At 30.7% G+C, this 53,676-nt stretch overlaps 2 protein-coding genes across 2 annotated transcripts; one reads left to right on the top strand and one right to left on the bottom strand.

Annotated features, from left to right (window-relative positions):
- Positions 1 to 9,494: 9,494 nt before the first annotated feature.
- Positions 9,495 to 10,715, bottom strand: LOC131630647 (VIN3-like protein 1). The gene is made up of 2 exons (XM_058901411.1): positions 10,558 to 10,715; positions 9,495 to 9,855 (listed from the first exon to the last, which is right to left on the bottom strand). Exons 1-2 carry the CDS (start codon positions 10,713 to 10,715, stop codon positions 9,495 to 9,497), a joined length of 519 nt encoding a protein of 172 aa, XP_058757394.1.
- Positions 10,716 to 26,983: 16,268 nt separating this feature from the next.
- Positions 26,984 to 29,535, top strand: LOC131630648 (probable pectinesterase 15). Its single transcript, XM_058901412.1, has 5 exons — positions 26,984 to 27,231; positions 27,809 to 27,977; positions 28,751 to 28,960; positions 29,041 to 29,294; positions 29,385 to 29,535. The coding sequence occupies exons 1-5, from the start codon at positions 26,984 to 26,986 to the stop codon at positions 29,533 to 29,535; spliced, it is 1,032 nt and encodes a 343-aa protein (XP_058757395.1).
- The last annotated feature ends 24,141 nt before the right edge of the window (positions 29,536 to 53,676 follow it).

Below are 53,676 nucleotides of genomic sequence, written 5' to 3' on the forward strand. Positions count from 1 at the left end.
TAGTCCCAAATCCAATCCAAAATTGTATGAAATTGTGTGTGAAGGTGCAGCAATATTGTTTGGTGTACAAGAACGTTGCTTGAAACTTCTAGAATCCAACTCTCAAATTACTTCGGCCAAAGATTTTCTTACCCTTTCTAAGGTATATTTAGAGATGTCAATAGAGAAGGCAAAGAAAGGCCAAGACTATCTTAAAAGTTTAATTATTAAATACCCTTCTTCTCAAGCCCTTAAAATGTGTGCAAACCAATTGTATGGTGGCTTTATTGGAGAATTTGAAAGAGCTATACCTCAATTGTCCACAGAACCAGATGGTGCAAATTGGGATGCTCAAGTTGTTGCCCAATATATTGACTTATGTGATCAACATTTGGCTATTGAAAATATAGTTCATGACCCTTCAATTTCTGCACTTAATAATGATGTGTCATTTCTTTGTTTAATTGCAGGTGAAGCTATAGACCATATACATCATTGAGATGCCTTGTTTTTCTTGTCATTGAATGCTACCTGGATAATAACAGTTTGACCTTGTAATTTTAAAGGTTGAATTTTAAATAAGAGAGCGACTGTGGAATGACTACCAGTTTCAATTTTTTGAATCATAATATCTCTTTTAATTGATTTAATTTATTCTTTTATATTCTATGAAATTAATATGTAGTTAGTTTTCTCATAATTATATATTCAAAAGTAATCACAAACAGAAGGGAGTTGTCTAATTCTAAGATAGATTATATAGGAAGCTTTATTAGAGAAAATTGTCTATGGAAAATTGAAAATAAAGGTGACCAAATAACGTGTAATTCTCTATTTTTAGTTTATGTGGGTACAATATAACATTTGGAAATTTTTAGGATTTTTCATTGTCAAAAATCTTAAGATTCTTTTAATGAGGGAAAGAAAGATTAACAAGTTGCAGAATATATAAATTTTGAAAAGATTCACGGTTAAAGAGAGAAGAATTTTAGAGTTTTGAAGGATTGAAGGAAGAATTTCCAAATCTTTTCGATGCATCTTGCTTGAAAGGTGTTTCGATAGCGGTGATGGGTGGTTGGGTGGAGGATAAGTGGTTATGGGGAGCGTGTGGTATTCCGGAAAACCGGTTGCACCATTCTTTGGTGGCGGCCGAATGGGGGGTGCTTTGTAATTTATTGGAGGATTTTGGAGTGATGGGTGTTCATAAGAATGAGGTGGTTTGGGACCATAAAGGGGTTAATTCGTTTTCGGTTGCTTCTTGCTACGACGCTTTCGCTTCTCATCGTACGCCGTTGGGTCCGTCTAGTAGATTTTTTGAGGCTAGATCTTTGGTTTGGGAGGCGGATGTTCCCTTTAAGATTAAGGCTTTTGGTTGGAGGCTCCTTGCTAATAGACTTCCAACTAAGGATCTCTTGGTGTTAAGAGGTATTCTTATTCCTTCCGAATATTTAAATTGCTCTTTTTGTCGAATTGTACCGGAAAACCGGGATCATTCTTTTTTTGCTTGCCCTTGTGTAAAGCGTATTTGGAGGGATATAGTTTTTTGAATAGGAAAAGATGGAATAGGGAGGGAAGAGAGCTTGTCAAATTTTATGGATTGACACTCTTTTTGTAAATCTAAACTAGTAAGATACCCGTGCTTCCGCACGGGTAAATTTATTTAATATTGTATGAAATTAATTAGATACATATAAATTTTTAATAAATGATTTAATTACAAATGAAAAATATTATATAAATTTAATTATATTAAATAATTATATAAAAAAAGAATTTGGAAGATGAAGATAAAAAAATGAAATTTTAACATTTAAAAATAAAAATTATCTCTCAATTTATAGTAATTGTTGATTAAAATAAAATAGATACATTGTTGATAATGACCCGTGAAATAAAAAATTTATTTGATCTGATATAAAATATATTTAAATACAAATGTAAAATGAAAAATAATCATATGAATTTAATCGTATTAAATAATCTTTAAAAAAATCGTGAAATGAAGAAAAAAAAAAGTTTAAAAATAAGGATATTATCTCTCTAATAAAAACAATGATTGATTAAAATAAAAAAGTATTATGTTGATAGTGACCCGTGATATTACAATATTTTTAATTTTATAAAAATTAAAAAATAAATTATTTTTTAGAGTTGATACATAAATAGAGAAAAAAAATTAAAATGAAAGTAAGAAAGTGTGGGAAGAAAATTTGAGAGAAATTTGAAATTTTAATTAAGAAAAAGAAAGTGTGTAATGATCGATTAAAATATTAAATATTGTCTTGATAGTGACCCGTGAGATAAATAAATATTTAATTTTATTAAAATTTAAAAAAATAGATTATTAATAATTTTTGTGATTAAATGAAAAAAAAATTAAAATGAAAGTAAGAAAGTGTGGAAAAATGAAATGTGAAAGAAATTTGAAAATTTAAGTAAGAGAGAGAAGTGTGTTGGGGAGAAAATGTTGTTTATTGAAAAGTTAAAAAGTTGGACCAATGAGATGCCGACAATTGGCGCTTGGTTGTTGAAAGGTTGAAAAAGTGATATGTGATTTTGTTAGTTACCGAATTGCCCTTTTTTATTTGTAAAGAATTTTTTAACTAAGGGCATAATAGTCAGGTTGGTCAATCTTTTATTAATTGTTTGTATAGTAGAAAAGTAGGTGTAAAGAAATTAGATGTCATTTGGTTGGCTACGACTTGGTCTATTTGGTTGAGTCGAAATGGGGCTTGTTTTCTGTTGAAGGATTGGATTTTAGATGATTTAGTTTGGAGCATCAAATGCTTGGTTTGGAGGTGGTCCTTTTGTCGAGAAATTACCCACGCCAATTATTTCTATTATGATTTTGTTAAGGAACCTTTGCGGTTCTTGTCATAATTTAATTGGGTTGTAATTTCTTTGCTTTTTCTCTTTTGTGTCGGTTTTGTGTCGCTCCTTTGTAAACAGGTTTGAGAACTCTTAGTTCTCCGTTCAATGCTATCTTGTTTAGAAAAAAAAATTTAGAGTTTTAATAAAGAGTTATAATTTTAAGAGAGAAATTTATGGAAAACTCTCAATTTAATTTAATAATGGTGAATTCTTATTTACCCAACTCTAAAAGTTCGGTAAAGTTACCCTTAGTGTAAAATGCATTGACATCATCAAACAATTATTAAATTTAATAAATAATTAAATATAAAAAAATTAAATGGTGTTATGTGATTAGATGAGTGTACACTACCCATCTTTTTGTGATGGGTAGAGAAGTTGTCCCCTTTAATAATGAGAGAATATTTCTCTAAAAAGTTAAATTAATGTATTGGAATACAACATTGCAGCATTTATTGAAATATGAAAATAGTAAAAAGAAAGATAGACTTATATTTCGACACAATTTTTTTTTTTTCAAAATAACATATAATAAAAAATGGAGGTTGTTTTTTTTATTATTTCATTTGTTTCAAATATTATTGGTCATTTTTATTTTATAATATTAATTTTTTATATACAATATATTATATATTAATATTTTTATAATCTTAATAATAAATATAATTTATAATTTTGATATTCCAAAATCGGTCCAAACTAATTCAAATGAAATTGGATTAACAATCGATTTTTTTTTAATCAATCATTCAAAACCAAACTCCAAATAAATTTATCTAGAACTGCAAACACCCTACTTGCAAATGGAACTGCGAACACCCTACTTGCAATCCATAAGTTCAAACTAGCATGGATAGTATTTAATCTTTTCTTTAATAACAATAATATTAAATATTAAATTTGTAGAATGTATATATTGAGTTTGTTTAATTTACTGATCACCTACAAACTACAAGTAGTTTTGCTTGTACTACGTCAAAATAAATTATTGATTATTTATTGAATAATAATAACTTTTGTTCAATTTAATTTATATGGTTTCCATTTTAATTATATAGTTTTTTTTTTAAAAATAAAAATTATATTTAACCAAAAACAATTTAATACACAAACACGATCCATAGAGTCCAGCACATTATCTATTATCTATTTAAAAAAAAACAATACACCAATCTCAGTCCTAACTAACAAATCATGAGTTGAGTTAATTTATCTCTATACTTGAGCTACACCTACATTCTATTCACTATACTCTCTATTATATTCACTATACTCTCTATAATGCTTGTAGCCATATTTCTCTCTCTATAATCTTTGTTATAAACAACATTATTCCTATTCTCCCACACTTCATATACCGTCTCCCTATGACAATCTTAACAATCTAGCTGCGCCAATTTTTGCTGCAAATTCTTGCTAGCCAAACAATCTCCTGATTCCAAACTTAAATGTTATGGCTTTTGTTCATCCACCTAAGAATTTCCTCCCAGACCTGCCTTGATGGTATATAATTTCGACACAATCACAAAATAAGCAGTTCTGGTCCATCAGAATGCCAAACTTCGTCAATCTATCTTTGGTGGCAAGTCTTTTCTGGAAGGCGAGTCAGAGTACCACCTCAGCCCTAGGCCTGACTCTATTCTTGCACATGATACCTCCCTACTCAACCTTAGGAAGGTGCTGCCGAAATTCCAAATAAAACTTCTTGTACGAAATTATATTGTTTTTTATGAAAGGTATTATTAATTTGTTATTATTATTAGTATATCAATAAGTTACTAAATATATTTTCTTTTAAGTATTATCTAGTATTTATTATTAATTTTTTTATTTCAATTCTTTTAGATTATACGTTTTATGTATTGGTATATTTGTAAAAGATTTACCAGAGATGACGCGATGTTGACCAAGGCACGTAGATAACACCATGGTAGTTAAAATCGGACGAGATGTTAAATTGGTATGCTTAAGAGTGTGTTTGCTTTGAGATAGATGGATGTGAGGAGAGGGGAGAGGAGGAGATATTTCAAGTGAAATATGTTTGTTTCAATTTTTAGAAGGGGAGCAAAATCTCTCAAAAGCACATTTTTTACGTCCCCCCAAATCGGAGGGATTTAGAGAGAAAGGGGAGGGAATGTGAGATTTAATATTTAACTAACTAATATATTCACTAAAATATCCTCAGTTTTATTTTAATGTTTCAAAATTATTATTTTCTTTTGTGTGCATGCTTCTCTTTTTTGTGATTATTCTCTATTGCTTTCGCCAACTTAATATAATTATTCTTCACCTTTAAATTATTTTTTATTTAATATAAATTATAATCACTAGTTTCAATTTTATGAATCATAATTTCTCTTTTAATTGATTTCATTTATTCTTTGTAATCTATGAAATTAATGTGTAGTTAGTTTTCTCATAGGTATGTATTCAAAATTTATCACAAAGAGAAGGGTTTTGTCGAATTATAAGATAAATTATATATGAGGCTTTAATAGAGAAAAGTGTCAATGGAAAATTGAAAAAGAGATGATCATGGGTTTTGGTGAGGTTTGGATGCGTTGGATGGAAACTTTAGTTTTTTCGAGTCATATGTCGGTGTTGGTGAATGGTAGTCCGACGAAGGAGTTTGTTGTAGAGAGGGGTTTGAGACAAGGAAATCCTCTTTCTCCTTTTCTTTATGTCATTGTAGCGGAAGGTCTTAAGGGGATGGTGAACAAAGCGGTGGAAAATGGGGATTTTTCTGGTTTCAATATCAATAGGAAGTGTAACATCGATATTCTTCAATTTGTGGATGACACTTTGTTGGTGGGAGATGGTAGTTGAAATCATATTTGGGCGATCAAATCGGTGTTGAGGGGTTTTAAAATAGTTTCGGGCCTCGGTATTAATTATCAAAAAAGCAAGTTAGTTGGAATTAATATTAATTCTAATTTCTTGGAAGTTGCTTCTTCTTTTCTTTCTTGTAGTTTGGAGGATAAAAACTTAATCTTTCTTGGCATTCATATAGGGGTTAATCTGAGGAGGATTGACACTTGGAGGAGTCTTGTGAACAAATTAAAAAAAGGTTATCTACTTGGAAGGGGCCATTCCTTAGTTTTGGTGGAAGAATTACTCTTCTTAAACCCGTGATGAGTAGTCTTTCTATCTTTACTCTCTCTTTTTATAAAGCTCTGATAGGGATCATTAAGGAGATTATTAGAATTCAAAGTAATTTCCTTTGGGGCGGCTCGGACGGTGTAAGAAAGATCCATTGGGTGAGTCGGAAGGTTTTATGTCTTCATTTAGAGAAAGGGGGTCTTGGTCTTAGAAGAGTGTGTGTTTTTAATTTACCTCTCCTTAATAAATGGAGATGGAGGATTTTAGAGGAGAAAAAGGCTTTGTGGTACAAAGTGTTGAAGGCGCATTATGGAGACATTAATTTATTGGTTGTTAATGGTGAGAGAGGAGGAAAGATTAGGGTTTCAAAATCGGATTGGTGGAAAGATATTGTCTCTTTGGTTAAAGGAAATTTCGAGGATATTTTTGCTAAGAAGGTGTATTTTATTCTAAGTAATGGTTTTTCCGTTTTTTTTTTGGAATTCTTAATGGTTGCCTTATGGTTGATTGCGGGATTTTTTCCCTTCTTTATTTTCACTGTCCATTTTGAAAGATGCATCGGTGGGGAGTATGGGGGGTTGGGTGAGAGATGTTAGGGAGTGGGGAGATTTTGGAATTTTACCTCCGGACAGCCCCGGTATACCCGAAGATTTGATTCTTTTACATGATAATTTGAATCTTTTTTCTCCGAGTATGGAAGGAAAACATAAGGTTGTTTGGAAGGATGACATGGATCTTTCTTTTACGGTAAAGGGTTGCTATGGATTTCTCTCTTCTTATTTTGTTCCTTTTGGTTCGACTAATATTTATGATAAGGCGTTTGGTCTTATTTGGAAGATGCATGTTCCTCTCAAAATAAAAGCTTTTGGATGGCGGTGTTTTCTTGAGAAGCTTCCTACTAAAGATTAGCTTGTTTGTTGAGGTATTCTTTCTAATTCTAGTGATATTTCTTGTGTTTTTTGTGAAGTTGCTCCCGAATTTTTGTACCATTTGTTGTTTGGTTGTCATGTTTCCGTTTTAGTTTGGAAGGAAGTGGCCGGTTTGATTGATTTTGTAGACTATGAAACAGTTGATCTTTTGGATAGCTTTTTGAGGTGAAGATGTTTTTGTAAATACAAGAGGGCTAAAAAAGGAAAAGAAGAATGTGTTTGGTTAGCAACAATTTGGTGTTTATGGATCCTTAGGAATGAGATTGTTTTTAGAGAGGAGGATTGGAGCGTTTTGGATGTTGTTTGGAACATCAAAGTTTTGTTATGAAGGTGGTCCTTTATCGGGAATATTACATAAACCAATTGTAATTTTTATGAGTTTTGTAAAAACCCTTTGTTTTTATCTCTTTTAAGTTTCATTTGGTGTGTAATCTTTCCTTCTCTGAGTAGTTCCTCGGTGCTTTTGTAATCGGGTTCGAGAACCTTTGTTCTCTTTTAATGAAACTTGCTTACAAAAAAAATAGTCTCTTCTAGATTTTTTTTATGAGAGGAAGAATGATTAAAAAGTTGTCGAATATATAAAACTTAAGAAGATTTACGTTGAAGGGAAAAATTTTTAGAGTTTTAATTGGGAATTACACTTCTAAGAGTGAGAAATCTTTGGAAAACTCAAAGTTTAATGAGAGAGAATTTTTCTATAAAAAGTTGGACTAATGCATTGGAATACAACGTTACAACATTCATAGTCTTTTGTGTGGTTCAAATTCCATGTCTTAATAAAGTAGAGAGGAAATGAGTGTCCTTGTAGTGGGATCCATTTATCATTTATCTACATCAAAAAACACCAACCAAGTCAATTTTCTTTTGCCTTTAAAGAACATGTTATTTCCTTTCTACGACAATTGGGTGAGTCTCCAAAGGTCGAGCAGCAATAGAATGCAGGGCCTAAACATGCATAACTTTGTTAATATTCCTTCTTTTTCCCGTATTTTCTTTTGCATGAATTCCCTTTTAGCATTAATCTTAAGAATTTTAGATGACTCCCTTAGATTAGAATAAACAATAGTGCATCCTGTCAAGTACGATAGACGTGAGGGGTGCTAATACCTTCCCCTTGTGTAACCGACTCCCTTACCCTTTCTCTTAGTCGCGAGACCTTGCTTTTTCCCTTTTAGGTTTTCTTCGGTGTTTTCATTTCCCTTCTCTTGGAATAAATAAATACTCGGTGGAGACTTTATTGTTTTGATTTCTCCAGTTGCTTCAAATTCCCCTGTGTTATTTAACTTTCTGTTACAGTTATTTGCATATATTTATGTGTGGTATATATGTATGTTGTCAATAGATGATGTCCAGACATTTGTCCTGACATTGTTGTTTGAGTTGAGATATCAATCTCATATTATGATTTGTGATGGTTGTCACTCTGTCATTTATCTGCATGAAAAGGTTGTAGGTGAATTTATTATTTAGTATCAGGATCAGATGCCATATCATATGTCTTGATGTCATGTTTTGATGTTGGAACATCAATGTTAACATGTTGTATCTGCCAATGTACCGGAGAATTTCAATTGGCATCAGAGTAGGCACCCTATCTGTTTATGAGGTGAGCTTCAGGGAGATAATTTTTCTGGTACTATGACTCAACCATGTGTGTCTTCTTAGGGTTTCCACTAATCACAAAGGTTACAAATGTTTTGATTTCTTACAAAGAAAGATCATTATTTCACGACATGTCATCTTTTATAAGACACAATTTCCCTTTGTGCACATGTCTTCCCTGTATCTCACCATATATGACTGCTTCATTGATGACTTGTACACCTATTTTGTTCATCAATGGACCAATTCTATCTTGTAACTTCTTATCATAATCATCCTATACCAGTCTTATACGTAGCATGTGGAGTATCTACAAACCTAAAAAACTCTTTAACCTTTATATTACCATTGATGATCCAATCATAACACATGTAACACTCAAGGCCGAAAAAGGTGTGAGTGGTTAAACTACATGTAACACTCGAGGCCGGATATGGCAAGGAGAGGTTGCCATATCGGACTGAGGGTTTAAACTGCATGATCGAAGGAAAGCTTATAAGGATTGATGGATACTACCTATACTAACAAGATGCATCTTCTTTTCGGTAGCCCGTTCCATAAGAACTCTATAATTAAGCGTGCTTGAATTGGAGCAATTATGGGATGGGTGACCTTCTGGGAAGTTTATCAGAAAGCGTGCGAGTGAGGTCAAAGTATGCTGAAAAGACCCGTGTTGATTTGTGGGGTTATTTGATCATCCCAAAAGCAGTCTGAGCATTACAAATGGTATCAGAGCCAGACTTCTCCCAGTACGATGTGGTTCGAGGACGAACCATGTGGAAGCTGGTGGGCATGTAACACCCAAGGCAGAAAAAGGCGAGGGTAGTTACACCGCATGTAACATTCGAGGCCGAATATGGTAAGGAGTGGTTGTCACATCAGAATGAGAGGGATCCTAAGGCCGTGCAGGTATGGGAGTGCATAGTAAAAAAAACCTTATAAGGATTGATGGGTACTATCTATACCAACAAGATGCATCTTCTTTTCGGTAGCCCTTTCCATAAGAACTCCATCTTATTTTGATGCCCCATCTTTACTAGTGAATCCATTTCTTGGCCTCTTGTTGGATACAATATCAGAAAAAGAGTCAACCAGTTGCCCTGCCAAACTACTTGGATCGTCCATCAGAGTTTGAATGTAGGTATTTACCACCCTGCGTTCCTGATCTATTAATCTCAAACTAAACCATGTTAGCAATTTTAACCTAAACTCCTGTTTGATGTGACCCTCACACTCTAGCCAACGGATTAGTTTTACACAATACTCAAAGTTTTCATCCAAGGAACGTGAACCATCCGGCATACGTAAAGGAGAATCATTTATTAAAGTGTTGTCGCATTCATGTCCTTCTTCATTTGATATCCCAGCCCTTTTCCTGCCAGCATATACACGAGAATCAATAGGTGAGACTTCTCTTTGGCCATGAGCCCAAGTTTGTGAGTCGCAACTCCTATGTGAATTTGCTAAATCATTTTATCTCCATACTTGAGGTACACCCACATCCTATTCATTATACTCTCTATTCTATTCACTATACTCTCTATTCTTGAGATAGTCTATAGAAATCAGCCAATGGGTTATTGTGATCCTCATCACCCAAATTATGTATGGCACTTGCGAAAATCTGTCTATGGTCTTAAGAAAGCGCCTCATGCCTGGTACTAACACGTTGGTGACTTTGTCGCCACCATTGAATTTCATCATAATTCCTTTGATCACTTACTCTTCATTTACCATCATGGATACGACATGACTTAAATCTTACTTTATGTTAAAGACATCATTCACATCACCTCATATTATAACCTACACAAATCTATCATGGCACTCCTTGCCTCCAAGTTTCCTATAAAGGATATGGGACTGCTGAGCTATTTTAGGGGTATTGTTGTGATCAAACATGTTGAAGGAATATTTCATAATTAAAGTACCTATGCTATTGAAATTTTTGCTCGAACAGACATGGCCTCATGCAAACCATCTTCTACTCCAGTTAACACCAATTAGAAGCTCAGTACCTCTGTCGACACTCCATATGATGATCATGTATTATATCAGGGTCTTTCCAATACTTTACAGTATCTCATCTTTACCCATCCTATCATCTACTATGTTGTTTAGCAAGTGTGTCTTCACATGAATGCTCGCTTGCAATGAAACACATATCCATCTTCTTCCATCAAGAAACGTGTTTCCTTCACATATGCTGATTGGGGTGGATGTCCTGGCACTCATCGATATACTTTTGGTTATTGTGTTTTTCTTGGTGACAACCTAATTTCATGGTCTTCCAAGCGAAAACTCATATTTTCTCATTCTTGTGCAGAGGTTGAATAACAGGCCGTGGCTAATGCGGTTTCATAATCATGTTGGATATGTAACCTTATCTTGAAGCTTTATTTTTCTATTTGTCAAGCTACTCTTGTGTACTGTGATAATGTTAGTACTATCAACCTATTCAGAAATTCTATCCAGCATTAGTGTATGAAACACATTGAGGTAGACATTCACTTTGTTTGGGAGAAGGTCACTTGTGGTCAAGCTTACATTCTTCACGTTCCTTCTTGATAAGTGCCAATTTTTAGTGCTTTTGTATATATGTTTTGTGGCACGTATCGAGACTTTTGTTGATATTCGTTGAATAATTCCCCGTTTTGTGTATAAATATGTATACTTTGTAAATAGTTATATTTTCATATACTTTTATACCGTTTGATAGTTTTTGTGTCTTTTTGTAAGTATTCTTGCGTATTTGGAGCATGAGCAATAAAGTGTCGAAGACACGACTTCAAACGTGCGATTTGGAGCAACGGAACATATTCATAAAAGAATAAGGCTCAAAATAAGGATGATAAAAATCATCAATTTGGTTGCCATTTTATCATTGTTAGATAGATCATTGGATAAGCTTTCCAACGCTTCGAACCGGACGCAAATAAGAGTTACGGTTCTCAAATTATGGCCGAAATAGTGCAAAATTTGATGTTGTACCGGGAAAATTTTGAACTCGCCTGGCGAGCCTGACTGACCAAAAAATATGAAAATGTTGTTAAATTGAGCCGCCGGGCGAACCGTTTAGCCGTCGGGCGAAGCGGTCTAGATAGAAACACGTTTTAAGGGCCAAAAACACATTTTTTAGATTATGGTTTGAGTATTTTTCGCTCCCACTCCATCACCAAACATATTTTAGGTAAATTAGCTTAGAAAACAACTATAGAGCCTGCATTTGGATGATCGGAGGTGGATTGATCATCAATCGGAGCTGACAAACAGAGAGAGTTTCGGTTCATTTCTCTTGTTCTTTGTGTATTTATCTTTGGTTGGGTTTTGTATATGATTTTACTTTGAACTCATGTATATTTGTCGATCATGGTGTTGTATAAAGTTTGCTATACAAATCATTATTGATGTTTTCCTTAATCTTTTTTCTTTATGTTTGGATTTGGGTTGTTATAGACATATACCTCACAAATCTTGATTAAGGATGGATTTCTATTAGTTCTAGACTCTAGAGATAACTTTTGGAGCTAATATTTGCCGTGGAAATCAAAGCTTAATGGCTATGTGTTGTTTGTGTTGGTTGAGAGATCGTCGAAGTGAGCAATACGGTTGTGTGCTATGTTGTTAAGGTTGGCTAAGAGATCGTCGCTGAGATGATATAGTAGTTCTCTATACTTTGGGTTTGAAATGACTTAGAGTGTGAGCGATGCTTGATGACATTGATGCGTATTGTAGGTTGAGTATAACTGATCGATAAGTTTAAGTTTGTGAGAAGTAGATTATATGCAATGTCTGATAAGTCTCTTCTCTCTGAAGAATGAATTCTTTTTGTGTTGATATTTACTTTTGTGTTTTTATCTTTAACAAATTCAATTCAAACTCATAACTTTGGAAACTGTTGAACGGCAGTTCAATGCATTAGTCCCTGTGGAGACGATAAATTCTCGGATAGATATTTCCAAAACTTCTGTTGCTTGCCGCTTTACCGCTTTAGCACTTTTCGATATCGAATTGCTGGTATCTTCAACAAAAGCCTCCCTAAAATTCTCTTTGATGATTTTTGGACCAGTTTAAGCGTCCGTCAACCTCCCGTCCTGAATGCGGAAGTGTGATAGAATATGTATTTATTTGTTAATTGAATATGTGTTTATATTTGTATATAAGTCCCACATAGACTATAACATGTAATGAACTATAAATCTCTCTCTCTCTCTCTCTCTCTCTATATATATATATATATATATATATATATATATATATATATATATATATATATATATATATATATATATATAATACATTTTCCGTAGTGCTATTCTCACACAGTTGATCTTTTTTTTTATTTTTTTGATAAGCAACTATGTATTTAAATAGCACAAGGGGTGCCAACCCAAATACATAAAAAACACCAAACAGCAACGAAAAACCACTAGAAACCCACCAACAAGGACGGATTAACTAGCCAAATTCCCCGATCACACTCGATACCTTTGTTAGCTACAAACGAAAACCAATCTCACCCCATGGATTTAATACAATTCACAACCCCCAACACATCCCACCTCTTATTTGAAAAAAGCAACTCATTCCGGGCACGCCAAATATTCCATGAAATCAAAAGCCAAAAGAAAGGGACCAATGGTGCACGTACACACACCTCCAGAAAACTTGCAAAACGATCAAGTATATCCATGTCCATGTTCCCGATTCCAATATCCATCTCTTCACCTAAAAGCCAAAATAATACCAGCTTCCAAACCTTTCCGGATTCAGAACACAACAAGAATAAATGCTCCCTCGATTCAGTACCGCTGTTGCATAACGGACAGGACAGCGCTTCACCTCCAACCAAAACCCCTCTACGCCAAAGCTCCTCCCTAGTGGGAAGGCTACTAAGGATAAACCGCCAACCGAAGCACTTTATACTTTCAGGAACCTTAGCCCTCCAAACACTATGAATAGCCATAACTTTCAGATCCTCCAACCCAAAGGCCTCACTCCACAATGTGTACAGCCGACTGTAAGCGTCACTGACCGAATAAGAGTCGTTCTCGCTGCCCCATACCACCGTCCCCTCATCATCGTGCGAGACAGCATCCAAAAACCAAACCTTATCATTGAATTTACCTCTACAAACTGCCCTGATGTCTCGCCACCATAAGGAAGATTTTTGAATTCTATATCTTGAAGTAACCTCGTGAATCCGCTGCTCACAACCACCGTATCTGCAAGTCAAAATATCTGACCAAACAGACTGCGTATTCTCCAAACACCGCCAGCCCCACTTACTAATTAACGCCAAATTGAATAACTTAACATTCTTAACCCCCAGCCCTCCGTCCTCCTTCGACAAACAAACCTTGTCCCATCTATCCCACGCGATTCTCCTTTTATCATCTTTCGGTTTACCCCATAAGAAAGACCGTTGAATAGTAGTAATTTCCTCCCACACCACCCTCGGAGCCTTGAAAAAAGAGAGCCAGAAAATTGGAATATTGTTCAGCACCGAATTTAGAAGAGTTACCTTGCCTCCAAGGGAAAGATGCCTTCCCTGCCAAGAGCTCAATCTAGATCGCAACTTAGTGATCACCGGTCTCCATGTTTCCTTTCTACGATGATTGGCTCCCACCGGCAGCCCCAAAAACTTGAACGGGACACTACCAGTTGAGCACAACAGAAAAGTTGCTGCTGCCCTTAAATCTTCAATTTCCACATTGATACCAAACAGCCTAGTCTTGTTTAGATTTACACTAAGCCCCGAAACTCTTTCAAAGCCTCTTAGCACAGCTTTGATACACCATAAGTTTTCAGCCTTTCCATCGCACAACATCACCGTATCATCCGCAAACTGCAGGAGGTCGACATGGGTTTGTTGATTAAACTGAAATCCCCTGTACCCACCAACTTCTCTTGCATTCCTCATCAGCCCTGATAACCCCTCAGCCGCCAAGAGGAAAAGAAACGGGGATAATGGATCCCCTTGACGCAGCCCACGAGAAGCAAAAAATTCAGCCGTAGGGGAACCATTCACAAGAACAGAGATATTATTAGTGAACACCATTGCCTCCATCCAGCCACACCATTTGTTCCCGAATCCCACCCGCCTAAACATGTACCTAAGATAATTCCACGAAACGCTATCGTACGCCTTTTCATAATCAATCTTCAATATCATGCAGCGTTTTCTATTCCTCCTTGCAAAATCCACCGTTTCATTAAGAACCACCACACCATCCATCATTTGCCTTCCTTCGATGAAGGCTGATTGATTAGCAGAAACCAGCTTCCCCATCACCTTCTTCAACCTACCGACCAACAACTTTGAAAGCAACCGATACAAACATCCAATGAGACAGATTGGTCAAAATTCATCCACACCTTGGGGATTAGCCACTTTTGGGATCAGGGCCAAAAACGATGCCGTAACTGTCTTGGGAAGCTTGCCTCTGTTATGGAAATCCTGAACAAAGTGAATCACCTCAGAACCAAGAAAACTCCAACAGAATTTCAGAAACCCCAACGGATACCCATCGGGACCTGGGCTTTTCTCACAGTCCCCAAGCCACACTACTTCCTTTATCTCCTCCATGGAGAAAGGCGCCTCAAGCAAGGCACGATCCTCCTCCGACGAATACTGAAATCAACACCATCAAGCTCCGGTCGCACTTCATCACCCTCTACAAATCTATTAGCGAAATGATGAAAAATCTCATTTCTGATCTCATCCACCTCAGACAGAAAGCCATTAGCAGAATTAATCCCAACAACGGTTGATCTTAATATCTCTCAATATCTTACATCTTCCATAGTGGTCTCCATCTCTGTTATAGAAGTGTAATGCTAACATGTGTCTGAGAAAGAATATAAGTTAATAATTAAATGTAAAAAAATCTTGAAAATTAGGTATTATTTTAATTAAAAAATAATAATGAGTTTTTTCATTGTTTTTTCCAACACAAAATTTTCATTTTTATGTTTCTTAACTTGTGGTCTATGGACACATGTTATCATTATTCTGTTTAAAATAAGAAATTAATAAGATATATTTTGGTGATTAATGAACTAATAAATTTGATTAATTACATAAATTTTTATATTTGTATTAAAATATATACTTTTTATTAAAAAATTAAGTAGTATTATTCAATATATATTGTGAATAATAAAGATAATTCAACTTTAATTATATACAAAGTTGAATAATACAATTCATAAATATATGAAGAGAAAATACGGTTATGAGTATAGACATATGAATGTACAAAAGTTATTTTCTATAAAGAGGTCTTACATCAATACACTCTTAAACTTTATTTGATGCAATTATCAGAGCTCTTTATTTACATATTAATATGCAAATTATTACCTGTGCAAGATTATGATAACACACCAACTTGTTAGTATTTGTAGAAACTATAACTATAACTAATGAAAGCTACACCATTTGAAGTATATGTGATTGTGATTCTCTGAACATTCTTCTGAATGCTCAGTTTTAAAAACGTGGTTGTTGAATCGGATGGGGCATTTCACTTTCAATCAATTCATATGAAGAGTATGTCATGTGAGTAAGGGTCTAATATTTTGTAACTTTTAAAAATATCACAAATAAAAAATTTGTTTCTAATGTTACTTTTCAAAACTGTTTTAAAAATGAGAAAAAAAGTGAAATTTAGTTGATAAAATAATTTATTTAAAAAAGTTTTAGAGATGAAAACATAAAAGCCTTTTTGATAGTTAGAATTTTTAAATTTTTTTTTATTAATTTAAAGTGGAATTGGACTGAACTTTTCAAAAATATTGTAGTAGACCAGCTTATACTAATCTTATAAAAGTTGAGCATTAAATTTAGTGAACCTTCTTCTTCTGCACTTTCACATGGATAAGTAAATTAGTTGTTGACTTTTAATTTGACATTTTAACATTTACCCTACACTTTAATAAAACAAAAGAGGTAAAATGGAACAACAGCCACCCACTCAATTATTTGTCTTAAATTCTTATCAATCATTCCTTGATCGTTCTCCTTATAGAGTCTACCTCTGAACCTTCTTTATCTTATCAATTAATAAATTAACTAAAAATCTACACACTAATCAATTAAAATTTGGTCCAAAATGAATAACTGAGGGCCCACAAGTTAATTTTTAATTTTTTAACATTAAACTTAATTTTAACATTATTTAAATATTATTATATAAAAACTATTTGTTTACAATGACTCCGAATAAAAAAATCAAGGCTATTATGTAAATATTAAAAACCTTCGGTCAAATTAAAACAAAAAGTATGATGTAAAGATTTTTTAACAACTCCCAAAAAAACATTAATGAGAGAAGTTGAGGTGTATGGGGCTAAAACCTTTGTTAACTATATAAAAAAAATGAGGGTAGTGTAAAGAAAGTCCACATACAATACACCTTTTAAATTTAAAAACATAAAAATTTATGTTATTTTTATGTTATTGTCCAAGTCATAAAAGGGTGGAAAAATGGGACAGACATATTTATAGAATGTACATCTAAAATCTTAGTATGTTTACGGAAAATGCGGTTTGGTCCCCATATTTTTAATAATTTTTTATTTTGGTTCCTCTATTTTAAAATTCAATTTAATTGATTTCTCTATTTTAATTTTTTTTGAGATTTTAATCCCTCATTTCATTTGAGTATATTTTTGATGATGTGGCACCTACACTGATAATATGGCATAGCTTAAGTGGGAAAAATAAAATGCCACATCATTTTTAATTAATTTATATTCTAATAATAATATAAATTAATATATTCAAAAATTAAAAAATTAAAAAATTAATTAAATTACATCAAAATTTTAAAAAAATTATTGAAATAATTCTTTTAATTTAATTTATTTTTTTTGAAGAATTAAAGAATTAAATATTTATAATTTAGAAAAAGATATTTAAGGAGGTTGGTTGGTGGGTTTTGATTTATTAGGACGTTAGTAGAGTTAGTTAGAAAGTTAGAAGAATGTAACTAGCTATATTCAAACTATATATCAGTAAAGATGACCTTCTCTATTATAACATAATGAATATCGAATAAATACAAGAAAATATTGCTTGAACTCTCTCTCTCCTATAAAATTTATTGACAACTCTTTATGCTTGAATTCTCATCTAGTATAATATAAGTATATAAAGGATCTTTATTGTGCCAAATGACTACTTCATAGTTAGATTTGCAAGCTCCCCCTTGAGAGTAAGACTTAGAAAATTTTGATAGTCCATATAATTTTAATCAATAATAATGTTCCTAGTTTAATCAATTTGAAGGATGCACGATAGTTTAAAACAGTAGAGATTGGTTAGTAAGCTCCTTCTGAGAATTAAAGAATTAAATAGAGTAAACGTACCAACAATTAGAATTTGTTATAGTTAAGATTTATTAGAGTGTCCTGTACACGAAATCTCTTCAGAACAAATATAAATTTGATTCATATTTTCCTGCATATACATTTTCCTTAGAATATTTCAAATGTATGGGTTTAATTTGGAGACAGATATATCAAAATCATTACTTTTTTCCCATTTGTTATAAATCAAAGAGAATGTAGAATACGCACAATGATTGAATGAAAAGGATTTAAACAATGAACTAGAAATATAAAGATTTTTCATTAATATTTTAAAAGAGTACATCAGAGAGAAAGATATGGAACATGAAGAACTAAGATGACCACACAACAATCAATCAACAGACACTTATCCAAGGTACTCAAACATTTCACATTCATCCTCTACTATGGCATCAACATGTGTATCCCTTCTTACTTGATTAACTATCCACGCCCTTATGAAAAGCTCGGAGATAAATCTTCCATAAGAAATGAGAAAAGGGATTTCTCCTTTATAGGAAAAAATTGTCTCCTTGATATTTTTGAAGATAGTAGCGGGAAGATCAGTGTATGCATTGTGTAACAGGAAATATAGGACATGTTTGTTCTCATAGGTCAAGAATTCCACTCCTTGCTCTCTAGGACGTAGGTTAGCCATCATATGTTGATGCCAAACTCCAGCCTCCAGGCGAGATTCATTGGACATTTGAGCATGTCAAAATTGTCGTAGATGTCATAGACCAGATATGTATAGAAGGTATTGTTGAACCTGTAGTGTTGGACAATTGACCTTATCTCCTTGCAACCTATTGTAGCCACAATTTATGAAGGAATGATCGTTATAGGAAATCCATAAAAAAAACGTATTTCCATTCCATTACGCCTAATGGATGCATAAACCCATAATTCTTGTACATGATTTGGGTAGATGGGAACATAGTAAAATGGTTTACCCATTTTTGTTTTAAGAACTGTTTTTAACAGATCAAATCCATGTCCTTTCAACTCAAAGATGTTGACAACTTTTTCTTAGATTACAAAAAGGAGTTCTTTATCACCCATAAAGGTTTTGAAAGTCATTTTGAAAGAGTGAGAGAAACAAAGAGAGAAGGAGTGAAATAATGTGAAAGTGAAAGACTGAGAGGGTGGGAGAAAAGTTTAAATAGGAAATAAGATAAGAGTGAAAGATACTACAAAAATATTTGGTTCAGATAACTACAAATGGAATTAAGTATGTCTTTTGAAAACCTAAAATATTAATAACAATAACACATTATCTATTAATGACTTATAAGAGATAAAGGATCATGATTTTCTTCTTTTCCCAAGACATAGAGCAACCCAAAAGTCTTATCAAATAATTTTAATATCTGCATGCGTGACAACTGTCAAACATTAGAGTCTCGATCTATTTAAGCTTGACTTTTGCTTTTCCTCGAATTTTATCAAATTAGAATCTGTCTAAGATCACTTTTGAGTCAATAGACACTTCTGTCTCCAGAAGGATAATACTTCAGATTTCATTTCCCAAAATCTTATACTATATCATCAGGGGAAAAAAAAGAAATTCTTCTGGACACAATTTCATGTTAATATTTTTAAAGATAAAAACGAATTTATCTTCAACAAAGGGTTCCGTAAAAATATCAGCCCATTGATGGTCTATGTCAATAAATTTTAGATTTAAAATACCCTTATGAACATTATCTCTTATAAAAGGATTTTTGATTTAAATATGTTTTTCCCTTAAGTGCAATATATGATTTTAGAATAAACAAATAGGTGAAGTGTTATCACACAAAATAGGAATGTTACCTTCTTTAGTCTGATAGTCTTCCAACTGGCTGTTAGTCCAGAATACTTGTGTGCTATATCCAGAGGCTGCAATATATTCAACTTCTTCAGTTGAAAGAGCTATTGTTGATTTCCTCTTACTGGTCCATGAGATTAGTTTTTCACACAAAAACCGATGGCTTCCTCTGGTTCTTTTTCTTTTAAGTCGGTCTCCAACATAGTTAGCATGAAAATAACCTACTAACTTGTATTCTTTTGATTTTCTATATACCAAACCAAGATTAGTAGTACCTTTCCAGTATCTAAAGATTCGGTTAGCAATTCTTAAATGAGACTTTTAAGGATCTAATTGGAATATAACACATAAGCATACAATGTATAGAATGTCAAGTCTAGAAGTAGTTAGATATAAAAGAGAACCAATTATAGCTTTGTATAACTTATGTTCGACCTTTTTACCTGCTTATTTCTTTTCAAGAATAATGTTAGATGCATAAGAGTCTTAGAAATCTTACATTTTAATAGATCAAATTTTTTATAAGCTCCTTCTTGCACTTGCTTTGATGCATGTAGGTTCCTTCTAGACTTTGGTGATATGAATTCCCATAAAGAACTTAAGCTCACCCATTAGACTCATTTCAAACTTTGTCTGCATATACTTAGAAAATTCCTCACAAAATAAGGCATTAGCAGAACCAAAGATAATATCATCCACATAGAATTGAAAACCAAGGCTATCATTTTTCAGTGTTTTGCATAATAAAGTTGCGTCAACCATTCCTTTTGTAAAATAGTTTTTGAAAAGAAAATTGCTTACTCTTTCATACCACGCTTTAGGAGCTTGTTTCAGACCGTACAATGATTTCTTTAGTTTGTAAACATAATCAAAAAAAAAAATCAAAACCGGGAGGTTGATGAACATACTTCTTCTGCAATGTAGCCATTCAAAAAAGGCACTCTTGATATCTAGTAGATATGAAATGATATTATGAGTAACAACAAATGAAACAAAAATACAGATAAATTCTAACCTTGGTGAAAAGGTTTCAGTATAGTCAATTTCTTCTTGCTGACTATAGCCTTGTGCAACCAATCTGGATTTGTTTCTTACCACATCTCCTTGCTCGTTTAGCTTGTTTCTAAATACCCATTTAGTTCTAATAATGTGTTTTCCTCTAGGTCTTGGTACATGATCCCATACACCGTTTCTATAGAATTGATATAATTTTTCAAGCATGGACAAAATCCACTCAAAGTTGAGAAGAGATTCATTGATAGATACTAGTTTAATGATAGACACCAGACCTAGAAGAGTTTATTCCTCTTGTCTTAATAAAGATCTAGTCATGACAAGTTTAGATTTATCCCCCATAATCAATTCCCGATGATGTGGGATTTTTGGCACGTGCTTTATTGGAGTGTTGGTTGGTTCTTGTTGAGCGTGTCTAGAGTTCTTGACCTCAGAGTCTTTATCTTAAGAATATTTATCTTTAGAGTCTAAACATGTGATTTCAAGATTTGCAAATTTTTCATCTAGCTTTGACTTTTCAGGGTCAAGCTTATCATTAAACTTAACATGAATTGACTCTTCAATAATTCGTGGTTTAGTGTTATACACTATATAGCCTTTGAGTATTCAGAGTATCTAAACATGATACACTTTGTGCCTCGGAATCAAACTTGTTAAGATATTCTTTTGTGTTGAGCACAAATCCGATGCACCCAAAAGGATGCAAATAAGAAATGTCGGGTTTTTTATTTTTCCACAATTCATAAGGAGTCTTATTGAGAATTGGTCTTATTGAGATTATGTTCTAAATATAACATGTTGTGTTAGCTTCCTTTACCCTTAAGTGTCTTTCCACATTAGTCACATTAATCATGGTTCTGGCTGTTTCTTGTAGAGTACGATTTTTCTTTTCTATAAAACATTTTTGTCGAGGTGTTATAGGACAAGAGAAATAATGATAAATTTTGTTTTAAATTATTCACCATGACCACTTTGTACTTTGATAATTTTAAATTCTTTTTCATTTTGCACTTGGGAGCATAAGATAGAAAATAAATAATGTGGCTTGTCCTTGTGCCTCAAGAATTTTACCCATGTCCATCTGCTGTAGTCATCAATAATAACTAATTCATACTTCATACCACTCATAAAGGTTTTTTTCACAAGCCCAAAAAGTTCAATGTGTAAGAGCTCCAAAGGCCTAGAGGTAGAAACAATATTTTTTTTGCTTTGAAAGAGGTTTTTGAAAAATTTCCTTTCTGACATGCTTCATAAAGAGAATCTAAAGAAAACTTCAGATTTGGAAAACCTCTAACAAGATTCATGTTGTTTATCTTTGGTATTCTTCTCAAGCTAACATGGCCTAACCGCTTGTGCCAAGTCCATTACTCTTCATTTACAAACAAAAGATATTTAACATTTTGACTTTTTAAATCACAAAGATTGATTTTATAAATATTGTTTTTCCTTTTTTCTCTTAATAGTACAAATTCATCCTTCTGACTAACAACTTTACAAGACTCTTTATTGAAGATAATAACATAACAATTATCACTTTATTGACTTATGGACATAAGGTTATGCATTAATCCTTCAACTAATAAAACATTAGAAATAGAAGGTAAAGAACCATTACCAAAAGTTCTGAAGCCAATAATTTTCCCTTTTTGATCTCATCCAAAACATACAGAACCTCCGAGCATAAGTTCTAAGTCTTAGAACATTTGTCTTCTTTTCGTCATATGTCGAGAGCATTTAGAGTCCAGGTATCATGACTAGTGTAATGACTTCACTGGTAAGGACACATGTAACAAAAAATTTCTTATCTTCAGGTACTCATATCTTTTTGGGTCTCTTAAGGTTAGTTTTCCCAGAGATTTTATAAACCGAGGATCTTTAATATGTGTCATGTGTGTGACCATAGATGAAGTGGGAGTATATGGGTGTAGGAATAATCACCATATGATCTACATCTTTAGGGTAATACATTTTACCTCTTATTTAGTATACCCCATTCCTTTTTTTCCATTCCAATAACACCATAGTTCATGGAAGTCATGTTGCGTTTGTCTATGTGTTTGGCCGCGAATTTTTGAAAAGAAGTTTCATACTTCTTTGAAGCATATTATGAATTCATTGGAGCATTATAAACGGCCTATTTTTCTAAAACATCATTTTTACTCCTAAGATTATAGTTTTCTTTTTCAAAAAAGTTATTCTTTAAACAATATTTTCTTTCATTAGCTCACTATGTCCTTCAAAACAAGTTACAAGCATCTTTTTTAGAGACATGCATCGTCTTTGAAGATTTTGATTCTTTTCAAGAATATCATCTAGGGAAGTTTTAAGTTAAAAGCGGGTTAAAAATAAAATACCTCGTTTGAATCTAATTCTGGTTCTGACTCAGATTCGCTTGCTTCTTCCTTTGCCATCAAAGCCATGTTCGCTTGCTCTTCTTTATATTCATCTTCTCAAGAGTCAGAGTCATCACATGTTTCCATGAGACATTTCTTATCTTTGAATTACTTCTTCTTTGGTCTTTTGTTATTGAGTCTGGGACACTCGTTCTTGAAATGACCAGGTTCTTTGTATTCAAAGAAAGTAACCTCTCTATGGGCTTCATACTTCTTCGACCCTAATGTTGAATCAGAACGACCATCATATATTATGTAGCCTATGAACCTTTTCTATATTTTTCTTCCAGAGTTGATAAATTCTTTTGGACAACAAAGCCACTTCTTCTTTATTGTCAGAATTCTTTTGGATTTTAGAGAAACATATTTTACTTTCTTCAGAGGCTCATCTTCCTCAAGCTATATTTCATGACTCTTTAAAGAACTTACAAGTTCTTTGAGAGTTGTACAGTTGAGATTCTTTGACACCTTTGGTGTGCATTCACCATAGGCCTCCATTTCTTTGGAAGACTTATGGTGATTTTCTTTACATGATATGCAGTAGTTTAGGCTTTGTCTAGGACTTCTAGTCCTGCTACGATAGTTTGAAACCTTGAGAATATACTCTTGAAAGATTCATACTTCTAAATCAAGGCTACGACGTTGATTTCTTTGTCTTGCTCATTTCTTCGTGATTCATCATGAGAGAATCAAATACAGGCTTCGCAAAGTCTATTTGTTATCTTTTCATACCCAGTGTATGAGATGGCGTTCAACAAAATGGTTCTATATCTGTAATGATTTTTATTTTCACTTTTCTGTTGATCATTCATAATACTTCTATAGAGTTTAATACCATTGTCATTCATAGGATATGTGTAACCATTTGTTACCATATCCCATAGACCAACATCAAATCCAAAAAAGAAACTTTAGATTCCGTAAGCCATTTTTACATGCTAGAACTATAAACATATCAAACTTAACATACATTTTCTTCGTGAGAGAATAGTAGCAAGCAGGTTGCATATTGCAAACATGCTCACCAAGTCATTTTCATTAACTTATTCACTGATTTCATATACAAATCAAAATTACTGCATTTCAGACCTTATGAGTTGGTAAGAGGGTACTAAGTCTCAAACAAAATAAGTAGAGTTAATTAGGAAGTTAAAAGTGTTGGGAAATAACACAGCTGAAGAAAAAAACAAAAAAAACAGAACACAACCAATAACACAAGAATATAACGTGAAAACTCCAAAACCGGAGAAAAACCACGAACGTTGTCTAAATAGACAACCAGAGAATTATTACTATGTGAAAATTTTACAACACATAGACTTCTCTACTCTCACCCAATCCCCTAGTACACCCACACTCTTACAAAGCAAATATTTAAACTAAATCTCACAACACTCTAATACAAGAGCATAAGAGAATAAAGAAAACCAAATATAAGCTTAAAGTTCTTTTTGACTAGTGTATCTAAAACAACGAACTTAAGTCCAATATATAGCCTTATCCCCCCCTTGCTTCACTACACTAAGCAATGTGGGACTTCTCAAATAGCTACTTTTTAATTTCCTTCTTTATTTAAGAATTTAGGCAACATTAGACATACAATCAACCCCGACAATCTCCACCTCGATTGTAATGGTCTTCAATCTTCATTGTCTACACCGACAATCATAATTCTCATTGTCTATACCGACAAATCAAATTATCATACTCCACCATAAATAGTACATTACACTTGAAACTATTCAGCCTTCGACACACTCACCACACACCTTGCATCAATGCCAACCAATTCTCGTGTGTTGTTCTTAATCCGCTAGCAATGATTTGTCCTTTTGCATGGTATAGCAGAAATACCATAAGGACACACCTTATATTCTAAAAAGGATCCCCATCATCTCCCAAAACAAGGGAGACATTGCTAGCATTTGCCTCAAGTCTTTTTCAGATACTACTCCACCTGGACAATTTCTCTTTAAATGCCCAGACTTTCTACACTTCCAGCACACCATATTATTTGCATGGATCTTCTTCCCATTATCCCCCCTTCTAGTTACCAACGCCGAGTTTGATGAAGTACTTTCATCACTTTTCATCCTCCTTTCTTCAGAAATAATTTTAGTTGCAACTTCTTCAAAACTCAACTTTTTTTCCCATACATCAAAACAGGTTTGAGATGAATATAAGAAGGTGGAAGGGACAAAATAAGCCTTAACGCTTTATCTTCATCATCAATCTCAACTTTAATAGATTCAAGCTCAGAAACAATATTATTCAAAGTACTAAGATGATCATAGATTTTTGTACCCTCATCCATGCGCAAAGTGTGGAATTGCTGCTTTAGCAACAAACGATTTGAGATGTCCTTTGTCTGATATAACCCTTCGAGCTTTTCCCAAAGTTCCTTAGCTGATGACAAATTCTGCACATTCGCGAGAACATTCTTTTCCAAACACAAACAAATTGCACTCGCAACTCTCAAATCTAGTTCCTCCCACTTGTTAGCCTCCATGTTGGAAGTGTTTCCTTTTAGCGCCTTGTGTAATCCTGATTGTATCATCACATCCTTGACTTGTACTTTCCACGGGCCAAAGTTGATTCTTCCATCAAACTTCTCTATGTCAAACTTCATAGCACTTGAATAAGACATAGTAGTTGCGTGCAGACTGCAAACTGTGCACCAGGTAGGTTCCCAGGAAAGAGAGGTGGGTCACAACGGACACGCTTAAATACCAAGTCTTTCCTTAGTCAGAACTTCCCTAAACAACACTTTCACAATACCACCCCTTTTTCAGCACCTTCACAATATCACAATTTTTTCTTATGAGCAAGATCAGACTATGCTGCGACCACAAAGAATACCAAGAATTGTGATATCTCATCGAGCCGAAGCTCTGATACCACTGTTGGGAAATAACACAGCTGAAGAAAAAAATAAATAAACAGAACACAACCAATAACACAAGAATATAACGTGGAAACTCCAAAACCGGAGAAAAACCACGAACATTGTCTAAATAGACAACCAAAGAATTATTACTATGTGAAAATTTTACAACACATAGACTTCTCTACTCTCACCCTAATTCCCTAGTACACCCACACTCTTACAAAGCAAATATTTAAACTAAATCTCACAACACTCTAATACAAGAGCTTAAGAGAATAAAGAAAACCAAATATAAGCTTAAAGTGCTTTTTGACTAGTGTATCTAAAACAAAGAACTTAAGTCCAATATATAGCCTTAGCCCCGCCTTGCTTCACTACACTAAGCAATGTGGGACTTCTCAAATAGCTATTTTTTAACTTCCTTCTTTATTTAAGAATTTAGGCAACATTAGACATACAATCAACCCCAACAAAAAGTAAGTAATTAACTACTCAAGCTAATAGTATATATCTAAAGCATGATTATCTTTATTATAACACTAAAAATATAAAATCAATGCAAGAAAACCTAGCTCGAACTCTCTATTCTATTAAATTTATTCTGAACTCTCTATGCTTGAATTCCCATATAATATAATATATATCAATAACATAAAAAAGAAGATGCAAGTTCAAGCTTACTTAAGAAGAATCATTATTCTAACATTTTTTAAAATAAATGAAATCATCAACCAAGGATATGAAAAGAGCCCAAACATAATAAATATAACTTTTCAATTTTTTAATTGTGTCAAAATAATCATTTATATAAGATTTTTCAAATTTTAGATTTAATTAAACCGTATAGAAAATTTTGTGTTCATTTTTTTTGGTAAGCAAGATATACACATTGTATAGTTTTATGTCACATTCCTTTTTCTAAAACTAGAATAGCTTTTATTAACGTGTATTGAATTTTGTTGAATTACATCATCATTATTATACACATATTTGTTTATAAAGGATTTGAATATCAAATCATTTGATCTATCCAAACACAAAAATGAGCCACCTTCCTTTCTTCATCATCTTCTTTGTTCTAACTATAAACACTATATCACTAACAATCACTAACTCCTGTGACGACTCACTGTGGAGCTCTAGTCTCATAAATGATTACAATGTAACCCTTGTACTCAGGGTTGATAAAAACAATTGTGGCAACTTTTCAACTATCCAAGAGGCCGTAAACAATGTGCCTGATTCAAGTTTACAATTTACTCTTGTCATTATTGATTCGGGCATCTACAGGTTTATTTTATTTTCTTAAGCTTATAGGATTTTTTAAAAATATTTTTTAAGCACAAATTTATAGTATTTGTTTGATTTTCTTACTATTTAAACCACAAATTTATTAATTAAATCAATTCTTACAAAATAAAATTGATTTAAAGAAAATAGATGAAAAAAGTTCGCATTTTTATTAGAATATCGTTAAAGAAAAACATCTAAAAGTTAATTATTTTTTAGGGCACTACACTACTAATTATCTTATAATTTGAAGATGTTTACTTGCTTTGTTATTTCATAAATGTCGATTTTTTTGTGTTTTCTTTCTTTCTTTTTTTAGATGGGATCTTATCACTTTAAAGCTTAAAGTTAAAACAAATAGTATATAGTATGAGGGTGCAACTAGAAGATTGTACATTTTTTTTAAAAAAATTGTGTTTATCATTTTCTTTTGCAATGTGTTTGTTGTTTTTATTTTCAACTATATTATGTTAAAAAAATTGTATTTTTAACTACAAAAAAAAATTTTGTAGACCATATATTATATCGAATTTATTTACATGCCAATTAATTAACAAAATATTTGATGAAATTTTAGGGAGAAGGTAGTAGTTAATGAGAAAAAGACAAAGTTGATTATTCAAGGTCAAGGCTATCTTAATACAATTATAGAATGGGGTGATTTTGGAAACCTGACTGGAACCTTCAACAGTTACTCTTTTGCTGTCTTTGCCACAGAATTCAGAGCCTACAATATCAGTTTTAAGGTAAACAATTCCGTTTTCATACTAGTTTATTTAAATGCAATTTTAATAATTCTATCTTAAATTAATTAAAAATTTTGTTATTATTAAGATATAAATTAAGGTGATTTCTAGGATGAGGAGGACTCAACTTTGTCCCTAACTGGTGAAATCAAAATAAAAAGTTTTTAATTTAATTAATGAGTTGTCTAGATTTATTCAAGAGGAAAAAAAAATGAACATTTACAAATTATCTCTCCCACATTTATGACAACGTGTTCTTTTCAATAGTGTTTAAATAGTAAAATTTCATAAAGTTTATGTTTTCATTCTTAGATTAAAAAAATAAGTATTAGGATGATAAACTACTTCCTTTTTTTTATGGTAGTTGTTATGGAGTGAGAACATTTACCATTCGTGAATTGTGAACAACAATTTAACGGTTGAGACCAATTTTAATTCGTTCTTTAGTACTAATAACTTTCACACTCGTATTGTTGTTATGTTATAATTTTAAGATTGTGTCAACTATATTTTTTATTTTTATAGGGAAAATAAGAGTGTGACATTAATGTGTGGACTATATATAATTTTAGTAAATCTGACGATATACTTTATATGAACTATTGGTATAATTATCTCACTTTACTATTCAGCATAATTTAAATTTATAAATAGTAAGTAGAAATTATTAAATGACATTTCTAACCACATTACTATTTGAATTTTCATGTCATTAATAGACATGACTTATTTGTAAAATCCAACCACATTATTTATTTTTTTGAAAAGAACAGAATACTTTTCCTCGACCTCCGTCACAAGGAGCTATCGGAGCACAGGCAGTTGCACTGAGAGCTAGTGGAGACAAAGCAGCATTTTACGGTTGTGGATTTTATGGTGCTCAAGACACCCTTCATGATGACCTAGGAAGACATTACTACAAAGGATGTTTTATTCAAGGATCCATCGATTTTATATTCGGAAATGCAAGGTCACTTTATGAGGTACATGTTATAAAACAGTAATTGCAAATTAATAATATAGATTATTGACACTATACTAACTAAATTGTAAGATGAAATAGGATTGTTATTTAAACTCTATAGCAAAAACCGAGTGGGTTGGAGATGGAGGATATATAACAGCCCAGGGACAGGAGTCATTGAAAGACAACTCTGGATTTTCTTTTGTCAACTGCAACATCAATGGTACTGGGAAAATACTGCTTGGAAGACCTTGGAAACCATATGCCAAAGTTATTTTCTCTACCACCTATATGTCTGATGTTGTAAGTGATATTGGATGGAGTGACAAACTTAAGGGAGCGTCAGTAAACCAGTAAGTAATTTATTGATTTTCACTATTTCCTGATTTTTATATGTTTAGGACATAATTGCAATTAATATTAATTTTATTGTATAAACATAGGACCATTTATTTTGGAGAGCATAACTGCAAGGGACCTGGAGCAAAAACAGCATCCCCTCCAAGAGCCTTTTTTGGAAAGCAGCTCAAGGATGATGAAGCTGCTCCTTACATCAATATTTCATATATTAATGGAAGTGAATGGCTTCATTAGGTTTAGATTAGAACTATGTTTGGTTATTAATAAGACTTGAATTATGTTGATGTTGGTTTAAGATTTTAATCATCATTTGGTATATTTGTAAGATTTAAAATTACTTTAGTATTTTAATTTATATATAGATGAATGGATATTTTTTATTATAAACTCTAATTCACAAGTTTTGTTTTACCTCTACGAAATTCAGTCTTGATAACTAATACAAAATTTATGCACAATTATTGACCCTATAGAGTCAATCATAGAAAGGGCTGATCTCATAATTGTGATAGCAAATCATTTCATATGATCAATCAAATTAAGGTTATATAGTACTATGGTAGCAGGAATTGCTATGAATATGTACTTAACCCCTAGGTACATGGTTCGATTCCTGCGGGAGGCAAAAACAATATTTCCTGGGCAGCCGATAAGCGGACCTAGGGGGGATTATTGATTAAGCTGGTGACATGCTTGGTAGGCCGGAAGCCCTGCGGGGTAAGCGGAAATCCAGGGTGTTACATTGTCGAAGCTTGTTCACATGTTGATGTCAAAGTCTTGCATGATGTAGTCGAAGTACGCTTAAGCATGCAGTAGTCGAAATGCTAGAATTGTTAACATACCGAATTTGACATGTTTTGTTTCATTCAATTATTTAAGTTACCTTGTAGCTTAAGTTATCTTAGTAGTATATATATATATATATATATATATATATATATATATATATATATACTAGATTTCTCAGGTTGTTGAGAGGTCGGTTGTTATTATTCACTAGTAATCTTTGAACCTTTAATGACAAAGTGAATAGTAAAACAATTATAACTAATATTGATTTTCTTCTTCTTCCCTCTTTTGTAAATATTGAAGAGTTTATTGTGTTTGTTCAAGAAACCTAGTCTTTCTCATAGTTTTAGTTTGTCTTAACGTCACTCTGTTACAACAAACCGGTGCGGTGAGTGTAAAAAATAAGATGTTGTCAACAAAGTATGAGATTGAGAAATTCACTAGTGTGAATGGTTTTACTCTATGGTGCTTAAAGATGCAAGCCCTTCTTGTTCATCAGAGTTTGTTAGAAGCGCTAAAAGGATCAGATAAGATTGATATCGCCCTAACAGCGGAGGAGAAGACGACGATGATAGAGAAATATCATAGCGTCATCATATTGATATATGGTGATACGGTTCTATAACAAGTTTCGAAGAAGAACACGATGACTGATGTATGGACGAAACTCGAAATTTTTTACATGATCAAATCGTTGGTCAATCACCTCTACCTGAAGCAAGCTATGTATTCATTTAAGATGAGAGAAGACAAAGTCTTGACTGAAAAACTGGATATGTACAATATGCTTATTCTTGATCTTGAGAATATTTACGTTACCATCAGTGTGTCGCGGAGCGAAAAAATACTCGAGCACATCGCAAGCTCGAAATACAAACTGACACACCACCGAAATTTATTTATTCTAAAAAGAAAGGGAAAAATATTGATATTATAAAACCCACAAAATAAATGATAAGATGTTCATTGCAACCGAATTAGGGTTTGGAGTCGGTTATGCAAGGGAAAGGTATTAGCACCCCTTACATTCGTTGTACTCAAATGTACCCATTTAATTGGTTTCAATAATCAAGTGTTACGTTCTTCTATTTATTAAGAAAATGTAAGGGGATATGTTTTTGGTTTTTTATATTGGGCCTGACAAGACTTTTAATCGCACTCCTACGTATCTCCAAGTGCAATAGAGAACTCAAGGCTACGTAGTTCTTAGTCGAATTTTTTTTGTTGGTTGATTAATTTTATTTATGAAAAGAGGTCCAGTCGTACTTGGGAGGAAAAGGCAAGTTTGAAATGGGATTCGCACTTGGCTGATATTTTTGTTTGCCCAATGAAAAGGGGTGCAGTTACCGTGCATAGATAAAAATCTATGCACCGTGCATAGATTATTATGGACCCTTGGATCATTGGATCAAATTCTAGACATCAATTCTTATTACTCAATATTCAATACTCACCACTCAATATTCAATACTCACCACTCAATATTCAATACTCAATACTCAATACTGGATTAAAAACATGATCCAATGGCTTATGTAGGCTTATGCACGGCGCATAAGGAAAATCCTTATGCATATTAGCCAAAGCCAATGAAAAGCTTCGCTCTTGGGCAGAAAATGAAGTGATGAGTTTGAATTATTTTTAGGTTTTTTGTGAAAGATGCCATGAAATATTGTTGATTATTTTTGGAAAGACTTAATGTTAACCATGGTTTGAATTGTTTTTAGAATCTTATTTTGAAGAGTGGTTAAGAGATTTATTTAAGAAAATGATGGAAAGGTAGATGGTGCTGCGGAAGCAATCGACTTACGGGTTAAGGAAATGGTGAAGGTAGGTGGCAATGCACGAAGCATTCGACTTACGAGTATTGAAAATAACTTGATATTGGATCGAGAAGTTTTTAAATGAAAACTCATTTTTTATGATTTTGATTTTATTGATAATTCTAAACATAATGACAATAAAAGAATAACATCATGCAACCTAAGGGAAAATTAAACACACAATTCAATATTCTAATCTAAGCAAGAAAGAATTATTTTAAGAGAAAACTCTAAATTTTTAGATTTTTTAAAATGATTTGAAAATTAAAATAAACATGATTTTTATCTCTTCTTTTTCTTATGTTTTGAAATTTATTAATTAACAATTAAAAAACAAAGTTAGAAACAACCAAGACTAAATTGAAATAAAAGTGAAATGGTGGAATTATTAGGGCTAAAGGCTAAATCCAATTTATTAAGAAAAATTTTTTATAGACTCCTCGACCTTCTTGGTAACCCGCGGCGAAATTTCAAAAACGCCCCTATATTTTAGAAATACATCTCCGTAGTCACCTGATTTTGAAAAAAAAGTTGATTTCGAAGATAAACTTCCCGAAACACCTTTTTTTTTTAGGAAGGGGGTGTTTTCAGAAATGCATATTCGAAAAAATTATTAATTATTAAAAAAAATTAAAATCAAGGTGAATCAATAAAATTAATAGTATAATTAATTGTAATAATTAAAATATGTTATTAAATATATATTATTATAATTAAGATATAATAGTAATATTAGCTTAATAAATATTTAAATCAACACCTTATTTTTATAAATAAAATTAATAATAAAAATAATAATAAATTTTTTTTATGATACATAAAAAAATTAATCCGTAAAATAATTTTCAAACAAAATTTATAGTTAAAAAATTCATTTTATAAAAATAAATCTCAAAACAATTTTAGAATTAAAAATTATTTTACTAACCTATATAAATGAAAATATTTTCATAATATTACATAAGTAAATTTTGAATTATATAAAATTAAATATAAAATTTATTCACTAAATAAAATTAAGATAAAATCTTCTTCTAATTTTTTTAAACTAAATGAAAAATGATTTTTTTATCATAATTAATTATTAAAATAATTTTTATATTTGTGATATTTATTTATTATTTTTAAAAACTATGTAATTCTAAATTTATATTAAAATTTGAATAAAGTAGTAAATAATTTTATTTTTGATCTCTTTTATTTTAAATTTTTGTAGAATAATTGTTAATGTATTTATTTTTTATATAATCATAATTGTTGTGTATTTGTTATAATTTTAGTAGTTATTAATATGAAATTTATCAAAAAATGATTAAAAATCTCAAATAATTAAAATTTATTTTTAATTTATAATTGGAATTAGAATAGAAATATCAAACGTATAATTATCATTATTATTATTCATAACTTATAAATTATATCATTTTTATGATAACTGATTTAATCAATATCCCAAAATTTTTAATCTTTTGGGATTTTTTCGGATATGCTTATAAAAAAAACCTCTGACATTTTTCTAGTGTTTTTTTTTTTAGATGCATCTCAGAATTAACCAAAATCCCAATTTTTCAGAGATGCATCTCGAAATTAACCAAAATTCCAATTTTTTCGGAGATGCATCTCCGAATGGTATTTTGGGATTTTCAGCAGGGATTTTCACCCTATGAAGTCTACAAAAAAGTTGTCTTATTAAAGTCAGGTGTTTTGAGTGTGCTCTCAAAAGGAGAGTAAGTGGACGAAGATGTGGGGAGTGAGGCGCCTGGACCTCTAGTTTCAGGCCCATGATTATCTGTTGGTTACCAAAAACAAAGGGTGATATTAAAAAGGGGAATTACTTTTTACATCTTGTAGGGCTGAAAAAACTCTTGAAAACTCCCAAAATACTCTTTGAAGATGCATCTCCGAACGCAGATCTTATCAAATTTTAAGGCATTTCGGAAATGCATCTACAAAACACCATATTACATTTGAACGTTAAATTTAAACATTTAGGAATATTTTCGAAGATGTATTTCCGAAATAATTAAGTATACACCACCTTGCTGCATGTTCTATTTCATTCTCCTCTTTTCACTCCAAACGAAAACCCTCCAAAAAACTGCATGCATTCTCAAACCACCTCGTACACGTTCGATTAAGAAACCATCAATTCCACCGATGATTAGTCGCATTGATGAGATGTTGCTTTTTATGTACAAATACGTTGAAAGGATCGTATATGTGGGGGTGATGGTAATTGCGGGTTTGAGGCCGTGTCCACTTTACTTGGTATAGGAGAAGAGACCACACTCCTTTGTGACAAACACTTATTTCGGAGTTGACGGTGCATAGAGAAGCTTACACACGACTATATCGAAATAAGGAAGGATTTGATAAAATTTGTAATGCTCTTGTTCCATGTGCTTCCCTGAGGCGACTTTTTGGAAAGGATGGAAGAATTCACGAAGGTGACGAAGATTGAGAAAGAATCAAATAAGGAGAAGTCGAAGAAATAACCAGTTTTATATTTAAGCGGTGACAATTCGTTAGATATATTTTAGAATGTAATAAAACAATTTTTTGTATGTATTATCGTGCATAATGTAAATTCTATACGATTCAATACATATATAATATATCTATTCAACATTTTACCATTGTTTATTTTTACCGATTTATTTGTTTTAACATTTCCATAGGGGTGATTCTGCCTAAACAATTTTTGTTTCTAGTTCTGCATAATTCAAAAATGCATATCCAAAATGATTTTTTGAAAAAAACATCAAGGAATGTGTCGGATATGCATCTCCACAAACACCCTTTTTTTGTTAAAAAAAGGGTGAATTCGGAAGTTTATCTCCGAACCATTCCCTAACACAGGATAAGAAATCATTGGACAAAATTACTCCAAATCTTTGATAATTAGGGTCTCTAACCAATTCTACAACTCACACACCACAAATCAGAGATATGTCTCTAATCCAAACATATCCTCACTTTGCTTTTGTTTACTTTAATGGTGCGAAATTTCCACTTTAATTTTGGTTCTCCAAGGACATGCCGCTCGGCGAGATGATAACCATGCTCAATTCTCTCCTGCAATATCGAGAAAATAGGAAGTTAGTCAAGCTCGAGTATCGTTCACCATCACTTCAGACTAAAGAAAATGTGCAGTTCACCCAATTTGCATTGGAGAAGGATGACAATTTAAAAGTTATGTGGAGTACTTTTCGCCGAGACTCCACTAAGGGTCCGATTAAATTTGATGCGAAGATTCAGAGATCTGGAGAAGATGTCAATATAATGTTGCAACGTCCTTAGCTACTAGTTTATAGAAATATGTAATGTTAAATTTCTATTTCAATATCTATATAATTTGGACCATCTCTGGTTTTTAGGTTTTGTTTGTGAAAACACTACTACATATTTGGCCTACGGCCACACTAAATTTTTTCACAGCGCTGGAACTGTGGCCAAATACACAATTTTTCCATGGTTTTCAAATCGTAGAAATATGTTTTAAAATATTGAACCCAAAGTTTGAAACTGTGGACTTTACCCCAGTTGCCACGGTTATGTAACAGTAGATATTTTAAGCCGCAATCAAAAAACCCCGGCCTTATAATTTTCATAATTTTCAGTTCAAACTATGGCCAAAGCCCCAAAAAAAAATCCCTCCAAAAGTTCCCTCTTTTTTTTTTCGTTTCCTCCTTTATCTTTTTATTTTATTTTCTATTTTTTTAATTAAAAAAATAAAATAAATTGAAAGAACTACCCTAACTCCATCTATCTCGTTGCGCCACAGAAATAGAAAAGAAAAGAAGAAGACGAGACCCTAACTCTCCATCTCCATCTCCGCTGCTGCTGCCACCTCCATCTCTGGTTACAGGTTAGTTCACCTTCATCTCTACATCACCTTCATCTCTGTTTCAAGATTTCACCGAAACCCTAGTTTATGCTTCAAGATCGAACCCTAACTTTCATCCCAAATCTTCATCCCAGATTTCACCAAAACCCTAACTCTCTTCATCCCTTCATCCCAAATCTTCTTCAAGATTTCACCGAAACCCTAGTTTATGGTTAGATCTGATTCTGATGCCATTGTTTTGCTTTTATTAGATGATAGTAATTTAACTTAATATATTTGAATTCATATTTGTTTCTATCCTTAGATTATGTTGAGCAGTGATGGATATATTTGAATTGCATTTGTCTGCAAACGCTATTGTCTGCAAACGCTATTGTCTGCTAACTACTATGCTCTCTATCTTTATATGTAACTAAGTAATTTCTTTTTACTTTGCATGAGCTGTATTGGATCGGGCCTTTGATAAATCTAGTTAATTTGTCACTTGGGGTAAAACCGCAATTTTTTTTAAGTTTGAAGACCTGTTGAATATTTTCTCTTGCCCCTCTTGATTTGCAGGTATTTGAATGATTTTTTTTATTCCCTCAAATTTTTTTTTCTTCCCCTCAATTTTTTGTATTTTTTTTCTTCCCCTCTGGTTGTTTGTGTGTAACAACAAGCCACATAGGTTGGTATTTAATGTAAGAGGGACTAGATATATGTTTTTCTGTCTGTTGTGTGCTGATATGTGTTTACAAATTGATTTTAATGGATGAATGGACTTGTAAAACAGTCTGGATATGTTATCAACATTTCCATTTCCTATCATCAATTAAGACTATCACTTACTTTAATTGGCCCTGGGCTTGTCCAGCATTGTAGTTCGTCTTTTGTGAATCCATCTTCTATGAAAAAGTTGAGTTATAAACTAAATGAATATGAAATGAAGATTAAGTGTTGTTTAAACTTTGTATGTTTGTGATGTTTATTTCTCAATGTCATCGGATGGGCCCAACAAACTTTGCAAGGATTCGTGTAAAACTGATAGGGTGTTTATACATCCTTCAATTTACAATTTTGTATTGGTTGAGTGATTCATCTTTTGTTGTGTTTATTATCAACCAATGTAGCATGTTAAGAAAGAGGACGGAAAGGAAGTTAGCCAGGCAGAGATGTTCATTGAGACTTGACAAAGTCGAAAAGGAAAACAGTCGGATGAGGAAACTTCAAGTGCATTTGTAATTTTTCTATTTGATTATGCCACTACAAGAAAAATGGCAGATTGCGACGACTAGTTTTGGCAGATTACAACGGTTTAAACCGCCACAAATTTCAAGGCGCAACGGTTTTGTAACTGTCGCGGAAACGTGGGTCTCCAAGGTGTATTGCGACAGTTGTAAAAACCGTCATTCGAAGTATCATTATCTATTGCGACTGGTAGGAAACCGTCATAAATTACAAGTAGCAAAAGTTACAAACCGCCGTGAATTTTAGTTTTGATGTTTTAAATTCCGGTTGCGACGGTTTTAAACTGTCGTTATTTATATTACATTTCATTTTAAAATATCTTACAGAGGTTTATAACCCCCGCTAAATATATTAATTTTTTTAAAAAAAAAGTAACCTATGATTAGATGTTAGTACATTCAAAATATATTGTAACAGATGTAAATGTGATCCCCCAAAATTTAATAACTAAAGACAGAATTGACCTGAAACAATTGTAGCTATAAAATTTCTAATGGAGCTTCATAGAAAGAAATTTCTTCTATTAAACTTGTCAACTAAAAACATTCAAACTAAGTCTTTAGAATAACTTGTTCTCTAGAATATATTAAGGAAAATAACAGCAGCTTCATAGAAAGTATTTTCTTCTATTAAACTGGTCAACTAAAAACATTCAAACTAAGTCTTTAGAATAACTTGTTCTAAGGAAAACAACATCTGGAATAAACAACTTGTTCTCTATAATGAAATAATTAAAATAGAATTGAGAGGCCAACAAACTTTTAAACTTATTGTTGTCCACAATGCAACTTTGGACGCAAATGCACCAGCCGACATATTCAATATTCAATATTGTCTTTATATGTAACTGAGTAATTTCCTTTAGCTTTGCATGGATTGTATTGGATTGGGCCTTTGATGAATCTAGTTAATTTGTCACTTGTAGTGAAACCACAATTTTTTTAAAGTTTGAAGACCTGTTGAATATTTTCTCTTGCCCCTCTTGATTTGTAGGTATTTGAATGATTTTTTTTAATTCCCTCAAATTTTTGTATTTTTTTTCTTCCCCTCAATTTTTTGTATTTTTTTCTTCCCCTCTGGTTGTTTGTGTGTAACAACAAGCAACATAGGTTGGTATTTAATGTAAGAGGGACTAGATATCTGTTTTTCTGTCTGTTGTGTGGTGATATGTGTTTACAAATTGATTTTAATGGCTGAATGGACTTGTAAAACAATCTGGATATGTTATCAACAGTTCCATTTCCTATCATCAGTTAAGACTATCACTGACTTTAATCGGCCCTGGGCTTGTCCAGCATTGTAGTTCATCTTTTGTGAATCCATCTTCTATGAAAAAGTTGAGTTATAAACTAAATGAATATGAAATGAAGATTAAGTGTTGTTTGTACTTTGTATGTTTGTGATGTTTATTTCTCAATGTCATCGATGGGCCCAACAAACTTTGCGAGGATTTGTGCAAAACTGGTAGGGTATTTATACATCCTTCAATTTACAATTCTGTATTGGTTGAGTGATTCATCTTTTGCTGTGTTTATTATCAACCAATGTAGCGTGCTAAGAAAGAAGACGGAAAGGAAGTTATCCAGGCAGAGATGTTCATTGAGACTCGACAAAGTTGAAAAGGAAAACAGCCGGATGAGGAAACTTCAAGTGCAATTGTAAGTTTTCTATTTGATTATGCCTTTAATCAACATTTGAAAGAAATTGAGAAACTAGACTATTAGCAAATTATGTCTTTTTCCAATGTGAATATTTTCTAATGTGAATATTTTTTAATTAGTCTAAGCTTCAAGAATCAGTTCAGAACTCAACTAAATCTGAGACATTTAACTCCTTGTTTGGGAAAGAAAAATCTGGACGAGTTCGTTGCTATGGAAGAACAATAACACCTACCATGCCTAAAATAAAAGAAGAAATTCTGGTTATTAAAAAGCAGCATAATGATGAAGTGGCTGGCATGAAGAGGGAGATGGATGGTATGAAGGCACTATTTAAGTCCGTGATGAAGCAACAAAACCCACATATGAGCGACTAGGAGATCTCTAATTTGATGGCAACTACTATGGGTTGTTCCATTAGTACTACTGATTCTCCTGCTGATCCACATTCATCTGCATCAACTCATATTCCGCATTGCGAACAGGTATACTCTAAACTACAAAATTTAGTACCATGATAAATGTAGTATACCTCTAAGTTTCCTTAGAATTATCAAGAATTAGAAACTGAATTGTCAAACTATATGTCACATACCAATGATCTAAACTACAAACTGAATTGTCAATTACTTGCATTATAAAAGTGTCCTAGTGTCTTATCAGGATAGTGCTCTTGTTTGTTACTGTTAGAGTGGCAGCAAGAAGGGACAACTAGCTATAGGGCACTGTAGAATGTAGCTCAAGATCATATTGCAGATATGAAAAAATGAGCTTTGTTAAATCTAAGCCAACAATTTTAAAAACTAAATTAAATGAGTTAAATACAAGGTGAGGATTTAGTAGTATACTAATGGCAGAACTAATAATTAGTAGTGCACTCTGCCATCTAGTGTTTTACAAAAGCAAATTATAATTTTATCTTCAAGGCAATAATATGAATCATGGAAAATGAGCTTTAAAGTGGAGGCCAAAAAATAATGCACACTTTGGAAAAAGTTATGATTAGGAGAGCTAAGTTGAAAAATTTGTAATACTTTTGTACAACACTTTTAAAAAACTACTTGTGTCACTCACTCATCATACTGCTTCTTTATCTTCTTTTATAAAGCACATCTTAACTCCAAAATCAGCTTCACTATCGTGATACGACGCGTGGCTTTGAATCAATAACTTGTTCATTTCAGAAACTGTTGTGACTTTTGAAATAGGTGTATGATTATGAAATAGTTTGCTTCTGGTGGTGATGGACTAAAACTCTCTTTCTTTATAGGCAAAATACCCTTTTTCGTCCCTTAACTTTACCTCGGGGTCCATTTTGGTCCCTTAATTTTTAAAATGTTCAAATAGGCCCCTTATCTTTTAAAAAGGTGGCACGTTAGTCCTTTCCGTCTATTTGATGGAAACAGACGTTTAATAGTGTATGTGTGGCGTCTGACGTGTATATGTTGTGTACGCGTGGCAAGTTAGGTGGCATAAAGTCCAGAAAATTCTAAGAATTGTTCAAAAATTTTGTTTACACCAAGGTTCGAACTAACAACACCTTAGTAAATAGCAAAAGCTATACCACTAGGCCATGTACGTTTTCGTTTATATCTTTCCTTTTAAAGCTATTAATTTAAGTACTGCAGCCATTCAATAATAGTAACAATACTAATAGTAATATTAATAATACTGCAGCTGCTGTTTATTATTATTTCAACATTCTAATAATAATAATAATAATAATAATAATAATAATAATAATAGTAATAATAGTAATAATACTGATAATATTATTATTACTAGTAATAATATTAATAATACTAGTAATAATTTATCCATTTTAGTGTACACATATGAAAATAAAAACAGTAATTTCTACCTAGTTTTAATTATTTATGTGATATATTTATTTATACATATTTTAATCACTCTCAATACAAAAAAAATTAAATGCCTTTTAGCTTTTAGTTAGTTCACATCCTACTATAGAAATTTAAAAAAATCCAACTGAAAATTTTAAAAAATCCAAACCGAACAAACCCTTTTAAAACTCTTTAATTTTCTTTCTTGTATTCTAAAATAGGACAAAAGTAAAACAATTAAACATAAAATATGGACTGAATTTAGAATTGATTGAAAACTTCATAAAAACAAAATAATATTGTGTATAATCTTTCCGTTAAATTATTTACATTTTGTAAGTTCAAAACCTATTCTAAATAAAAAACTACTATTACTATTATTATTACTATTAATATTATTACTATTATTATTATTATTATTATTATTAAAATTATTATTACTATTATTATTATTAGTAGTAGTAGTATTATTCTTATTATTATTATTAGAATTAGTATTATTATTTTTATTTTTATTAGTCTTAATAGAATTTTGAAATAATAATAAATAGCTACAGTATTATTACTGTTATTATTAGTATTAAATGGCAGCAATACTTAAATAAATAGTTTCAGAAGGAAAAAATAATAACAAATATGGAAATGGCCTAGTGGTGTTGCTTAGAGTTCATGAACCTTGTTGTCCTTGGTTCAAATCTTGGTGTGACCAGAAGTTTTTAAACTTTTTTTAGAATTTTCTAGACTTTGGTAATAACATATATGCCACGTAACTTGCCACGCGTGCACAAAATATACACGTCAGATGCCACGCATGCATTATTAAACGTCCGTTTCCATCAAAGAGACGGAGAGGACTAACGTGCCACCTTTTTAACAGATATTCCGAGATAAAGGGACCAAAATGGACCCCGAGATAAAGTTATGGAACGAAAAGGGGTATTTTGCCTTCTTTATATAACTAGTTACATTGTCTTTCTGGGATAGTAACATGTTATCATTATTTGATAAAGTTGCAGTTGTTATGAAATCCTTGAGATAGTCACATTTGTAACATGTTATCACTATTATGAAATCTGGGATAGTCACATTTGTTGGAGATAGCCATTTTGGTTCCAATACAAAGCCAGTTATTGCATTAGCATTCTATATTTGATGGGAAAGATGGAAGCATATTTTGGATATCAAAATAAACTTGGCAGCCTCCCTTAAGCTGCTTGCCATGACTAGCCAATAGATGAGCACAACCATCGATTCATGATTCTGTTGCACAACCATGACTAGTAATTCTATTGATTTTGTTCCAAGTACACTTATAAATTCTAAATAATATAGAATGCTGGACAAGTACACTTATAAATTCTATTGATTTTGTTCCAAGTACACTTATGAATTCTGACATACTTGTTTATTATGAATCTATTAAATGAGCCTCTAAAGTTGTAATATGCTGAATGATGGTTGGAATGATGTTTATTGCAGAGTGGAGACGAAGAAGATTGTGATGAAGATATGGATGAAGCTTGTGATCATGAAGATGTGGAAGAAGGTTGTCCTGAAGATGTGGAAGAAGAACAAGGAGAAGTTTAAGAAGAATATCAAGAAGTTGTGTTTTATATTATCTAGCTAGCTAGTTCTTAGAACTTTTTTTTGTTATTTTGGGATGACTCTTTGAGAGAAACTTGTGTTTAATTTAGCTCTTGTTTTGAATCCCATGGTTGTTTTGAATTTAGGATGACATCAAAACTTAGTATCCAACTTATTAGTGGAACTACAAAAAAACTTACTTTTGACATTAATGTTAATTTTCTTGTAATTAATTAGATTCTAATCATCAATATTATTGTTAATTTTATATTGATCAATCTTATTGTTAATTTTATATTGATATATATATATATATATATATATATATATATATATATATATATATATAAAATGACATATTTATGTAATGATACATATATACATATATATATATATATATATATATATATATATATATATATATATATATATATATATATATAATTACATATTTATCGATACAGATATATATAAAATGACATATTTATGTAATGATACAGATATATATAAAATGACATATTTATGTAATGATACAGAAATAACCCGTGGCAAGATAAATGGTTTAGAATGCATATCATATAACAACGGTTTTAAATCTGTGGTCATAACCAAACTGTGGCTATATTTTGAACCAAAAATGTATGTTAAACGTTAAATTGAAACTATGGCTTTACCATATGGCCACAGTTCTGTAATCATGGCAAATATAAACCACGGCCTTAATCAAACTACCTAAACAGTGACCTATAAATGCCACGGTGATAAAAAAACGTGGTATATACCAAAAAACCGTGTACTATACTTTAGGCCACGGCCGCATATCCCACGGTTAGATTTTCATGGCCAAACCGTGGCCTCAGCGTTACGCCACGATTATTTTGCATATAGCCTCGGTTTCTTGGGCGTGGTAGGAGACCATTTTTCTTGTAGTGAAATCATTATGTTGGAGATGTAATTCCGGAATCCACAAAGGGTGAATTTGGAAATACATCTCTGAAAGCACGCCTTCAAAATTGAAATATGGTGCATTCGAAGATGCATCTCCGAATTTCTGAGGGTAAAAAGGGAATTTTGCCAGAGGCCCCTAAGAAGGTTAAGGGATTTAAAAATAAATTCCCATTAAAAAAAAAGATATTATGTTGTGAAGTCCCAACCCAGATTACCATTCAACCAAGTAAAACCCTAAGAGACAAAAAAGTCTCAAACGCCTCTCAACCAAAACATATTCCCCGCCTCTCTCATCCAAATATGACCATTTTTCATTCTCTTTCTTCTGTTCTTTATGTAACACCCTTCTAAACCCCGTGGCAATTTAAATAAATAATCAGGGTAAAACATAAACACAAGGGTGCCACAATTATTTAAAAACAAATAAACTAATTATGGTCGAAGTCATGCTTCATTAGGAAATGATTTACCAAAACATAATCATGTTTATCACAACGGAATACGAAACATCATCAATACAACCAATGGAAATGTAATTCAACACCAAATGAACTAGAGTAATCTCATAAAACTCTGAAAATGACAACATGTAAGGGTGAGTCTCATTCTCAATTAGTAAATATTATGCAATTCATAAGCAGCAAGCATCATAATATATCGTTCACCCAATCATACATATTCAGATTCACGATTATTATTCATCAATTCGTACTATAATAGATTACACCACATAACACAGAAATCCATTCAATCATGATATAACAGAATGCATATGACACAACTGACATTATGCATGTGGTACCAATAAACGATGGAATTAATCCACCTGATCGATCTACGCCTCATCGAGATACGACCCACCGACACAAACTCCACACAATGGGAGTTATGTCCACCATTGATCCAAACATCATCGGGATCCATCACCGAATGCATATATGGCATATCATATGAGAATGCCTATTTTATATGAGAATATGAGAATGAATCTGAACCATTAGATTTTAAAGTAAATGGGGGAGATTATGTGTGAATCTTTTTTTCTCTCTCGTCCGTTATTAAAATAAATGATGTAGAAGGGAGAAAAAAAGATTCACACATAATCTCCACTATTTATTTTAAAATCTAATGGTTCAGATTCATTCTCACATTTTCATATAAAAAAGGCATTCTCATATGATATGTCCTCTAGACATGGCCAAGATGTTTAACCAATATGGATTTAAACCCAAGATGTTTAACCAATATTTTAAGTCTTCACCACTAGTCCAATGTACATTCATGACAAATATTTTCTATGATTTTTAGTATTATTAAATAATAATGAATTTTAAACCAAAAAATTAAAATTTATACCAATGAGATATTAAACTCAGATCCGTTCAAGTTAAATGATAGTCACTTTAATTAATAAAAATATAAATAATACAAAAATTTAAAAATAAAATTAATAAAACATAAACCTTAAATATAATTAATCAAATAAAATTAATAAATTAATATTTAATTAAATTACAGTTAAACTAATTAATCACTTTTTAGTTTGAATGAACTAAATAATTTTAAAAATTAATTGAGTATTTAATTTAAATTGATTAAATATTTTAACAATTTGAATTACTATTAAATTAATTAACTATTATTTAATTTGAATTAGTTTGAAATAGGATTTACATTTTATAAATTTTAATTTTAATTGGTGAATTATTTGAAATTAGTAAATATTTATTTGTGTATTTTTTAAAATAAGTAAATGTTTGTTCAGAATTATTTAGTTAAGTATTTATCATTAAGAAATAGAAGTTGATTTGTTTAGTTGTATATCATTTATCGGATCTAGGTTCAAAATCCCATTGGTACAAACTTTGTAATTTTTATTTTAAATTTAAAATTATTTAATTATTAAAATTCTTCAAAATTATTTGTCATGAATGCATATTGGCATAGTGGTAAATTTTAAAAAATTGTTTAAAAGTCTTGGGTTTGATTTCTCATAAAATACAATTTTAACTTTTTGGATATTATTAAATTAGAATTGTTACAAAAATGAAATTCAAAATTAATTTTGTATTTAGAAAATAAAATACAACGTGGCAGTCCAGACATGGTTTAATAGTTAAAAAATAAAAAATAAAAAAATACAACGTGGCAGTCCATTCAGACTAATATGGTCCGGTTAAATTTGGGTTGTGTGATTGTTGTGAGAGATCAAAATGGGTCTTCACTATTTTTTTTTAATAAGCAATGGAATTAAATAAGGGATACTCCACACAAAAACAAAACGGAAAGCTCCAACTACTCAAAACAAATGAGCAGTAGAATATTTCATGTATGAAAATTACAATTTTCCACTAAGTTGTAGAGAGACAAGAGCCATTTCCAAGAAAAAAGAACAATCCCCGACATACACTCGGTAAAGCTAAAAAAACACATTCTTCAAGATAATTGCACTGCAACCCTCTAAATAAAGCGGAGTCCACGCTCTCCCTAAAAGACCGCGTCTCCGCTTAAACTTTGGAGCGGTTGACCCAGGATGGAGACCAGTCTCCACTACACACTTAGGATCCTAGCAGTCTCCGGATTGGGCATGAATATCCAGTCCAATAACGAGACTTTGGTCCAGCGCTGGGGCTATAAATACCCTCTTTTACTAGAGGGTCAGGTAAATTCATTCTCTCATTACCTTGTACTTGCACTCTGGTTGCTCTCTTTTCTTACTTTGGTATTGGAGTACCTTGCAGGTATACCCCCAGTTTACTACAGATTCAATCATTTACAGGCCACGAAGTTCCATATGACCAAGTATCAATATCTTTCATAAAATAATTATCACCCATTCTTTTACATGTATTATCTCTTAAATAAATTGTGTTTACCGATAATAACATGTGTATAATTCGTCAAAATTTTAGAATCACTATAAATACATGAGAATGCTATGATTTATGTGTCAAAAATTAAAAGAATTTTTTTATTATACTAATAAAAATTAAAAATAATATTAATAAGAAATATTTTAATATAGTGATATAATTATTAAAAATTAATACTTATAATAAAAAGTTAAATATCAACCTTTAATAAATATTATAATTTTCAATTATAAAATATCAACCTTTAGTATAGTTTAACTTAAAAAACGTACAAGAGAGAAAAGTATCTTAATATCTATAAATTCAAGGTTGTCATGATGGCAACCCTAACCACATGTCACCTTGGTAGTATCTCTAAACCAAATTTGCCACATGTCACATCGATAATAAATCTAAACAAAAATTATAATTTTGACTTTTATTAATTTAACTCTATATAAAAACTAAAATCAATAAATATAATAATCGTAATAATAATATAATATGAAATCACAAATAATAATAACAATTATATAAATATGTAATATATAATATCTAAATATATAAAACATTTGAGAAATAACTTATTTATGTAAAAATAAATTTTTCTTAAATTATATTAAAAACTCTAAATAACTTTTATATAATTAATTTATAATAGAGAAAAAATAAAAATATATATAAATACGATTTTAATTTATTTGCAGCAAATAAATATATTAAATAAATTTTTCTTAAACTATATTAAAAACGGTAAATAACTTTGATAATTTTTTTCTATTATGATCACACTAATTTTCTAATTTTTCTGTTTTAAATAATTTGAATAATGTTCTTTTTTTAGGTATTGCATAAAATAATTTAAATAATTTGAATAATTTTATAATTTTTTCTGTTTTGGTTTTAATTTAAAAAATAAAAAATAAATTTTATTTTAATAATCACTAAAATTATAACTAATAATGATATGTAAGTATAAAATAAAATAAAATTTCATTTTAATAATTATTAAATTTTAACTAATACACTTTAATGATGAGTTTATCTTCAATATTTTTTTATATTATTATTTTATAAAAAAATCAAATTATTTTTATGAATTTCTAAATTTGAATATTTTATTTTACAAAAATTTTTCTTAATTGAAAATTAAAAAATTCAGAGGTTAGATTATATAATATTGTTTCTATAGTGTATATTAGTTATATTTTTTTTGTTTTTAAAATTTTATTATTTATATTTATACAAATTAATATTATAATATAAACTAAAATGTATTCATGTAATATTAAAAAAATATAATAATAATTATTTAAATTATTTGAAATTAAAAAAATAAAAAACAATTTATATCTATGAGTTTCTACAAAAATGTTTATTAATCATAAAAAATCTAAATTTTAAGTTAATTATATTATAAAGAGTATGTAATAAGTATTCAATTACGTTTTTTTTACAAATTGATTACATTCATGTAGCATAAATAAATAATAATAAATAGAATAATGACTAAATGGACAAAATAAATAACAATTGATAAATAAATAGTGATTAATTTAATAATCATTGTTATTTATTTTATGTAATGTAGAAGAGTTAAAATTTTAAATTCGTCTATTTTTTATGGAATGTTTTAATGAAATGTTGTTAATATTATTAATAGTATTAATAATAGTCTACAAAAACGGTTATAAAATAGTGTCTTTTTATATTTTTACACACCTTTATAATCACTCCTGATACTACCTTCATCATTTACCAATTTCATTTGGTATCATTTTTCACCTATTTGTTCTTTTCTAGGATTTTCATATCTCATAACAACGATTTTTTTTTCAATTTTATTTGCTAACATTTTCTACCCATTTATTCTTTTCTAGGATCTGCATGTCTCATAACTATTTCAATCAGTAAGAATATTTTTTTCCTAATAACTATTTATAAATTTGTTTATCTTTTTGTCAAACTTCATACACATTTATTTTATTTTCATATAAAATATAATATATATTTTTGCAGGTTTAGCGAAGATAAAATATTGCAAGGAAAATCATATTTACTTTGAAAAACCTCTGTCAAAAGTGATTCAATGGAGGCACTATTGTGGGTGAAATATTTAGATAAAATTTTCTAGAATCTAAAAATTAGAGCTTAAATTGTAAGCAACCTAACAAATCTTTGGAATATAAGAATAGTGGTCAAACTGTATGTCACCTAATAAATTCATGGATATAAGAATAGGGGTCAAATTGTAAAGTCATTTAACTTAAATCTTTAGGATAGGAGAATAGTGGTCAAATTGTAAAGTCATTTAAATTAAATCTTTATGATATAAGAATAATGGTCAAATTGTAAAGTCATTTAAATTAAATCTTTAGGATATAAGAATAATGGTTAAATTGTAAGTCATTTTACTTAAATCTTTAGGATATATGAATAATGGTTAAATCGTAAGTCACTTAACTAAAATATAATTTCACATCGATACATTGACAAATTGACAAACCAATAACATATCCTACAAAATTTTACATAATGAAATACATATTTAGATTTTCTAATTTATATTTTTATATTTTCATCTTTTATTTGTTTTGTTTTTATTTTTTTGTTTTTTTTATTTCATTTGTTAATTTAGTGAGATAAATCACGCTCTCCCACTATTGAATTTTTTTCTTTTATGTATATTCGATTTACAATAAACCAAACAACATTATACATTTTGTTGATAATATGTGTTTAAATTTATTATTAATTTAAATACAAATGATTCAGGAAAATATTGATATGGTGTAATCAATTTAATAAATAAAAAATTATATTACTATAATTAATTCATAGTATCAAAGATTCATGTATTAAATTATATTATTATAATTAATTCATAGTATTGAATATTCATGTATTAAATTAATTCATAGTATTGAAGATTCATCTATTAAATTAATTCATAGTATAAAAATTGTATTACTATAATTAATTCATGTATTAAATTATATTAAAAAATATTTAGTTTTTAAGTTGATTGTATTGTAATATTGATTATATTCTTTAACTTGTGTGTATGTTGTGTTTATTTCTTTAAGAAATTGGATTAAAATATCTCACTAAAATATTATATTGTATAGGATTAAAAAAGTTAGAAAAAAATGATTTTGTTTTATTTCTTTATTTATTTTATTTTTGCTTTCATTTGTTAATTAAGTGGGGAAGGTCATACCCTCCCACTATAGAAATATTCTTTTTTTATTAATTATATTTGATTTATAATTTATAATAAACCAAACAAAATTATAGTTTTTGTTGATAAGATGTTTTGAGTTTATTATTAATTTAAATAGAAATGATTCATGAAAATATTGATATGGTGTAATCAATTTAATAAATAAATAGTTATATTACTATAATTAATTCATAGTATTGAAGATGTTTATATTAAATTACATTAAAAAATTATTCATATTTTTGAGAAATTTTTACAACAAATATTTGAGATCTATAAATATTATTTATTTCGTTAAATAAAATTTATATTCTATGTTCTTTTATTTTATTTTTAAATATCTTAATTGAAATTTATTATATTTTTATTAATATTATAATAATTATTTTTAATAGTGTTAGCTGAATATATTATTATTAATTATCATTAATTCTTATATCATTGTTGCTCATTGTTGCTCTTGAGATTTATGAGACTGTTGTTGACATAAATACATCTATTTTTATTATATTCATTTGTACTAAAATTAATTTAAATTGTAAGTTAAATGCTCAAATTAATATAGTTCAAATAGTTTTATGCTCATAATGTTAAAAATAACTTACTTATTTTAATATATAAATTGAAACATAATAGATTTTCTGATAACCTTAAAAAAACAATATTATAAAACATTTTTTACATTATTGTTTCTCATTAAAAAATTAATAGTATAATTGTAAACATAATTTAAATATATGCAAATAAAAAATCAAATATTAACTATTATTAAATAATGCAATTTTATTTCTAATATACCCGTGCGGAGCACGGGTCGACAATCTAGTTGTTCATAAAATGAAACTAGTGGCCATTTTACAATTGTTCTTTTATTTAATCCTTAAAATTTTAAGGTCAAGCTATTGTTATCGAGGTAGCATTTCATAACAAGAAAAACTAACACAGTTTAATGATTTATATGGTCTATGGCTTCACCTGCAATATAACAAAGAAATGACATATCATCGTTTAGTACCGAAATTGAAGGATCATGAACTATATTTTCTTGAGCCAAAGATTGATCGCATAGTATAATATCTTGAGCACCACCTTGGGCATCCCAATTTGCACCATCTGGTTCTGTGGCCAATTGCGGTATAGCTCTTTCAAATCCAAAAATTACGGCAGCATAATTCTCGGCTGCACAAGTTTTAAGGGCTTGAGAAGAAGGATATTTATTGATTAAACTTTTAAGGTAGTTTTGACCCTTAGTTACTTTCTCTATTGACATCTCTAAATATATCTTAGAAAGGCTAATAAAATCTTTGGCCGAAGTAATTTGAGAATTGGATTCTAAAAGTTTCAAGCAGGCTTCTTGATGACCATTCACTGCTACACCTTCACCTTCACAGACAACTTCATACAATTTTGGATTGGATTTGGGACTAGGTGTTGGTGAAAGGGCATGAGAAATAAAAATCATTGAAATTGTGACCAACAAAGGTAAATATGTAGAAAGGGTCATTCTTCGAGTTTTGATGAATGATAATAGTTACAAAGATTTCTTAATTTATAGATCTATGGTATTCGCTTTGAAGTTATAATAACTATTTTTCTACTGTTAAAAATGAGTTCTTAATTTTTAGATTTTTGGTATTCTCTTTGAAGTTATAATAACTATTTTTTGTACTATTAATTCTTAATTTATAGATTTTTGGTATTCTCTTTGAAGTTATAATAACTATTTTTCTATACTATTAAAAAGGAGTTCTTAATTTATAGATTTTTGGTGAAGGGGCATGAGAAATAAAAATCATTGAAATTGTGAGCAACAAAGTTAAATATTTAGAAAAGGCCATTCTTCGAGTTTTGATGAATGATAAAAATCACAAAGAATTATTAATTTATAGATTTATGGTATCCTCTTTGAAATTAAAACTCTTATGGTATTTTTTTTCTACAGTTTTTTAGATTGGGTTGCTGGATACGGGATCCTCGTAGTAGGTTGGACCAACATCCAGCCGAGAGAGCAGCCTTTAGAAGCAACAAGTTGGGAAACCTATAAAACTCTTTTAATTTATAAATTTATGGTATCCTCTTTGAAATTAAAACTCTTGTGGTATTTTTAAAAGTTTTACTTTTCAAAACGGGTAAAGAGTCAATCAAAATATTAATTTTGTATTTAAGACTAAAATATTCTCCGTCTTTGTAGACTAGAATTTAATTCATTCTTAATTGATAAGTTATGAATTTGAGTAAAAAATATGTTGACCTAGGCATGTTACTATTATAAAAGAAATTATTATTTTTTATTTTTTGAACAATATATTTAATCCATATTTTAAATTAAATATTATCAAATTATTCAATAAATTTGATGACTTAGATTTTAACTTATACTTCATATGTCCCAAAATAATTGTCATTGTGAATCCTTTCACATTGAGTAAAAAAAATGCTATAAATGAAACAGAGAATACTATTTTTACCAAACCATTTTTATCATAAGCTATTATGGAATCTCAAGGGCAAGAAAAATAGCCTATGAATCAAATTGATCTATTGCTACTATGTCAAACAACGAAACTATGTCAAACAACGAAACATCATTACAATGAAAGTGAGAAATAGCACCTAGTGGATTCTTAAAGCATAAACTTAAGAAGTCATTGGTAATATGATGATGCCTTAGTGTGTGAGATTTTTGGTGTTTTTGGTTGTTTTGGATAGCAGGATCCCTTTGAGATAGCTCAATTTGTACTGTTTTTTTTATTAATAAAGTATTATTATTTCCAAAAATAAAAAGTAAATTAATAATACTTTTTTTTAAAAAATTATATAATTAAAGTGGAAAGAATATAAATTAAATCAGAACGCTCAATTTGTACTGTTTTTTTATTAATAAAGTATAATTATTTCCAAAAATAAATTAATAATACTTTTTTAAATAATTATATAACTAAAATGGAGAGATTATAAATTAAGTTGACCGAAAATTATTATTATCTAATAAAGAATCGATAAATTATTTTGACCTATTACAAACATAGTTTAACCGTGATTAGCAAAAGAGTTCAATGCATACATTCTACAAATTTAATTATTAAAAAAATTAAATAGTACAAAGAAAACAATTAAATAGTATTCATGCTAGTTTTGGACTTATGGATTGCAAGTGTTTCAATTTTGCATTAACTTAATCACATCTTCTTTATATTTTTCTTTTTTCTTTTTTCGTAAGTTATTTTAGGAGTTTATTTTTATCCATTAATTTAAAACACATTATAATTTATTCCTAGACTCTTTAAAAATAATGTTAGTTTTTTTTTTATTTGATTAAAAATAAATGAGAGACAATATTGAAAAACTATAACCAAAAAATACGAAAAAAGAGAAAAGTATTATTTATAAAATTGAAACTAGTAGTCATTTTACAGTTCCTCTCTTATTTAAAATTTAACCTTTAAAATTATAAGGTCAAACTGTTATTATCCAGGTAGCATTATATTCAATGACAAGAAAAACAACGCATCTTAATGATTTATATGGTCTATGGCTATACCTGCAATTAAACAAAGAAAGTACATTTCATTGTTAAGTGCAGAAATTGAAGGGTCATGAACCATATTTTCTATAGCCAAATGTTTTTCACATAAGTCAATATATTGGGAAACACCTGTAGCATCCCAATTTGCACCATCTGGTTCTGTGGGCAATTGAGGTATAGCTCTTTCAAATCCTATAATATAGCCACCATACAATTCGTTTGCACACATTTTAAGGGCTTGAGAAGAAGGGTATTTAATAATTAAACTTTTAAGATATTCTTGGCCTTTTTTTGCCTTCTCTATTGACATCTCTAAGTATACCTTAGAAAGGGTAAGAAAATCTTTGGCCGAAGTAATTTGAGAGTTGGATTCTAGAAGTTTCAAGCAACGTTCTTGTACACCAAACATTACTACACCTTCACACACAATTTCACACAGATTTGGATTGGATTTGGGACTAGGTGTTGGTGAAAGGGCGTGACAAATGAAAATCATTGAAATAGTGAGCAACAAGGATAAATATGTAGAAATAGCCATTCTTTGAATTTTCATGGATGATAAAAGTTGCAAGGAGTTATTAATTTATAGATTTATGCTATTCTCTTTGAAATTATAACTATTGTTATAGTATTAAAAGTTTTGCTTTTCAAAACGGGTCAAGAGTCTAATTAAAAATTTAGTTTAATTATTATGTCTATTAAAAATTTATTACATGTTTTCTCCAACTTCGAGGTGAAGTTTATTAGGCGTCAAGCGAATTCGGTTGCCCACTCCCTCGCGAAAGCGCCCAATTCTTGGGCTAGACGCAGTGTTATTCATATGATTCCTCCTTGTATTGAACATCATGTGTTGAATGAATGTCATTAAGTTTGCTTTTGTCAACAAAAAAACGGGTCAAGAGTCAAAGAAAAACATTAATTTGTATTTAAGACATAAATATTCTCCGTCCTTTTTTACTAGAATTTAATACATTTTTAAATATTAATAAATTATAAATTTCAATAAAATATTTGTTGACCTAGAAACGATGCCACTTCTCTAAAACTACTAATT

This window comes from Vicia villosa, unplaced genomic scaffold, assembly GCF_029867415.1.
Source record: "Vicia villosa cultivar HV-30 ecotype Madison, WI unplaced genomic scaffold, Vvil1.0 ctg.000714F_1_1_1, whole genome shotgun sequence".
Taxonomy (NCBI): Eukaryota; Viridiplantae; Streptophyta; class Magnoliopsida; order Fabales; family Fabaceae; genus Vicia; species Vicia villosa.

Excerpts from the sequence above, each read along its gene's own strand:
- LOC131630648 (XM_058901412.1), top strand. The coding sequence starts at position 26,984 with ATGAGCCACCTTCCTTTCTTCATCATCTTCTTTGTTCTAACTATAAAC. Across the intron at positions 27,232-27,808 it reads ATTGATTCGGGCATCTACAG|GGAGAAGGTAGTAGTTAATG; the intron begins GTTTATTTTATT and ends ATGAAATTTTAG. Across the intron at positions 28,961-29,040 it reads ATGCAAGGTCACTTTATGAG|GATTGTTATTTAAACTCTAT; the intron begins GTACATGTTATA and ends AAGATGAAATAG.
- LOC131630647 (XM_058901411.1), bottom strand. The coding sequence starts at position 10,715 with ATGAGTGCCAGGACATCCACCCCAATCAGCATATGTGAAGGAAACACG. Across the intron at positions 9,856-10,557 it reads ATGGGTAAAGATGAGATACT|GAAAAGGGCTGGGATATCAA; the intron begins GTAAAGTATTGG and ends ATATGCTGGCAG.